Below are 72089 nucleotides of genomic sequence, written 5' to 3'. Positions count from 1 at the left end.
CCGTAATTAGGCCCTATAATGTAGCGATTTTAAGTACAATCGGTGTCGCCGCTGCCTGAGTCACCAACTGGAGGATGATAGGTTGGATGGTGATCAAGAACTATGCCCCGGATGAATGCATTCTCATTATGCTATGTCTAAACTTTCGCACATCTGCATATTTACCATTTCAAAACAGGCTAGTCATATACAGTAGTAGTGTTGCAAAAATTACTAAAAGAATTATAATAAATGCACTATTTTCAATAATTGATAACAATCACACAATGCACACACACACACACGTATTATACACATCACGCGGCAAGCATAAAACCCAAAATATAGAACACACCATTTTAAAATTCATACTAAAAGATGCACAAAGAGGAAGTAATTGTCTAAACATTTCTCTCGGTTTCTCCCGCGCTTATATTTACCTGTACAATCTATTATGATCGGTAATACATTTGTAATTTGCCTCAATGACGCCAACATTCAAGTCCAGCAGGATGCCAAGCTCTCCTTGTGATGACGGCCTCTACATCTGTTATAATGAACCAGTGATTGCTTCTGTGCAGTGATATACAAGAGTATACCAGCCACACAGAAATATCTGCGAAATGGAGGGAGAGGTACCTGCACGGTTTTTATAAATCAGAACAGAACTAAGACAGTCGCGATACAACATCCTGCGATACAAGTACATCCTGCCAGATTCTTTTAACATAGCTCGTTGTAGAAATGATGTAAGGCTAACTTGAAAACTTACAGAATCATGAGAAAACCAGCGATATTAATTAAGATGACAATGGTGACATCTTAATTAGTACACATTCCTTGGTGCTGCTGAAAATGGTTTGATTTGTAGCTGAGGAATATGCGTCATCCTGCATAATATCATCAGTGTTTCATTTTTGCTGAATTATTCTTTTAATGGGATAGGCGACTGTCGACGTTGCACTTTATTGAAAGAATATCCTTTTATACAATTTATATGAATGTAACGAACTACGCATATTATGCCATAGGTAGAACTGCAGATCATAATATGGGGTAAGCTAATGAGAACCGGAATAAAGAGTGAGAGTATAGATCATCTTCATATAGGTTTAGACGATTGTGAATATTTCTGGATGCATATTGAGGAAAATATGGGGGGGGGGGAGAATTCTACAAATAGAAATACACTGCTATTACAGAAGGAAAGGTTTTTGATCAGGGGCCGCCGAATGTCTTAACGGGCGTGTTTAATAAGTATAATGTGTGCGTGGGATGGGAGGAGCTAAATAATGTTGTTGTTTTTGAAAACGTACGGACATAATGAATCGTTGTATGTTACTCCGTATAGTCTCGTCATTTGATTAGCCTATAATCTAGCAACTTCAAGTTGATGTTATTGCTCAGGCTGTGGCTTGGACCAGTTGTCAGTTGTTGCTCGGCATGTCAAAGATGGTAAAACGAATAGTGAATTATCTTCATTATTTTAATTGTAGAATGTAATAGCATTAATTCCATGAATTCCATGCATTTGTTCAGCTCGACTTCACTAAAGGGAGCATCACCTTTCACCTTGTGCATAATATTTAGTCTCTCACACTCGGAACTGGCGAATTCATAACTGCATTGGGCTGTAAAGTTTGTCGTATAGATCTAATTTATTGAAACATCACTGAGAAAAACATATTTACTGTTTCTCCTTTCAAAGTGCCATTAGTGACTGATTTTTGTCTTTCACTTTAACCATAGGTTTCTTGCTGTTCTGCCCAATAGGGTCAGTCCATCAGGCTGGGTCAACAGTTCTGCATGATATCCATGTAACGGAGATATCAAATTTTTCATTTCAAAATGAAGATCATTTCAAATGTTGTTAAGTTTTGCTGTGTCAATATGGACTGTCCTCCCTGCAGCTATAGTGATGCATGTTTAGATCATAAATATTTAGTTTATTTGCCTCACGGCATAGCAACTTTCATGCAGGTTCGTTACATGAACATCGCACATACAAAACATTGGCAATAAATCCTCCATTTTGAAATTGCAATACCCACGCATGATGCTTGAGCAGCTGTACAACTTGTTGGGATACCGTTTTCTTTCTGAGGTCATTACTGGCAGATATTTGCTTGGTTTTGATGAGGCCTGGATTTTGAGTTTTGTCATGTCACAAAAGCGAACCCAACCCCATGGACGACCTAAGAATACGAAATTTGAAAACTTCGGAAAATAGCAACTTATAGACGAAACGAAAATCATATGATTTCATAGTTTCACCATAGTTGGTACAATAATGACTAAATGTATTGTTCTAAAACAATTCATTATACAGTTATTGGCTTTGTGCTTTCCAAATACATTACTGCACAAACACAAGACAAGTTTTATTGACCACTGCACTTAGACTTCTCCGTAGAGATATCTACATTAATTTTATCGTCACACAAAGATACATTACACAGGCATTGTCCCTTTCTATAGACATATCATTCATGACTTCCATGTACATAAGCGAAACAGCTTATGACCGGGCTTATGATGTATACAGGTTACCATGGTAACATGCGCGTGAACGCCGACGTGTACATGGGAATATACACATATCAAGTCACTTCCAACAAATACATTTTGTCTATATCACTACATTCTATACATGACATTAGTTTTTACTTCATTTGCAAAACAACAACAAAAATATTCCTAACTCCTTTCTCATTTATCTTCCTAGTCAAGCTACGCTTAAGTCTCTCGAAATTAGATTCTTACGAATATGATAGGAAACTACGATATTCTGCAGATTATGGAAGATATAATGTCTATGCGTTTCAGATAGATGTTAATCACAGGTTTTCAGAAGACACAAAATGGGATATGAGCGGAAATCGATCTCTTTCTCTACACTACATTTTTTTATCACCTACATTTATTTTTGTTTTACTCTACCCTTGAATGATTATGCCCATTTCTAGATGGATAAAAAGGAATAAAAATGCCATGTAGATGCGACTAAAGGCCAGTAGTCAAAAGTAAAAGCCCATGATACCTACTTAAAGAAGTACAAGAAGTTATGCCGCGCTATAAGACAAATACTGAATACAAAATGAACTTTCACTGGTTGACTGGAGAGTATGTACAAGGTCTTCAATGGTGTCGTATTTCTTGGTGATATTGGTCGAGTAGGAGTACACATACACGGAGACAATGGCTATAGGCCAGATATCTTTACCTCTGACATTTTGCCGTTGACATTTTCCCCTTGACAATTTTTACCACTGACAATTTTTTTTGTTGGAATTGACAACAATGTTTTTGCCCTGATATTGTGTATCCCTGGCAGATTTAACATTGACATTTCCCCCTTGTATTTGACCCCTGGCATCTTTTTTAAAATCACTAGCATTTTCACAAGTTGATAATGACATCTTACCCCTACATCTTTATCCTAGACAACTTTCCATTAGCCGTTACATTTTTACTCCTGACATTTTTACCCTTGATATGCTTCCTCTGCCATTTTTACCCGTGACATATCTGCACTCTAACTGACATCTTTGTCTTTGACAGCTTATACGCTTCAGATTTTCCCCTGACATCTTTATATCGGACATTTTTACCCTTTACATCTTAACCCTTATATTTTTTACTCCTTGCATATTTCTCCTCCACAGTGTTCTCTTTACATTAAATTTTTTCCCTGACATTTCCACCACTGACATTTTTTTATATATTTTTTTTTTACAATTGACATTTTATCCATTGAATTTTGACACTTCCCCCTGACATTTTTAGTCTTGACTTTTGTTATTACGCGTACTGATGCTTTTACCCGGAACTGAATTTTCGCCATGAATAAATATGCAGGCCGTTGCCATCACTAAATGTCCAAACAAGTATAATGACAGCGTGTTTCTTCACATGACAAAAAAAAAAGAAGAGAAAGAAAAGCGCTACAAACAATATCACACCATTAGGCCTATTTTACGTGGGAACATATATACATACATACATACACACACATACATACATACACTGTACATACATGCATTATGTATAATATGCTGCAGAATTTTTCATATGAAATGAATCATAATCATGATGTCATGCGGCAACACAATGGAGGCAGCCGGGGATTCGTGTGCCGAAATTCTCACGGATCGACACACACGGGGAGTGCAAGATTTGAAGACGATGGCTCGTTTCCTCTGAAATACAGCTTATCGTTTAGCAGCTGAACCGACAATTGCCCAAAGCTTGCGCTGTCAAAACTCCAGTCTTCAAGAAAGTGATACAGAATGACAGACGTAATCATATTAATCGGGGTTAGAAAATAACGTATTTGAAATGTGAAGACACGACAGGTAGACATAAAAAAGAACTGTAGCACATAATTTTCTAAAGAAACCGAAAAAAGTGTATGACTTTTTATAAATAATTTTGTTCAATGACACACATTTATGATGATTATAATTGTGACCACGTTTACATGGTTTCGACAATCAGCTCCTTTACGTGCAATGCGCACGGATACTCAAAACCAGAGTAATGTTAGAATGCCATGTAGATTCTGTCACCTATCAATCGGTGTCAATAGATCTTATCTTCTATAGTTTCTTTGACTCTTTCCCTTGGAGAATCGATAATATTAATTTGAGCATTGAAAATTAGTCCAACTATAACTATGGATCATGTATGGCCGGTTGATGAACGATAAGCTTTAGAAGAGCAGCAATGGTTATTGTTCTTAAAAGTGTCGAGAGAAAACAGAGAAGACATTGACTTAACCAATAATTGACAGTGGACAAACAATCAGAAGGTAATTCATTAAAAAAAAAAGTCGGATTTGAAATGGGAAGGGATGGATACTATATTTTACATCTTTTAACTAAATGGTCCATACTATCTCGTCGCAACCACATCTGTAAATACGCCTAGATGTCGATGATACCAGTTAACTCTTCAAGATCATATTTTGATTGTTAATTTAGGAACTAAAACAACCGCAAATCCTTCAAAAAATATTGCGAAGTTATCATAACTCATAAAATTGTCGCGATGATTTTTTTTCTTAATTCCGGTAAAGAGAGGGAATAATAATTTGAAAGTTACGTGTGGGTAAATTGCACTTGTGAGATTGTGACTTAATTACCGCCTTAAATTGCATATGGATCGGTTTCAAATATCAATGTTTCAATCAATCACTTGGATCTTAAAACAAACAAGCAACCAAAGCATTAACATAACTGCATTTCTTAGGTCCAAGTCTCATGGCGCAAGGTTATTCTCTATAAAATATTTTTTTGGTTTAATCTTTCTCTGTTTATTGAAGCCAAATTGGTTTCGTGTGTGTCTATGTGTGTGTGTGAGTGTGTGTGTGTGTGTGTGTGTGTGTGTGTGTGGGTGTGTGTGTGTGTGGGTGTGTGTGTGTGTGTGTGTGTGTGGGTGTGTGTGTGTGTGTGTGTGTGTGTGTGTGTGTGTGTGTGTGTGGGTGTGTGTGTGTGGGTGTGTGTGTGTGTGAGGGTTTGTGTGTGTGGGTGTGTTGATGCTGCAGCTGCTCACCTATTTCACCTGAGGGATACAGTGAATGTAGCTCCACACTGCCGTCATCACATCGCCAGGTGCCTACGGGTGAGTTGTGCAACTGCCGCTGCGGTTCCGAATCCCAGCAACAGGAGCAATCGAACCAGACGTGATTATCCCCTGGACACTGTTTGTCCTCCACTGCGAGCATTATCTTCATAACGTACTCAACACCATTAGGTATTGGAAGTTTTGATGAGTCCACCAAATTGCAAGTCACTTTGGCAATCGCCAAGGTCATATATTTGCAGGTGATAAGATTAATTCCTGCGAAAAAAAATGGGATCAATTTTATTTTTTTCCCAATTTTGCATTGCCCTAAGGAGTGTTTCTGTTTGATTTAGATTACCATACCTTCATGGGCCTATTTGTTTATCACAATGAGGGATTATTCTTGATCACCATATTACATTCAACAGTACAATGTCTTGAAACTGATTATAGCACTTGTAATAGACATAATATTCCGAAGTTTCATATGGTTCGCTGATGACACCATTACTTGTAGGACGCACCTTCCTTTGATTTTCGGATTAACAAACAATCGGTACCTACGAACGAACCCAACTATTGGCTGTTTCACCTCAAACATCTTGTAAATCGTCGTCTACCTGGAATTTCAGGAGTGCTCTAGTCGAATTTATATTATACTTTGTTGAAAGACGATAAAGCTCTTACTTCGATATTACAATAGCGAAAACAAGAACAGCGTAGTAAAACAATTGCGAAATATTTGTGCATTGACACAATCGCAGTATGAGTGACATAATTTTTAAAATGCATGCGTAAATACGTCGATATAGTCCATGGGCCAAGACCCGAAAAATGGGTTGTTGGTACCATCTGAGGTGGCACAACCTTTTTGGTGTCAGTTTGTTTGTCGGGCATAGATATGCTTATCAAGCTATGATAGCATTTCCAAATGAGTAGCTTAGTCATAATAAATGAATTTTTAACCAATTTGGTCTCGTATTTATATCCCTATACTTCTGAATCGAAACTAAACCGCTATACAAAGAAGAGCACTGCCTTCTGTATGTCTACAGGTGTTCTGTTGTAAACGCGGTGCGCTTAGTCTTTATTCAAGGCAGCGAAGGGAATATCCAAAGGGTTATGATGTCCACAGCTGTCACGCGGTGCGCTTAGTTCTTTATCTAGACCAATGTACCGTTATCATATCTAAAGTTCCTCATAAAAGGGATTATCCATACTGTTTTTATACTACCCTATCAACAAATACATCAGTTTTAAACAAAAATCACTCTGTTCATTTACAATATCATTCATTATAATGCATCGTAGTGTACCGTTACATTGTTTTTGCATTATCTTATATTGTTGGAGGGAATAAAGCGACATTGGCGTGGTATCAGCGTTTTCACCGTAGCGTTTTCACCGGAAAATGATAAATGATTGAAAAATACGGTAAAATTCACTAGGAATTGCTTTTGTTGTTGTTGTTGTTTTTAGATAAAAGGATATACACTGTATCATACGCTTTGGATATTCCCTTCGCCGTCTAGAATAAAGACTAAGCGCTGTGGACATCATAACCTTTGGATATTCCCTTCGCTGCCTTGAATAAAGACTAAGCGCACCGTGTTTACAACAGAACACCTGTGAACATACCATAGAGCTGCATTTTACAGCTCTATGGAACATATAGAAGACAGTGCTCTTCTTTGTATGGCGGTTAGTTTCGATTCAGAAGTATAGGGATATAACAACGAGACCAAATTGGTTAAAAATTCATTTACTATGACTAAGCTACTCATTTGGAAATGCTATCATAGCTTGATAAGCATATCTATGCCCGACAAACAAAATGACACCAAAAAGGTTTTGCCACCTCAGATGGTACCAATATCTGGCCTGGCCCATGGACTAATATAGATGGATCTATGAAAGCATACCAAAAAAAAAAAAAACAACAACAACAACAACAACTTATAGCTCACGAAGAAAGGAGCGAGATCGAAAATGTCTCCCTTTTGTTCAACCCCTGCCTCTAAGAAAAAAACTAACAAATAAACAAACAAAGAAACAAATAAAGAAACAAAAACCCGTTGTGATATTAATTTTTACGGGTAAGGACAAAAATTGAATGCAAAGAGGACACCAAAAAAGGAAACAATCAGAAAAGCTGTGACTGGTGTGTAATTTGAATGTAACTTTACCGTCAGTGACAGCTTGCTGCAATGGTGTCGTTATAAGGTCAGTCGAAGGATTTAATTCCTGTGTTGGCGTAGTAAGCTCTGGTATCATATGTATACAAAAGGTGACGAAATCAAAGAATAGTTCAGTTACTTTATAAACGTGTTATGTGTTGAAAGTTGAGTCCATAAGCTATCCATACATATAAACCTTTTCCCCCAGAATCATATATTTCTTATTGGCAGCCATTTCAAAAGTGTATAGTTGTTGTTGTTGTTTTTTTGAGACACACGGTATATATTATTACATATATATATATATATATATATATATATATCACATATATATGTATATATCTATCTATTTATTTATTCATCATGATAAGATGTATTTTGATTATGATAAGATTAAGATAACACGTTGAACAACTTTAAACAAAATCCTCATATGTATATATATATATATATATATTATTATCATTATTATTATTATTATTAACATTATTATCATTATTATTATTATTGTTATTATTATTATTATTATCATTATTATAAGAAATACGAGACAAAATTGGTGATATATGTGTCACGTTTACTTGTACTAGCAGCTTCCTGCAACGGCGTTGTTGTAACGTCAGTCGAATGATAGATTTCTTGTGTTGGTGTAGTCAGTTCGGGAATGTCTGCAAAAGGAGACAATGTATAACAGACAAATCTCAGTTACTCTTTATAAAGTCTAATCATGTTCCGGTCAATATATTCAAATTTGTGCGGTAGACCTTAAATCAACGAATAATTTGGTATGAAATCATTACAACGAAAAGTCAGAAACTCACGGTGATATACAGTACGTATATACAAGGTTCGACAATAACGGTGTCCCGATAGACCAGAGCCACCAGAAATAGACTTTAGGCCACTACTTTTAAAGAAGAGATACATTTTTGTGGTGGCCACCAAAGTGCGTTTTGTTTCTTATTCGTTTTTGTCATCCACAAAAAAAAGGAAAAATTAATATTTCGTGTCTCATCAGTGCTTCATTAATTCGCCCTTTTCAGCAACCTATATCAGTAGGGTTGCAAGATGTACTTCACCATTGCAGCGAACTCAGGTTTATTCTATAAAGGTCCAAATTAGGCCGAACTACTTTTCTATCTTTCCTCTAAATCTTATCTATCTAATGATAGGAGAACGGTAAATGATATACGACTTTATCAAATACAATTATTTCGTGAATATAAGTGGCGTCTTAGAAGACATAGTTACAGTGCGTGGCATTTGAAACATTTAATTCGACCTTTACAAATTTTCACATAATTTAAAGTTTTGTAATCAATTTAATGCGTTATCGAATGACGAATTTCTTTTTTACTCGGATTTTCTACCACCTTTTGAAATTCTTACTTCGCAGATTGCGAAGTAACAAATACATTGGTGTGAGAATAATTCACCGAAACAAAAGAAACTCACGGAGAAAAAAAAAAGGAAGATGAAATAAAACTTGTGATAGATTTCTTTTACTTGTACTGGTAGCTTCCTGCAACGGCGTTGTTGTAATGTCAGTCGAATGATACATTTCTTGTGTCGGCGTAGTCGGCTCGGGAATGTCTACAAAAGGAGACAATGTATGACAGACAAATCTCATTCACTTTACATAAAGTCTAATCATGTTTCGGTCAATATGTTTGTAAATGTGCAGTAGACCTTAAATCTAGGAATAATGTGGTATGAAATCATTACAACGAAACGTCAGAAACTCATAGAAATATACGTATATACAAGGCTCGTAATTAACGGTGTCCAGATGGTCCAGGGCCACCAGAAATAGATGTCAGGCCACTCCTTTTACAGAAGAGATTCATTTGTGGTGATCAGCAAAATATTTCAGCGTGATTTTCATTTCATTCTTTTTTGGCATCCAGAAAAAGGAAAAATATTTCGTGTCTCATCAGTGCTTCATTAATTCGCCCATTTCAGCAACCTGCACGTAACTAGGCATGCTAAGGTTGGAAGATGTACTTCACCGCCGAACTCAGGTTTATTTTAGGACCAAATTAGGCCGAACTAGTATTCCATCTTTCCGCTACATCTAAGTACGGTGAAAATAAACGACTTTATCAAATATGGGTATTTCGTGAATATAAGTGGCGTCATAGAAAACATTGTTCCAGTGCGTGTTATTTGAAACATTTACAAATTTTCACGTAATTGTAATGGTTTGTATTCATTTTGATGCGTTAATGAATTACTTCTTATTCAGATGTTCGACTTTTTACATTCTTAAGCAAAGTACGTGGTATTTGACGTAGGCCTACTTCGTCATACATGCCAAATGTCAGATAATTATCAAGTTTATTGTATTATTGATTCAATGTTTTATAAATGAAAAAACGAGCAAAGGCAATTGGTTTTCTTTTTTCATATATTTGGAATTCTATCTGTTTTGCAAATTTTTCTTTTATTCTATTTCTCTTTCTTGTCTGTTTCCCTTTGTTTGCATTTTGATATTTGATTAAATTGTTTTATTTTAGTTTTTCATTATTGTGCGGACTACCCAAATGCAATTCGATGATATGGACACAAAAAGAAAGCATTACTAATGTCAAACAATTAGTTGTCTGGTGGCTACTAAGATCCTTAAATCTGAAACTTTGTTGGCTCAAAAAACATCAAACAAGAAAACTAGCGTCCCGAAAAAAAAATGGTGTCCCGACATCAATTTTTAGGGGCCCCAGGCCATCGGGCCACTGCTTTTGTTGAGACCTGATAAAATAATGTTTCAATAATGTTTAATGGACATAACATGAGATAAAAGCGGTGATTTACTTGTACTGACAGCTGTTTGCAACGATGTTGTTGTAACGTCAGTCGAATGATAGAGTTCTTGTGTCGGCGTAGTCAATTCGGGAATGTCTATACAAAAGGTGACAACGTAAAACAGAAAAAAGGCCAAGTTATTTTACAGATACTCTAGTCACATTTCGGTCTTTGTGCAGGTGGGAGACAGGCTACAATTCAACAAGTAAGTTTGTATCGGAACATAACAACAATACACAAATTTAAAAGAAAACTCATGGAGAAAAAAGGACAGAAAATATAAAGGAATAGGACACAAAACCTGTGATAGATATCTCTTTACCTGTACTGGTAGCTTCCTGCAACGGCGTTGTTGTAACGTCAGTTGAATGATAGATTTGTTGCGTCGGCGTAGTTAGCTCGGGAATGTCTACGGAATGTGAAAATTTATAACAGAAAAATCTCAACAACTTTATAAATACTCCGATCATCCTCAGGTCTTTACATATAAGTATGCAAATTCGTGGTAAACTACAAATTAACAATATACAACGAAACGTAAGAAACAGAAAAGAAAGGAAGAGAATATAAAACATGTGATAGATTTCTCTTTTACTTGTACTGGTAGCTTCCTGCAACGGCGTTGTTGTGATGTCAGTCGAATGATCGATGTCTTGCGTCGGCGTAGTCGGCTCGGGGATGTCTACGGAAGATGACAATGTATAACAGAAAAAATCTCAATTTTATAACTTTATATATACTCCGATCATGCTTCGGTCTTTATATATGCAAATGTGAGGCAAACTGCGAAGTAAAAAATACATTGGTATGAGAATAATTCAACGAAACGTAAGAAACTCACGGAGAAAAAAAAAAGGAAGATGAATAAAACTTGTGATAGATTTCTTTTACTTGTACTGGTAGCTTCCTGCAACGGCGTTGTTGTAATGTCAGTCGAATGATACATTTGTTGTGTCGGCGTAGACAGCTCGGGAATGTCTATACAAAAGTGACAATCAGAAAAATCTTCGTTATTTCATAAATTCTCTAATAATATTTCGGCCTATTATGTTTGTAAATACATAAACAAGAAATAATCAAATAAACTTGAAAGGAGGCATTACAACAAACGCAAGGTTCTCATAGTGAAAAATACACAAAAATAAATGAAGACGAGCTAAAAAGGGTATTAATAGATATTTGTCTCTTTTACATGTATTGACAGTTCGGAACAAGGGTGATGTTGGAGCGTCAGTCGAATGATACACTTCTTGTGTTGGTGTAGTCAGCTCAGGAATGTCTTCAACAGGTGACAATAATAATGAAATCCATATTTTGATATAAACTGAGTCATTTCATGAACACTGAAATTCATTTGTTTGTTTCTTTGTTTCGTTTTTCCGCCTAAGAAGATGGCTGGATAGCCCACATTCAGCTGCACTAGCAGGTCTTCCATGGGGTTCAGCGTTATAGATGTGAGGCGGGACCACTTCACCGGGTAATGCACCCTGCATTTATTGTTTTGGTCTATTAGTTTTGTACAGTACAATATGTGGAAACTTGAGCCAAAATACAAATCAACAAACATATTGCTTTGAATGCATGACAATTGATCGACAGAAACCCGGCATATTGTACAACACAAAGAAAAGAGTAAGAAAAGGGGATAAAAATGACAACATTTCACTGTATGATATCTACCTGTACTGACAACTTCCTGCAGCGGCGTATTTGTGACGTCAGTTGAAGAATATACTTCTTTCGTTGGCGTTGTCAGCGGAGTAAGCACTTGACTGAATAGAAAACGGAACACTGTATAGTGAAGGAAGAAAATATTGCCGCATATATATATGAGTTTGATTATGTAATACGTATTCATTTTGTTTATACAACTTTAAGTCGCATATGAATACTCTTTTATCTTAGTTGCATATTTGCAAATGAGAGGCACAATACAGAATTAACAATCCATTCTGAAAAATGCAATGAAACAATAGAAAATTAAAAGTTTCAGGAAGGCGAAAAATGAAAGAAGAAGCGATCAAACTGGTAATAATTTAGTGGAATTCTTCCTGTACTGACTGCTTTCTGCGATATACTGGGGTAGTAAGCCAGTAAGTTTTATTAAAAATAATAGAGTGATGTGTTGACATACAAATGAATAGCTAACGATGTATTTTAAAAAAAGAAGAAGATCAAATGAATTAATAGGTATATAAGAGGCGATCGAAAAACCGAGCTGTGTACGGTGACATCTAAATTTTTATTTTACCTGTGCTAACAGTTTGGTGTAATGGCGTTGTTGTAGCGTCAGTCGAAGGATATACTACCTGTGCCAGGGTAGTCACCTCTGTCACGTCTACAAAAGACGAGTATACATAAACATATACATTTATGTATTATGTATATCTATATTATCATTATTATACAACTAAAGTAAGTATCATCTGATACTAGCATTCCTAAATACGTTTACAGATTACATATCATTTTTGAAAACGTCTATAAAACATAGATATAAATATGGAGTCAGTATCAAAGTCTCATAGCATCAGTGTGTGAAAAGTCATGAATTATATCGTACAAAAGACCTCACAATTACATTATTTTTCGACAATTACGACCTTTTTTGGCGAAACCATGATGGATGATGAATTCATGATAATTGACGATGGCATTCCTTGATGTCCAGCTGGTCCAATGTAACCTTGGCTCGAGAATTACACGAATGTCTTGAATTATAGACTTACTTTTGGTAACAGAAGGCGAACACAGAATGTTGCGAACTCCTTTTCCGAGTCCCATGCTAAGAAAAGAAAGTTCATTTGGGAACATTGGTATCAGATTCCCGTCAGTGCCTTGGATCGGATCGCAGGGATTGTAAGTATTTACACTGTCTGCAGCACAGGCAATTGCTCCTGGGAGATTTGTAACGTAAGCTGATGTTTCTTTCGTCATTCCTGGAAAAGAAAAGAAAAAAACTTAACTGAGCAAGTTTAGCAAATTGAGGTAAAATGAATTTAAAGTTCTTTAAGACGTTTTAGTAGTTATTAAGGAAGAAGGAGAATAATCTACTTACTACTTCCTTACTGCTAGAGCGTATCATGATCTAATTTCCCCTGATTAGCAGTGATATTGAGCACTAGAGATGGGAGAAAAAAAAAGATCGCCTCTTCGAAAAATACCCAGTATTTCTATACATGATGAATACAGATTAGGAATATCTGGACGTTTTTGCCTCCTAATACGACACATTGTTATATTTGAACAATCTGCAGCATTATGTTATTGCATAGTGTTTTTACCTTATATTTACCATATCTGATGAACGATACACCATGTATTTCTTTTTTTTTTTTTGTTTCATCAGGGAGGTGATGCAGCTTTTGCTACGTCTACGTTTGGTTATACGCAATTGGTGTTTCAAAATTAAGGTGTAGTTAGTGGCTTTGTTGTTGTTGTTGTTTTGTTGTTGTTGTTGTTGTTGTTTTGGTTTTGGTTTTTTTTTTTTTTTTTGGTCTGGTGGCCCGTTCGTGCCACTATGTTACATTTTGATGGCTGCCCCCCCCCCCAAAAAAAAAAAAAAAAATATCCATTTTGAATCCTATTTGCCCGATCTGGCCACCGAAATTCAACTTTGGTGGTACGACACCGATTTTTAGCCCTGTATATATCTGCTTTGATTGACATGAGCTTTTCCGTTCACTTCTGTATGGGTTTCTTGTTTTTCCTGTAAATCAATATTTTTACTGTTTTACCTGTTATGATCATAACGCAGGCTAGATTAATCAGAAAGCAGCTGGTTGGACGAACACATGGCACCTAGGGGTAAGAGGATAGAAGAACAAGAAGTGACTTTAAACTTTCAAATCGCTTTGCTGGTCATCATCTGTAAAATTATAACTCACGTTCCACCAAAAACACTCGTAAAAACGTGTATATTTTGTTATTACAAAAATTCGTCGTTTCAAGATTCATTATTCCAAAGGTGCGTTTGTCCCCCAATGATTTTTTTTTTCTTTTTCAAAAGGTTGGTTCATCCGAAATATGATATGAGCGAAGAAGCAAAACATATCAAGAATTCTGTTCCTTAAATTGTGATCAAACCAAATCATTTTCGCAAACAACGAATCATTCACAAAACTTTTTTTTTCTGCTCATTTTAAATACAATGAGTTATAGTTTAAGGAGCAGCATTCTTGATGATAATGTAAACGTTGTGCCTCTCCGCTCATATTATGTTTTTCCTTTTGTAGAAAGATAAAGAAAGGATAACGAAGTAGTAAAATGGGAGTTTATGAATGAAAATCAGGCAGTTTTAGGACTTCCATAGATATAAGTCTGTGCTCTTTGTTGTAATATTTTTCTAAAGAAAATATTTTGAGGTATGTTTCTTCTGAGAAGTTGGAGACCTAATGAGTACATGGCATCATTTCCTTTCCATCACAATAACATATTATGCCATTGGAATCAATACTACTATAATTACCTGGAAAACATATTAGAATCCATTGATATTTGAACTTTGTTTATTATGTCCGAATTGAACGAAACTTTCCAAACATATGGATTACTAGATATTCTTAATCATTCAAATTAAGCTTAATCACAGGTTGGTATGTTACTTAAAAAGACACAAATACGTGTATTAGGATCACGAGTTAAATTTCACAGCTTTTTTCCCCCTGCAATCCATATTATCCAATGCTCATTCTTCGGCCCTTTTATTCCCTTTCTTCCCTTTAAGTTTATTTCTACATTCAGCGACAAGTATACAATAATTGTATTGATTAATGGGCACTTCATTGATTTTTTTTTTCTGCATGTCTCGTGTTTGACGTATGTCAAATGATTTGATTGCAAGGTCAACAATTACTTGAAACATGTCAACTACTGTAAAAGTGGAAATTTTCGCGCATTTCGCGCATCCACAAACTAGCGCGAAAATAAAAGCACGCGAATATTTTTGCTTGCCATATGTTCCTGTGCGTGATGTCTTGATTCCGTAGAATTAAAAACACTCGAAACTCCTCTTACCCGGCCAAGCGCGAAAAATTAGTCGCGCGAAAATATCCACTTATACAGCTACTTTTTTTTCTGTTTGATAACTATCACCAATCTTGTAGCTTTTTTAGTATTGGGTAGAGATTGTCACAATAAATGACTAGAAAATAAAGCATATCAACAATTTGCCTGAATATGAGATATAAGCAACAAAAGCAGATATACTGCATTTATCTACATTCATGAAGCATCCTAATGAACTTATTTTGCAATTTATTTGTCTATATAACTCTGGTGGACTTTGAAATCGCTTTAAAAATACCAAACACACCAGCATACTTAAAACAAAACAAAACAAAACAAAACAAAAACAAAATATGGAAGAACTTCACAAAACTTACTTTCTTCCTGTCATCGCTTTTCTTCCCCACTGTCGCCATTTCTCTCGAAGTGATGTTTACAGCGACTTTGTATTGGCAGTGATAACGGGCAACGCTAATGGCGCCTTATTAATATGAATCAGTCCCAAGAGATACCGCAGAATGAGTTTTTTCCTTCAGAAATGCTGGTTTTCGCAAAGACAAAGAAAGCCTACTTAAAATCCAGATGAGGGTCTTTGGAGTCGATCATGCTCAGTCAAATACGCAGCTGAACAAGAATTTGACACGAATTTAACGGAAGGAAACGTATGAGCAAAGAATGGACATACATTACGATTGCCACCAGATGAAATTACTCTTTGACTGAAACACCCCTCGTTCTTCTAGAATGCATATACTTTGGTTTTACCCTGCTGACAATCTTACTTTGTCTCCATAGTGATAAAAAATCGAGGGAACAAAACATCGCCGTGGCCTTGAACCGAGGCTATATTCTGGGACATGGTCACCGTCCAAGCTGTTTTCATTGGTGGTAATGGGTTTTACTTACGCTCACGCACACACATACTGACACACACACTTACACAGGCATATTATATCATTCATAAACACCTATATCTTGATTATACCAACAACAAAAAAAGAAAGAAAGAACTCACAGCCTTTTTTAATACGTTAAAGTACGGTTAACCAATTTACATCGACAGATTCCGCATAAACATGTCTGAAATTTGTTAGTATGAAAGCCTAATAATTAGATAGACGTGACAAAATATTTAGCTGGATTTCTTTTGTCTTTTTCTTTACTGCTTGGAAAAAATATAATGCACAATAGACAAAACTGATTAGAGCAGTCATCCACATACAGACATACAAATTATACACGAGATCTAATAAAAGCAAGCATAGACCCACAAAGATTTCCAAATATAGTCACTTTAATTACGTGGCACTTTATCAGAAAACAAAGAACTCCTGAGGCCGCTCTTTCCAAAAAAAAACCCCCAAAAAACATATCAGTGTAAATTTTGAAGACAATTGAAAATACTTGCTTAACTTCTATAGCTGTATAACAGTATTGGGGTGATTTGATATGCATTCATGGATACCTTAACATGAGATGCGCTGATCTCGTGCCCATGAAATTCACGTGACTATGAAATTATTTCATGGTCATTTCATGGTCATTTTATTACTCATGTTGACCATACTATCAGCATTCTTTTTTTGTTCTATCCCTCAACGTTAACATTTTGTCCCCCGACAAAGCTCAATAAACACCACCACTCTGTTCTCTGCTTAAGCATCCATAGGCAGTGAAATTGCTCCTTTAAGCAATTCAAGACAATTAATTACACTTTGGTCCTTTTATTTTATGTTTACTGACAGAAGAGCGTTATGTGAGCTTCACCAGGACCGGATGACCAAGCCAAATTCTGTGTAATATATCCCTTATCAGCCATCATATTTTTGTTATGTTTTACATTTTCGTTCAGGTTTGATATACATAGCTCGACTTTACCGCTGGCCTGGTGGTCCAGAGTTCGAGCAACCACTTGTTAAGAAATAACATCATTTTTATGGGCCCTCAAAACGTTTGTGTTTGTGCGTTCATTATTTTAATGTGTTTCTCTCTTTCAGTGCACGGGAAAATGACTCACCACTCAGTGTTTGATAATATGCACGTATTTCAACTCGTTGCAGCCGCCGTGATTGCCACATCATCGCTGGTTTTATATTGTTCATGGCCAAATTCAGTCTCTTTTACCATCAAATTCCCCAAAAGTATTTTTCCCTCCTCGCCGAATCAATGGCCCATTTCTACCGATCGTCGGAATAATAGAACTGTAGGTATACCCCATGTTTAATACAATCATTTTATGAATATGTGGGCTGTAATGGGAAATCATGTTCATACCTAAGTTCAATACTGAATATGTTGCACTTAGATGTCGTATGAAATCATTTAATCTCACTTTTTTCTTTCTTCTTATACTTCTTAGTCACAGTACTTCGTGATATTTGAAGTACCTTATTTATGCCCGCCAAGTTTCAAACGGTTATTACCTATTTGATTCATCATCTACTGTTCTATCAAAAGATTTTACTTGTTCTGATTCTTTAATCATTTTTTTTTCGAGCCATGAAAATCAAGAAAAACTGTTGGCCCGAATGGGTCACCAAATAGATATGTAAGAGTTGAGTCTTCATATGATATATGTATGGATATATACATTGTTATATCAAAGTTGATGTCAGTCCACGAAATAAAAAAAAAGAAAGAAAGAAGAAAGATAAAGACACTATTTGGCGGCTCGCAGGTGTGTGAATGTGTGTGAATGGTCTTTTGATGCTGAAGCAAGTACTGACATTGTGCCACATCAGTAGTGTTTATTGTGTGGTTATCCTTCTATATATATAGCACCCTTACCTTTAATTGGCATTATCTCAGTGAATCGCTCCCTTTAATAATTAAATCATTACTCTTTGCTAAAGTGCATCTGAATACCGAAACGCAGACTTTAAAACCTTGAATTAGACTCGTTCAAGGATAATGACAAGTTACTTCCCGAATTTCTTATGGTAATGGTATTGGCTTTGTGGCAAGAGCTAGATAATATTCGAGAAAAATGATGCATACCAACGTATGTCCCCTCCCCCACAAAAAAAAATACATATATATACATATATATATATATATATATATATATATAATTATATATATATATATATACATATATATATATATATATATATATATATATATATAAGAACGAAGTTGTTTATTATGTTCTCGCAACAAAACTATCTCTTTAAAAAAAAGTCATATTTTCCTCTTTTCATTTTCAACACACGAATGAATGATGACTTACATAACAAAATGGAAGCAGATTTCTGTGTTCTGCAAATGTTTGGTAAGGTGTAAAAGTGTATGATCTGAGAAAGATATCAAATTACTAACTCATAGAAAAGTTTGCTTTCTGTTTTCTTCTCTCTCTCTCTCTCTCTCTCTCTCTCTCTCTCTCTGTATTTTCATGATTGTGAACAATAATCTTCATGTATCTACATATTTATATTACAATTGTATTTTCATATTCACGTAATGACGTGCAGAGAATACGAATACATTTCTTAGTTGTCCTGCCAGTTGTGCGCAAATTAGTTCCATTCATAATATATGCCAAGATCATCCAAGTGCTCCTAAACTTGGAAGAAACAGACCCAAGACATGCTTTACAAAGATCCACATTTACCCGTGACCACTGAACCTAACTGAATAATTTTTTTGCAATAGTTGGTAATAAGTTATAGTTTCATATCCTAAAATATAGCATTCAGAAAATGTGAAGGTATCAGTGCAATGCGGAAAGTCCATTTTTTTTTGGGGGGGGGGGGGAGGGGGGTGGGCATACTGTATATCAAATTGACTTGGAGAACGTGTAATTTGAGAAATACGATTAGCATGAAAGCAAAATATTATTCAGAGGGGTGAAGGTTCAGGTGTGAGTTCTTCAATTTGTATCCCTCTACAAATGAAATTTGTTAAGAAATTTGTTCGTTCATGATAATCATGTATGACATTAATTGACAGTCAAACCAACGTAGCTCTACATGAGCTGTAATACGGCAGATCTCCCATTCAATACAAGAACATCCCACGCGGTTGTTAATTCACACAATGAACGAGTACTTCACAATATCGCAAGTTGTATTAAAAAGTAAAGAGATACAGTATAATGAAACTATTAAACCAACATGAGTTACGACTCTCGTTAAATTTGTTTTTTTTTCCTTCTGTTTAAACAATTGAAAACAGAAAACGGCCAACAAAGGTAGGAAGTGATCCCCACTAGGTGACTTACTTAAATTTGATATGGTCATACACATTCATAATTATGACACTAATTATTGCTAATTGTAAAGTCTCTACAGTCAAACCTGTCTTAGGGACCAACTGTCTATAGTGGCCATCTGCCATATACGACCACTGAAGCCAATTCCCTCAGAGAGACAAAGCATGTTAAAGAACATGTATATATCAGCTATTTTTTCGTCTCCCTTGGGTGGCCGCTCTAGACAGGTTTGACTGCATATCCGCAGACAGGAAGGCGAATGACTTTGCATAAGCCCACTACAATCATGCAATGATGAAACGAATTGTGTGATATCTTATCTACGGTGGAGCAAGAGGGGGCGCGAGAGAATGAGAAAGCATGAATGTTGTCAATTCCCTTATCTATAGAATCATTGATATCCAATAGGGATTGTAGAGTTTCTTTGTCGAAAAGTAAATTTCCGGACTAGTTTTGTTTGTTTTGTTTTGTTTCCATTATGTCTCTGAACAAACCAGTAAACAAATATTCAGTTACCATGAGCGGCATGAGCCTAAGAACTGTTTTTATTCTTAGATCCTGTCATTGATATTCTATTCTAAATATGTACGTTATATCATTTTGTTCTTTTTTTCTTTACGATAACGATGTTACAACAGGATCACAAATATAGGCTTACCAGGAGATCCTCTCTATCATTATGATACATGCACACTTAAATCTCTTGGCATTGCAAACTTTCGTTCTACCATGTATATGACAATCGACTAATTTCAAACCACTATCAAATTTTGATTGATGACCATAAATGACGATTGTCTGGACTTACTGCATACATTGTTGGCAACATAAAAGTTTCACATCTTTTGCCGAGCTTCCATCTGTTTCTCTTTTTATCATAATTTTCATTGTAAGTTGTTGTTTTTTTTCTCAAATTATGTTTACAAGTATATTCTTCTTTTTTTTTCTGGGACCGCAATATCCTCCAGTCGAACTCAGAGTGACGGAATTTAAGAACCGCCAATGACTGACATAACTTTTCAACATCAAGACAACGGATAGAAAGAACTCAAAAGAACAGGAAAAACTTCAAAATAATCGAGAGGTTGTAAAGATCATCGTCATAAATACACGTCATTACAGTTCGATGAGTATTATTTTGCATCTTTATTTGTAATATTACCTCTTTACATTCGTCTAATACATATTTACAGGAACAGAATAAACCTCGGTAAGCATTAGTCATGTGAACCAATATCTCCACGAACACAATTTAACATAATAAGTACTCTACATCTACACATTTCAACTGTTCAGTAACCTCTCTAAACCTCACGGAGCCACTAGGACAAGGAGGCCGAATGTAAAAATAATCATTCTGTCAATGGCCATGAGAGAGTTTAAATTAGATAAAAAAAGATAAAGAGAACAAAGTTGTTGTGTTAAGCTTGGTGTTACACTTTCTCGAATCTCCTTGTGTCGTACAGGTTCTTCTACAGCACGGGGCGCATTGTTGGTTACAGGACCATTCTTCAAAATGCGCATGCTCTGAAGCAGAAGGCGATGATTGGTGGTAGGTTGAGCGACCTCTATCAGAGCGACTCCTCCGCTTCGACCTTTCTCCCGGCGTCCGACGAGTGATCCCACCACTGTAGGAGACTAATCAGATTTATTGCTATAAATCATTCATCGATATTAATCATTTACTTCTCAAATGGATTCAGGAGTGAATGATTCGCAAGGCCAGTTGAAGGTCTCACGTTTGAGAGTGATAGATTATATGAAAGTCAATCTGCAATACAATATAATTTTTATGTTTATTGATTTATTCATACAACTCGGGAAAGATCGCTTGGATAGACGGTAGCTGAGAATGTCATGATCAAACTGAAAACAACAAGGTAACGGTTTCCCCCTCATTTTTAAGCCAACAATACGGGATACAAAACATGGCAAACCGACCCGTATAATCTACGTCATAATGTTTCGTTTGAGAGCACTAATTCACTGCGGGTTTTTTTTTTCTTCACTGTTAATTCAACATAAAAATCACTGCTGTTGATACTTTGTCACACTCTGGGAAGCACTCCGCCAAAAAGCAAAATAAACAGACAACACCCCCCCCCCCTAAAACCCCCCCCCCAAAAAAAAAAACAACAACAACAACAATAACAACAACAACAAACAACCAACCAAACAAACAAACAAACAAATAAACAATTAAACAAATCAAAAACACAAAGGAACCAAGAAAACAAGCAAAAACAAACAAACAAACAAACAAACAAACAAACAAACAATATAGCCCTTGGGGTTTTTGTTTCGTTTTGTTTTTATTTATAGGAACTTACTGTTCAGTATCTCTGCCCTCGTAGCTCTCCAGCATTATTTGACTCCTGATGAGAGACAAAAGACAATAACAAATATAAGTCATCATTTGGGGAGGAGAAGTTAACGGATTCACCTGTGTACAGGCCTATATGCATGATATGACTCACGTATGCGATGAAGAACAAAACGTATAGGCCCTATATGTGTTTGCGCGTGTGTTTTATATCCATTATCTCACAATCAAATCTTTAGTGCCACACAACCCCGACTTTGCATCACAGTTATCGTTTTCTATCCACATATCAAATGAAAGGAATATCAAGATTTCTAGCACATACTCCTCAATTTTCCCCGCCTCTTCAACATCCCTGTTTTCATTCGTCAGTTCCTTAGTAATCATGTACGCGGTATTACGTTTTGTGATTAGAAAACATATAACGCGACGATAAGAATACATTCATTCAAGTACATCAAGTAACAAACAAGCCCGTCAAAATAGACGAAGAACCCCCCCCCCCAAAAAAAAAATAAAAAAATAAAAAAAATCGAATAGTAGCATTCCATTACTACCCTTTGGGAGATACAAATTCATGTACGTCTGCGTCTTGCTTTATGTAATTACACGCTCTGTATCAATAAACTCTGAAGCTTGTTACGTAAACGGATTAATCGTTGATCACAATGATATAGATTGTTGTCAGTTGATGTTGCATTCATGCGCAGGTATACAGTCACGCGGTTGCCATGGCAGGGGCGGATCAAGGAATTCCGTAAAGAGGAGGCGCCTTTACAAAATTAAAGGGGGCGCCCAATTTTTTTCTTTCATTTCTTTTGTTTTAACAAAAAATAAAGGGGCGCCTGGATCCGCCACTGCATGGTGTTAAGTGTGATGGGAAGTTCGATGAGAGATGTCACGATGAGTGAAGAAAACTGGTCATGAATTACGTCAGTAAACTGGGTATGTATATGAGAGGATAGCCGTGATTCAGAGAAATTATGATAATCATACAAAAACAAAATATGATAAGAAACATGATAAAGTGTGTGATAATCCCAAATCTACTCCCTACAGTCCATTTGCATCGGAATCTTTTGAAAGAAAACTTGACGGTAAGCGCATTAATGACCCAGAATTCATTCAGATTCTCTGTTGAGAACATAAAAGAGGGGGACAAATAAGGCACACTCCAAAAGCAAAGCGAAAAAAAAAAACAGGAGGAGGAGAAAGAGACTGAGAATTGAGGAGAATGTGATGGGGAGGCGGAGGGGATGGGGATGAAGAGAAACAGGGGAAGGGGAAAGAGAGAAGGAGGAAGGAGAAGAAGAGGAAGAAGAGGAGGAGTCGACTTGGAGGAGGACATACAGGCGAAGGACAGAGAGGACAAAGATAGGAAGCAGAGAGAGTGAAAAAGAACTGCAAGTGTTGTGAAAGGGAATCGAGAGGGACAAACCACTTATTTCGAATTAATACGTTCGCGATTCACCTCCAAACGATAAATCTATTTATCATCTGGCAACCTTACATAATTGAAGGACTACAGATGCCGTAATTCATATCATTACCTCTCCGTTAGCACCAGCATTGTATACTGTCTTCGTACACCCACATTATAGCCATCTTGATCTATAATTACCATTCAACATTCATAACCAATCGAGATTTTTGTACGTAAAACAATATTGTATCTTGAACATAAGAGAAGGAATTTTCTTTTTTTATAACAAGTCAAATGTTCCATTGATTTGATTTTATTTGTCTTACGTAGGCAAAAGATTCATAGGTGCTCCCCCTTCCCTCAACAGCAACAACCCCCCCAAAAAAAACAAAAACAAAAAAAAAACAAAAAAAAAAACAAAAACACACACCTAAAAAAACAACAAAACAAAACAAAACAAAACAAAAAACCACCCCGTAATCATTGTTGTAGAAGTCTTTCAATATTAAAGCAAGAGGGTAAAGAACAGGTAAAAATGGAAAATCTGAAACAAACCACCAAAAGAAAATGAAGTTAAAATGACACGGGCAGGCATGACTGAGCTCTAAGTCTTTTTTGGCTTACAACCCGCGGAACAATCAAAACATCAACTGTGATTGGTTGGTGCGGTCGTGACCTCATGTGACATGTTCGGTTGTTATGACGACGATCCTTACGCTCGCGTCCAGTGAACCTTGTCGGGGTGTTCTTCCCTCTGTAAAATCATTCGTTTGAAGTTGGGCGACATTAGGGTGATTTTAAGGCTGTGAAAATGTGATCCGTACGTATATATCGTAACCCGATAAATACAAATGAGAGCTTAAAGGTCGTCTCGACATAACAATTTAGAAACCTCCGGTTTTGTTTCCCCTCTTCTTGCTCGCAAATGAAAAGCTCGCAAATACAATGCTAGCGTATACCCAACATTGTAACAGCATTTTAAAGGCATTATTTACCATTACCAAAATAGTTCTAAAATGTGACTTAGGGATATAAACAACCAATGTAAAAATTTGAACAAGTATAATCAACTTTAAGTGTTGTTAGATATACAAAATGTGAACAATGGTTATAATAAGAATGTTTCCAGACTAAACCGTCTACAGTTATGGTTTAATGAGAAAAATAGTGATATCTCCTTATATTTTAGGCTTTCTTGCAAAACTTTTATATGGTAGGATGTTTTGTGATACAACTGACCTACACATATGCATCAAATGTCATATCTTGAAAAAATTTTAATAATCAGTGCTCCCAAAGGTAAAAAGGGCCTTTAATCGTGGAATCGACCATTTTATCGTTAAATGTGATGTAACATGGAAATATTCGGAAGTAAAATAATATTTTTTCCTTTCTTCTTTTTATCTTCATGCAAAAAAAAAAGAAGCATGTTTGATGGGCAGATATAGTCATAATATCAACTGTTTCGTACTTTTTCCTTTTATTTAGCTATTTGTCATATCTGTCATTACGCCGGCTTATATAGTGAGTGCTTAATAATTATATTAATGCATGAACTCTTATCCCCCTCCCCCCCCCCCTCTCTCTCGCTCTCTCTCCCTTCGTATCCCTCACACTCTATTTAATATATTTCTCCTCTTGGTCAACACTTCTCGGGTGCCTTTAACTGATTTGCTCTTGTTCTGCTCAAAGCGGAGGATCGTCATTACGGGTGCTGTTCGATATTCCGAAGGTTCGCTATTCCGAAGGTTCGTTATTCCGAAGAGTCTTTAATCCGAAACACACAAATTCCCTATACCTAGACGTTCGTTAATCCGAAAATGAAAAAGGGTTCGTTAATCCGAACAATTGTGGCGTTATCCCGAAGGTTCGTTTTTCCGGAGATTTGTTAATCCGAAAATGAAATTCGGAAAAACGAACCTTCGGAATAACTAATATTCGGACTAAAGAGCCTTCGGAATAACGGACCTTCGGAATAACGAGCTGTAACCGTAATTACACTCTGGAATAAACACGGAGTCATGATTAAGCTAACACAGCACGCACACACACGACAGCAAAGAAAGTGCATGCATGCGGAACAAATCAAACTCAAAAGCAAAATTGGATACATTTAAAAGAAAAAAACTGATCCATATGGGGGGAAGGAAGCCAAAAAAAAAAAAAAAAAAGTAAGCCTACAATGAATGAAGATCAATAACTTTGATGGGATTCTGGAGTAAGCATTCTTTCTTGCATTGAAATGTGAGTGGTTTTAAACATGTATTTCCAAATGTTTATCTAAAGGTTAGATCAAAAGATCGAGACAATAATTTTTATGTGTCGTATGATTATGTATACCTGATATCAATCTGTACGCTCTCAGAAAGTGTTGTATAGTATTCATAACAATCAAGAAATGGTTTGGTAAGCTCTACAAACTTGAGTATCCTCATGAAGTCAATGATTAGTTTGGTTTCATAATTTATGATTGGTGATTTTTGTGTGCTTGTTTATTTGTTTCTATATTATGTGAAATGGTGACTCGTAGTGAAAGAAGACAGTATTCTTTCACCTACCATCCTCATTCTATCACACTGTACGTCCTATATTATACGTCGAGAAGATTTACAGCTACATAAAGCTCCGACATCGATTTCTATCCAAAGAAACAATAAGGCCCCGCGTTAGGTCGGCATCAATGACAGGTTTTCGTTTTTTGTTGTGTTTGTTCGTTTTTGTTATCACCAAACTGGTGCAATGCATCTGAATAGATTAATAATGAAACTCGTCAGTCACTGGATGTGCGGAGGTCGCTGGGCGTACTATCGATACAATGAATACATGCATGACAGCTCACTCGCGTGCATGTACACTCTGTACTTGTTTCTGGAAGACACGAGAGGTGTATCATTATAATCCAACAGAGTTAATCGCAAGCTTCCTATGACTGAATCGCACTCACGTGATCACAATTATTCATGTATACCGTAGGCCTATGTCTACCCATGTCTATACCTTTAATAAGCGGACAAACGGACAGACAGAAAAGTCGAAAACACCATTCGGGAGTGGGGGAATAGACAAAAATGTTATAGGTTGTTATCCGGTGAAGCCCATTTCTATGTGACGGTGGATGATGGAATATCGTATGAGGGGATTAAAAAAAAAAAGGAGAGACCCAGTCCAAATATAAGTTAGTCTGATAAAAAAGAGGAAGTCATGAAATTTTGAAGTTTTGCTAATTTCTCCAAAACGGTTCTTGTACAGTGGATATGAATAATTATGTAACTGAGTGAGCTAAACCATGTCATAACCTCACATTTTCCATTGATCGTGTACAAAAAATGACGAATATTCAATGTTTCTGTCATTGAAGTCTCAAACATGATGTTATTCTTGGTTGAATAACTTCAGAATAGTGATTAGGTAGATATACGAGGATTGAGCCTCGGGCATAATTTTTTGCGTTTGAATAAAAAACTGGAAAAACTCAAAATTTTATGTACAAACTATATATATATAGCCAGTTGTGAGGGTATGACACGCTCACTTTGCCTTTTGCATATTCATATTGACTGTTCAAGAACTGCTTCCCCCAAAATTAGTGAAATTTCAAAATGTTGTAACTTCCTTATTTTTCATCCGATTTCAGTCTAATTTCTACCGTTGAACTCGTAAGATTTTACTCTTTTTTATGAGACTAACTTAAATTTGGACTAGATCATTTTCTCCCTTTAATGCTTTATCTAGTTTTAAAAAAAAACTACAGAAGTTACTTCTTTATGAAATGAGTGGCATATCTCTTTGAACCTTACAAAACTGAGAGGACATGAATCGCAATCAGTTCTTTTCTACTCCATCTCTCCACAAGACAAGAGTTTCTTACCTTAATACATCACATGTATAACTATCATTGTAGTCAAAAGCAGCCCAAACTTCTAAAAGGGAAAACTCGGCGAGCATGCAAAGAAACAAGGTTTATTAGTTTCCACTCCATACCGTGCCGCGAAACGCACCAAACAGCACACAATCTTCATGCATGTTGCCTTTAACCTACCTGGCGAGGATCTCCGCGACAAATTCAGTAGTAAACCATCCTGATATGTGATCTAAGAACGGACAAAAAGCTGTCAACATGCATTATTTATGACAAAATTGTAAGCACATTCTTGTGGGAAGGAATATACGGTGATGTTCTCTGTTCGTGATCGCAGCATAGTCGAATACTGAAGGCCAAGGGAAAATGAATGTGTGTGTGTGTACGTGAAGTGCAGGTGGAGACAACGCATCAACAAAAGTTCGAGAGCAAGCTGAGAGATGTTGTTAAGTCTACAAGAAATACTTCTTTGAATGTCAGATTGTGATTGAACAATTCGATAATACCGTTCGCAGAGACATTTTTGAGCACTGATTGAGCTTACATGATTGTCCCCGAGATCAGTTGAATTGAACCTAGGATTGATCTCAGAGCGTTGGTGAAACAGACCCCTGAATTTTACATGCTGTGGAAGAAGAGCATGCTGCTTCTTACTGAACAAAGAAACGAAATGTCTTCAAATTTTTAATTTTCACAATAGCGCTATAAACACCCATGATAAATCTTGCGCAGAATCAAAACAAACGCACAATTTCTGAAAAGTGGCACCATTGGCAGTGTCATGTCAATGAGGATTGTTTGGAATTGCAATGGAACAAAATTTCACTTAGCCTTAAAAACGAATCTCAAGAGACATACGGTTCGAAACAGTCATCTCTATTTCCCTAATAGAGTTGTATTCTACTTTAGCAGGTATTTCTCATTTGTTGAAACTCCTTAGACAAAGTTGCCAATACCTCTTCTTTTCCATCCCAATTCTGAACCCACTTATAGAAACTGTGGGTAAAAAAAAATGTTCCGTCAATCAATTCGTGCCTGGTGAAATTAGAAAATCCAAACAGAACTACTGAATTAAAACAAGAGAGGCTGTGTAAAAAGATTTTGAGTATCCATTATAGGTAAACATTGTACTTTATGGGGTCGTCTTTTACTACTTTCCCGTCAAGCTAATTCATTCCTGTTTATGAATAATTGGGTTTCCTGAAGAAAGCCGAAACTACTGTGGGGTCTATCATTTTTAAACATGTAGTAAGGCCTACATCATTCCGATTCAAACATGCACGTTGAGACTAACTTTAATACCCACTGGGCAATACAGCCGATGACAAGTACATGTACACTGAATCCTGCCAGATATACATTGTCATGTACTTACACTGTACACATATTTCCCTGGACAAGGTGTTGTGCCTCTTTCCTACAACAATTGCATGCATGGATGTGAGCGGGGCCGCCATGATTCACACTAAATCAGGGCAGCTGTCATGGAAAGTCTTATGAGAACACGAGTCTCTCACAGTCAATGATAACTTCGGAATCAGGGTCTAATCTTTTTAGGGATTGCATTGCAGCAGAATTGTGGAAACATAATAAAAGGTGTAAGTGTAAACCTTTACCTAAACAGATATCAAGCAATGCTGGGGTCAGGCTTCATAATGGCAGTCCTATGTAGACTAGAGTGGTGTTACCATTGAAGGGACCTGGGTCAATACAATCACCGTATTGTGATCACTTTTTTATCAGATGTTTCGCAGAATTGTGCAGTAATAGAACTGTGATCATGATCTTGGGACCTGCTTAATGAAATTTAGCTACTACACAAAAAATCAACAATCACCTGCAATAAGTTAATGTTCATTATATTATGTATTACAGACACTGCATATACAATGTTATACGTGTACATGAACATTTACACACACTTAATAACCAATACTTTTGATTACTGAGTCAACTCAATAATGACCCGGGAAAAACACACAAAAACACGCCTCAATGGTTGCATATCATTATCGTACTATAATTTGCGGCCTTTTTTAAAGGACGCCCTCTTCGACGATATTTTGCATTGGTTAGACACATGTACTGCATAAAACATAACATAATGATGGATCACAATATGCAATCTAATACTCTGCAAAGGTAACTACATGAAATACACTCATTTCATGACTAATTTTCCATCTTGTATGGAAGCAAGTCAAAAACATGAGCCAATCTGCCAGATAAGTAAAATCCTTCCCATAGGCCTACTGCTCAGGTACATTAGTGGCAATATTGGTGACAAAACAGATGTAGGCCTTCTGTACTTTCCTTTGTTATCAATTTGTGAAACAGCTTGACATATCATGCCTTGTTCAAACTTAAAGCACCCTTTTGTTGCAATGGAGAGCAGAATTGATTTCTTTAAAAAAAACACAACAACACATCTATGAGTGGTTTTTGTATTGAAATGAATGACACTATTCTACAGTATCTACATGCACACCTCATTGTGAAGTACAGCGTAACAAGTCTACAGGAATGTTCATTTAAGAAAAAAAGAAATAAAAAGACTGCCTGAAAGAGAAAACAAGCCTCATGATTTCTACTATTGTCCTCACATAGATGCTTGCTTAACATGCACGAAAACTAGTGCAGCTGTTCAAACACTGTGTCATGTATAATCACTGTGTCATGTATAATCAATGTTTTTACCTTAAATATTTTACTACATTTATACAGCTTTAATGATGGTGTACACCACAAGCAATGTTACTATTGTTCCACTTACCATACACCAGACATGAGTGTGTATGTATGCGCGTGTGTGTGTGTGTACATGTGTCTGTATTTCACCAACAGGAGCAAGCTACATATGTGTATGTACTGTACTTTGTGTGCATGTATTACGTTGGAACATGAGCACTGATAAATTACGTCTTACAGATGCTGAAGAAGTGAACTCTTTACTGTAGGCAATTTGGGATAACAAAAGAGAAAATTGAGCAACTAAGAACTGATTATAATGTGCTCAGCATTGCAGGGCCTACATGTGGTAGCTATGCATTGTTAGTTGAATGCTGAGTCGATAAATGGAAACGGTAACCATGGTATCAAGGCTAATACTATAGACACTAGCTGGGATGTCTCATTGTGTTACAACTAGGGTTCCTCTGCTCCCATACTTTAGTCAACTATTAAAAACACTGGTACTGGTTGGTAGCAATTATAAGTCATACAAATATATTGTTAAAAATCCTTGAATATCTCTATCAAGTGATAATGAGTGTTAGGTCCAGCTTCTGCTCTTGGTAAAATTTTTTGCTTATTACATCGTCATAGCCCTTTCCTTTGCTAATACACCCTATACTACTCCAGACATCTATTATTTTCAAAAGGTATCAACCTAAACATCTTGGCCAGCAAGATGTTCACAGCTATTTTCTACTCACTATAATCGTTTATTGCACATTTCTAATATCTACATCTCCTGTGATGACCTCTTCACACAACATTGGTCTCTACAGACCACAGTTGGATTACAAGGGAGTAACACCCCTCAGCTAGTATGTCAACTTCTCCCTAAATTCCTCTGGACGTGGCACAGGATTATATATGTGATACTACCATAATGCCACTGAATACGATATCATCTTTTTTTTTTCTTTCATTATGTCTACACTTGCAGAGGGATAAGAAAAAAAAAATCATGCCAGTCACATTATTGGTCAATATATCTAAAGAGGAAGAAGAAGTAATACCAGACATTATAACACGGCAGTAGTCACACACTGTACTGCACAGGTAATCACTGTCATTGGCAATATGGAGGCAAGATTAATCTTTTACAATTTCATCATCCTACGCTCTCGAAGCAGAATGTAAAGACATTATGTACAAAACCCTCATACCCACATGCTGAGGTCATAAAAACATAATTCGTGTAATCGTGAAGTCCATGCTAGTGGGCAAGGCTTACATTCAATACATTCCAAGCAGGCAAAAGAAGAAATAATGTGTGATTACCAACACACATGTGCACGGATAAAGATCAATTCACAGCACCAATTAACTTGTACACAAGTGACAAAGTTATTTGAAGATACATATCGATAAACTTTAAACACACTCCATGTGCAACAGGCTATCACTGATATAATCATCATATTAAAGGAAAATCATCCACTGGAAAAGTAGAGTGTGAAACTTCCACGTATATCAAATCTTTCCAACACTTCCATATATCACAATTCTATGCATGATGTTTCCTTTGACAATCGTATCATGTACGCAATATTTACGTTTAGAATTTTAAACTCTGCATTTCATCTTTAAAAGACTTCAGTAGACCCATGTCAAGCACAGCCTCCTCTGTTGACCTTCTACAAAAAAAAAAAAAATGTAGAGCAACCATCCCGACGTCAGGCACTGAAATTTCACAGAAATTTTGAAAAACAAAAGCACAAAAATGAGCAATGTGCTGTCGGCACCCGACAGATTTCAAGAAATGATTTGTTTATACAAACATTGACCATGTTTTATATTGTTTCTAAAGATTTGCCCCCCCCCCCTTTTTTCTCTCTTTATATACTTATAAACACATGATCAAATAACTGGGAAACAACTCTATAGGAACATGTAAGGATTGCATAATTTGACACGACTACAAACAACCTCATAAAGTAATTTCTCTCCATACTTTTTTTGTTTTTAAAACACAGTCAACTACGGGCCTTTCAGTACCATCCATATATTGTTAGAAATACTATCAAATAAAACATACTTATGATTTTTTGAGTTTGCTTTCTTATCATTATTTACATAAATCAGGAAAAAGAATCCTGCTTTCATTAACTGGGGTCTAGTTTTTACATAATGTGATGCACAAGTACTGTCATGGTGGCAGACTCACATTTAGAATTCTAGCTGTCATCATTGAATTGGCAAACATTAACCAATTCGCAACCCCTTCCAAGTTGATGTGGCTCTCAAAAGTCCATTGGTAGGACAATAAAATCAGTATCATAGTACTTAGGCATGCAAGGGTTAATTCAAAGACATGCACATGCTGAGTATTTCATTCAAGAGTCCAGGCATTCCATTTCCATATTTTTGTCTCTATTCACATACTGCTAGGCTCCTTGATTAAAAGTCTTCCAGTGGTTTACTAGCACATACTATATCTCTGAATACACCTCTGAAATTCTTCCCTTCATAAATTATGTTTCTTAAATGCATCCTTATCAGGACCTCATAAAGAAAGCTGATGTACAATCTGTATGGCATCAAGTCACTAAAATAAGCATAAACATTATGATTAAAGTACTACGGTACTCTCTAGGTCCCTTTTCCACAGAAGTCAAACCAAGCTGCCCTGTCTAGTTCATGCCTTCTGTACACATACATAAAAATCTCATAGCTAGTTGTGACCTTACAAGTGCATGTGGGATTAAATGCAGGATGCCATTTTGCAATTCCATTTTGGGGGAAAAGCAAAGGAATTGGAGAGATTTCTCCTGCTACATGTTGGTCCTCCTGCATGTCTACACTCTATCAACACTGGCAGTGTGCATTTCCACATCTCTATCAATATCACAAGAGATTTATTTGGGTAAACTGTCCCTCTGGACCAAGAAAAGACATCACAGCTAGACAGCAGTATCCATGGAGACACACACTGCATCACACTGTGAGGTGGTTTGGGTCACACCTTGCTTCCTATGGTAGCTTGTTAGTACAAAAACACCAATAATAAATAAGTGACATGTTGCAGGGGTTGCATTCGTCATAGCACAGTCTCTTTTTCCATGACTTCTGATGGAGGCTTGTACCTGCGAACTCTTGGCTTGTCCTCCGGTAGGATCCTCTCGTGGTTCTACAAAGGGATGATGAATGAGAAAAAGAAAACTGTGCATGAATACAGCAAAGTGAAAACAAGGTAAAGCTCTCACACAACAGAAAGTACCATGTAGACAGAAAGGCACAAGTGAATATCATTGTTGCATGCATCAACTCATGTACATTTGTGATCAGTACAGGTACAAATATATTGGCGGTGACCATGACATTTGTACCATTCAATAACAAATTGCATAGTTTTCTCTGGTTCACTGGGGACATGAAAGGGATATTTTTGGTGCACAGAAATAATCATATGCACTTAATGTGGCCATAGAAACAGCGACTGTACTTGCAGTGGATTTCACGGTACATTAATGTAATCGCAGCTTTCATTTACTGCCTATAGATTTTGCACACTTAACAATGTATGTGAGCTTTGAATAACATCCTTGCCTACCACATTTAATTCTACATTTCTATAAAGGCAGAAGTAGATTGGCAGAGCCAAATGAATGGGATGATAAAGAGTTAGCAAAACTTGGGCTACCAAACACTAGAGTTTCCTTTATTTAGAAAACCTTCACACTGTGTGATCTGTTTTAGTATTTGTCCCAAAGTAAAAATATCTCAAAAATATGACATTAATTAATTCTGAATAGTGAGAGCAATCAAATGATGCCAGGTGACAGAGCTTCAAGAGTATCAGTTTCTCAGTAAGGATTATTGGGATTGGGCAACCGACATTCACAAATCAGAATCATCAGGGATGTACCAAAGATCGGTCAGGGATTGGTCTCTTGTGTGCTACATGCATCTCAATGTCAAAAACAGTTCAACAGTCAGGGAAGCTCTCATCTTCTCTCAACAGGACATGAAGAGATAAGTTTTTACAGAGAAATTAGGGAGACATGACATTCCTGCACTGAGATCTGAGCCTGATAACATCACTGCCTTAGAAATTACAAGTGAGAGGAAGGAGAATCATGCTTACCGCTGGACTCAGCCACGTATCGATTGTATCTATCTCCTTTGACCTCTTCTTGTCCTGCATGATTCACAAAGGGAGATTCATAAATTCATAAGAGAAATGAAAACACTACATCGTCGCGTGAGAATGATAAGGGCATTAAGTTGTCACTAAACCCATAGGCCCAAATTCATGAAGGTGATACAAATGAAACCATGTTTTAAACCATGGACAAAAACCATGGAGCGCCAAGTGTCGCACGGAATATTTCATTACAAAATCAGTCATTTCGTCGATGAAATGATATTTTGTAACGAAATGACAACATTTTATAACTAAATGAACATTTCTTCCACGCAATGATAATTTCGTTAACGAAACGGTCACTTTGTTGACGAAATGACCGATTTCGTAACGAAATATTCCATGCCACATTTGGTGCTCCATAGTTTTTGTCCATGGTTTAAACCATGGTTTCATTTGTACCACCTTCATGAATTCGGGCCATAGTGTTCAAAACAACTTAACGCCCTTCTCATTCTCAGCTGATGACATGAACTTCATTCATCTACATTTGTATATTATTGTTTTCAATCGTACTGTAGGTGTAGGAATAGAATTGAAGAACATAAAATGTTCTAGAATATGACTTGGTCCACTTCCATTCAAAAGCTAATGTACTACTTCACTACTGGGAATTCCCTCCTTTACCTTGCAAAGGGAACCAGGAAATGGGACCATTACAAAGGTTTCATGCATGCGAACACAATAACTTTGGTGCACGTCTTCTCTGGTGATGTGCAACGGTCACAAGTTTAGGTGAAAAGCACCTGCACTGTGGCAGGCCAGATAGAAATCATACAGCTGAAGACATAATAAGCTCTTTCTTAGTAACTGCATTATCTTTTAGTATTTAACAAATTAAAAATTGAACATTGCTACATGCTCTCACAAAAGGAATAACAGTAGGTCTTTTTAACTGGATGGTTATGATTTGGCAACATCTTAGTACATCAGAAATTCCAGCAGAAAAGTCAAATACCATTTATGCAATTTTTGTTGCTAAAACACTTGCTTATTCATGCTTTTCTCCACATTTGTAAGTTTATATCACTATAAATCTTGAATGACGTGAACGTTTTTCATGAAACTTTAACAATCAAGAAGGCTCTACAGGTACACAAGCATTTGCACACATGATGTGCAGTGGCTACCCATAGACTTTACACCAGACTGCACACTAGTCTGCTCCGCACAAATCTGTTCTATGAGTCTGAAAAAGAGATCTACATTGAGTTCAGCCTCTAATTATGTGTTCTTTAAGTCAACCTCAATACAACTTGTATGTCAAGTTCATCATACCAGATGATGTTATTTTAACTTTTGGCACTGTGTAATTTAAGTACGTAACCATGCATTACAAAACCTACATGAAGCTGCGATGAGAGATTATTTAGTTCAGGTTGGCTGATTGACACTGATGTCTGGACTCTAATTGCCAATGAATAGAGATTACCTAATCCCCTAATCCCTACTGTGTGACCATGGCCTTCTTGTTGGACTGAGGCACATTGCCACACCTGAGTGGGTCTAGCTAATCTACAACTACATGTAGGTTAAGTTTAATAGGATGGAATACTGAATGCCATGAAACAGCTTATCAAGTTAAAGCCAAGTGCATGAATGCATTATATTGAGAAGTGATTCCAATTTCCGTCACTACTGCTATGAATGGATGATCATAATTTCCTAAAACTTAGCGCACTTGTGACGCACATATTCTTTCCAAGACAGTTTCAGGGTATCAATGTCATTACTGCATTTGAAAGTCCTCATAAGGTTCTCATGAATGCTTTCAGGTGCATCAATTGTGCTAAATGGACATAAGCAATGTCAGACAGAAGACAGATGTGCACACGACACTTATTTCACACAATTCTATGTCTCCACACTTCAGAGTCAATAGACAGTAGACAAATACGTCCTTTAGAAAATATTAAATGCTGATCTACATGTATACAGAACAGACTCAAAACATGCTCAAGCTTATTAAGTATCCACACATTCATTTTTCCTTTTTTGTTGCTGTAGATTTATTTATGGTTTGTTTGTTTATTCTATGTACTGTGATGCCAGGTCATAGAACAGTTTGGGTCTATGTCTAGGCCTAAGGTTCTATGTCAAGGTGGACTGGGACTCACCACATAGTGTACCAGACAGCTGCATGGGATCCAGATGAGGAGGGAAATGATGAGGGTGGCCCCCACAACGTTGTCCTTGATGATGCGCCCTGGAGGGGTGGGGAGAAATACAGACAGGGTTAGGTACTACAGCAGTCAAGGAGAAGCAGGGCTGATCAGCCAGTGCAATTTAATACCCATAAAGACACTACGGTGTATGTACGGGTATGACACTATCATGGCCTGCTTACCAAGTGCAACATCTGGCACAAAGGCAAGTATATTAATACAAGCCAATGTGTTGTATCGTCATATGCACAGACACACACACGCATACCATCACATACTTACATTGTACATGCATGCACACACATTATACAGATGCACAATAGCATATGTAATCATAACTACACACAACAGCACTAATGAATAAATCTGAATCTTGTCTGTCACTCTGTCTGTCAATACATGTATAATAACCAAGAGGATTATGAAGGGTCAACATTGAAGGTCAGGGCTAGACTTACGCATAATCCTACTATAATCCCTGAGCTATTGATTTATACGCACAAATCTAGCACATCAGTTTTCTGGTGAGTAAAATGCACTCCCAACACAGTTGTAACACATTTTCATTACAATAAAGTAAAAATTCATGTCCCCAAATCACCCCCTAATATCTTTATACACGTAACTGTTCCACTATAATGAAATTTCAATATAACGAAAGAAAACTGCTGGTCCTGAGGACTTTGTTATATCACGAGACACCTGTATATGTTTAAGGTCACTTTGATTTGTTAACGCACCCTATGACAAGCTGTGAAATTCTTTTCAGACCGTTTATTTTATAATGACAAAGATAGTTGCCCACCAAACCTCCCTGAATTTTCTAAGGTTATGTGTAAATTTCTGCAAATGACTTTTCTTTTCTGTCATTGATTAGGCTCTTCACACGTTTTCAAAGCGACGTAATGCATAAGCTTGACTGACGCAACAGTTTTACAGAATTCATGTTCAAACAAAGAATGAACTTGCATACATGTAGACAAAATGACCAACATGGCCTGTTTTGTTTTGCATTGAATGCATCATTTCATTGTTTTCCATTGAATGCATTTATGGGCATTTCTACAGTAAAAGGGTACTTTTCAGGGATGTCTCTATATTTTCTGTTTCCTATGTGCATTACCCCAAAAACAATCTAATCTTCTAGAACACTTCAATGAGAGATAACTTTGCCCCAAAATTGCTTCAAACAAGCAATCTATTAAAATTTATGCCAAAATGAAAACTTTTGGGTGAACGCATGTAAGGCAGGACAGAAATCTATGTACTAACATATGAAGGTCAAATTGTGAATGCTCATTGAAACTTTGTTGTTTTTCAATTGAATGGCTTAATTTTGATGAGAGAAGATAATAACAGCTGTAAAATTCTATTGAAAATTGTGTTTTGTATCATTTCTAGACTTAGTGGTGAACGCGCGTGACATGGACAGACCAAAATCCTACAAGATTGTAAATTGTAAATTTACAATTGTTTTCTATCAATGTTGCAAAATACTATAATTTAATGAACACCTTTTTTTTGGTCACATGGATATCTTGCCAACCATCACTTACAAGGAATATACGAAAAATCATTATATCACAAGTGCTTTAATTCAGTGGACATAAAAACCAACATACATTGTACCTGTACAATTTTACAACTATCCTTTTTCTGCTCATGTGCAGAATGGAACAACAAAAAGGCTTATTAATAGGATTCTCTAAATTAGAGTAACAAGTATGCATACAGGACTACGTGCACAGATTTTGAACATTATCTTACCAAAAGTGGTGATGGTGAATCCCTCGAAGACATCAAAGAATCTCGCTATGGGATCCTGAGACTGTGGTACACACACTCCCTGGATGATTACAACAGAAGAGAAATACAGTATAATATGTGTGTGTGTATGCTTGTATGTATAATCCTTTGTACGTAGTAAGTACTCAAGAATGTATGTACAGCTGTACGTACATGTACAGTGTATGAATGTATCATAATATTCAGAGAAATATGTATGCATGTGTGTGTATGTATGCTCATATGCATACAATGTGTGTAAATGTATGAATGTATATTTGTGCATAATCTCAACTTTCACAAAGTACTTAATGCATTTCATACAACACTGTAACATTTGACATTTTGTCAACTTCTTCCATGTAAATGCCTTTATACTTTAAAAACCACAGTGACATGATCATAAGTCTGAAACGACAATGAACACTAATATTACAGGATCATGGGAACTGATCATGATTTTAATAGAATTGTAGTCGGCAGGAGATATTTCAGAACAGCGCCACATTACAAGCGAATTGTTTGGACATGCAAGAGCAGGATCTCACATTGTGCCCTAGGGAAAATTATGAATTAAAATAATTATTAATAAAACATAACACACAATTAATTGATTAGGAAAGCTGCTGTGACTGAAAAACAATGACTCAAGTATACAGCTACTAATGATGAGCAGCTGCACAGTGCAATCCTTACTGATAACAGAACTTAATTACCTCCTGACACACGCCCGACTCGCATGGCTTGCCGTTTGGGACCGGAATGGTCGGGGGAAACGGGAGGCACTCGTCATTTTGTAAGCAGCAGAAATAGCAGGAGAGCTCCACTGAATGATAGAAACCAGAAGGGAGAGAAAGGGAAGTCAGACTGATAGATTCTCTCGCTTTTTGTTTGAGTGGAGTTTGGAATATAATATTTCACGGGTGTTGCTGTTGTCTCTTTGCTGTTCATACAATCATACCAGCAGAATAAGCAGGATAATCCAAGCATAGAAGCACAATCATTTATCAGTAGTGTCTAGGTAAATATTTTCTGTTTCATTTGCTATCTTTCTGTACAACTCAGTCCCACATATTGCAAATTGTGCAATACTCAAAAACAACTTCTCACTACACTGTACATCATTCCAGTGGCATTAACATTGTTTTTGTTTTTGTTTAATCTTTACACCTGAATAATCTCTTTCTTTCATTCTGACATCAACAGCCAATCGGTGTTTTCACATCAGCCGATAAAAACCAAGCTCGAGATATTTTTCGCGATCGCAAATTAGCGCGCTATTTCATTTCCTATTCACATCAGCCCGAAGAGAAATAGCCCAAAATATTTTCGAGCTAATTCGACAGCTGAGCATGCACAAACAGTGTCGGGTATACCAGTATAGCGCACGCTTTCGGGTCACACACGCTAGGCATGATGGGATGCATCGCGCTAATTTCTTGAGGTGATTTCACATTATCAAATAGCGCGCTAGTTCGCTATGTTATCCCGCTATTTCAGATATTTCCCGAGTTGGACTCAAGAAATTTTCTCGATGGGAGCGATACAATTAGCGCGCTAATTTGTGTTCACATTATCAAATAGCGCGCTATTTCGTGATCGGGTTAATTTCCCAAGTCAGAAAATAGTGCGCTATTTCGAAACATCGGGCTGATGTGAAAACGCCTATTGAAATAAACACTTTGGCGATATATTTCATGCAATGTGATAATCAGAAAACTTGTGTGCTTCTTGACAATATTATATCTGATCATCTACAACAATTACGGTAAAAAGCTTACGAATGACACTCCATATTTTACAATGAAGAAGAGTAAATCAACTTTAGACCATTGTAAGGCAACATGAAAGTAGTTTGATTTTCATCGGGAGGGGTAGCGTGTACAAGTGTTATCAGATGCAATGCTAAACTAATCAGATTTTCTTGGAAAAAAAACAAACAACAAGAACTTCTGCTAAAATGTGTGCAACTGCTTTTAAAAAGTCTAAAACACTTAGACTGCTACGGTAAATGGTCAGATGTTCCTCTGAATCAGCAATGACAGTTATCATCTCATCATCTGAATATAAACCAAACACAAATATATGACAAAGTATTTGTGAACTCACAAGAAGAGCAAATACAGGAAGTAAAACCTCTGGCCTCGCAAAACGCCTGGCACTGTCCGTTCACGCATGTACCACTGCAAAGAGTTAAACAAGCACAGGGCGTAAGTACAGGTAACATAATCAAAAAGAAAATACATTACAGAAATCAGAAAGTGTGCTAAGATGGAGAGCCAACATGACCTGTTAATATGAGATTTGATTTCATTGTCCACTTCACAAAGAAATTCCCTTTCTACTTTGCTGAAATGTGACCTTGCATTATTATTATTTTTTTTGTCCTTTTTTTTGGTGACAGTCAAATCTCGATGGTGGAGATTCACAGCTTTCAATAAAAAAATAATGCTTCAGAGTTGAATGTTCCTAAAGGCCACCGCAAACTACACGACTATCGTTCGCACGATCAACTGACTTTGGATCTGAAATAAACAAGCGTGTTTATTCCGAGGCTATACTGATTTATTTCAGATCCAAAGTTAGTCAGTCGTGCGACAAAAAGTTCGTACAGTGTGCGGTAGCCTTGACTAATCAAAATTTAAAGGACTGACCATCCAGCTTGCAGGAATGTCAATTTCAAATTTGGCAAAGGAATGAAGATCTATTTCTGAGACCACTCCCCTGGAATTCAAGCATATTGGAAATGACATATTCCACATGCATACAATAAGAAATAGGCAAAGTTCATTGGAGCCATAGTTACATACAGATTCTGAGAAGAACCGATTTCACTTGACTTCACATTACCTGGCAGTCTACATCATTTTACATAAACGCAAGCATGATGAAATTATTTGCTATCTTAATCCTTTGTGCCCTTTGAGAGCCGACTGGCACAGAAAACACCCATTGATGTAAACACAGACAAAAGACAAGGGCACAAAATGGGTTTGAGCATCTTACAGTGGATAGAACCTAGAAACACAGACAGACAACTCTTGTCATACACAAGGAAATGAGGTCTCTGAGATTACAGATCACTCAGCTTCTCTAAAACACCCGTCCTCTCTAAAGTGGTAAAAGATTGCTCTTACTTGTCAATACACTCGGTCCCATCCTGCACCGGGCGGGGAGGGGGACAATTGAAGTTGTTACCAGGACAACTGGCCTGGGCGTCACAGTAGGCATTCTGCTCCGTACTCTGCCTGCAGATCTTGGTCGGGGGAGCGAACTGGCAATTCTCGCAGCACTCTGAATTTTGATCGCTGTCGATGGGTGGGGAAACATAAGGTTACCCTATTGTGTAATTTGCAATACCATTTTCAACAACCAAACTGAATTAAGTGAGCTACAGCATATTTCACTTTCATTTTATTGTGAAATTCCATTCAATGTTGAACAAAAATTGATGAAAAAGGATAGGTATCTATATAAAGGAAAAAGATAATACTTCAACTTTGACTCTTTGAGGCCCAAACTAATGTGCACATAATCCTTACTTATCATCTCTATTACATGCAGGCATCACACACAAAAAAAAAGAAGGAATATAGCTGAAATACACAAAGAATAGAGGATCACAAAGCGGAAACTCATGGACACAGCCAGAGGAGTCACCCTCACCTGCAGATCTTGCCTGGCTTTAGCTGACAGGTGGAGGTACAGCAGGGGTCTGGGTGGTTGGAGTCAATCACCCCTACATCACACTGTTCACCATTCTCCAGACGGTAGTTACCACAGAGGGAACTCTGTGATGGCTCTGTACATGGACAGAATGAAGGCATGTTTGATTGCTTGTTAGTTTGTTTTTAGACTGATCTACTTGCTTCTTTACAAACTATCTACTCATTTATATGATGATTGTTCATATGCATCGTTATCACTAAATTGATAAAAGTGCTTCCTTCATCTTTACTTAAATTCATTTACAGAGCATTTCCTTATAATTAACCTTTGCAATTTTTCACTCATTAGGTGATACGCTATCAGCGTATCACCTATTGTGATTGTCAAAATCTCTCTTTATTTTTTTTAATTTTTCTTTCTTTCTGGACAATTTTGTGTCGTCAATATCTCAACAATGACATTACGGAATGACATGAAATTTTCAGTCAACATGTCTCATAACAATATCTAGCCACAATAAGGTTTTCAGGACAGTAACATATCTATGACGTCATCTAGGCGCCATTTTGTGATTTTCGGACCTTGTCACATGATCGATCATAACTTCATAACTAGATGTCATTTCTGCATCATTTTCGGTGGACATGAAGTTCAGGTCACGCTCTATCTTACTTTTTAACGCTAGTTACCCAGGTCTTCATTACGCCCGCATATGCGCACGTCAAAATTTTAAAAGCCTCAAAACGACTTCCCAATGGGAAATCTCGAAGTTTCAGACAATTTTAAGCGTTTCAAACATTTTCTCGCGTGCGCGTCCGTCCGCGCAATTTCGCGCGCAGAGGGCGTAACCAACATGAAAATGCAATTTTTTTGACTGATTTGGATTCCCGATACTTTGAGTAACAATATCCATTGATTTCCGATCAATTTTGACCTATAACAAAGGAATACACTGGCGTCAAAGTTGAAATTCTGCGCGCGCGTCTTTCTGCAAATATAGTGAAAAAACATGTCTTTGTTTATTTCGCCACAGCTCTTTAAATCGTCCGTTGACCCTATATTTCTATTGCATATTACAAAAGCATATGAATTGTAAATATCATTCCAAGTATCAATATTGCCAGGAAAACTCGATGACGTCATCATATCGTCATTTTAAATAAAAAAAGTGGAATTGATTTTTTTGAGGTACTGTTTCTGACATTCATTTGCTCGTATCTCTGTTGTTTAAGCTCAATATTATCCCAAATTCGTATATTTTGTACTTTGAACATTTGCCTTTCAAGTCCATGTCATGGTTTTGAAATTTGATGACGTCATCATACTGGAAATTGTGATTAAAAGTAAAGATGCAAAATCGGACAAGTTTACGTGTTATGTCTATGGGAGGTGATTTTTTTAAAAACCATCCATTGACTTGACAACGTTTAAGCACCTTTATCTCAGCTGATTTTGCTTCATTTCCTCTGAAATTTAAGTATGTTGTAGCTGAGACAATAAGCTGCAGTAATCATGCATTTTGTTCTTTGAAATCTCCTCATGAGGTTGACAATTTCGCAGTTTAAAAATGAAAATGAGAATGGAATGTGGACGAATCGATTCCTGATTCATCTTTCACATACATAAGTTTACGTTCCTCATATTTTCTCGTCGAGACGTATGGCCGAGTGGTTAAAGGCGCCGTCTCAGAGACGTGAGGTTGCACTCGTGCGGGTTCGAACCCCACAAGATCACGAAACAAAATACCTAGCTATGTTACTTTTTTTTTCTCCAACGGTGTATTACACATTCGTCCACGTAGAAATTATGTTCGTATATAAACGCACCTATACACACACACACACACACACACACACACACACAATATCCCTCTGTTTTGTGTTGGAGACCACATTGCTTCGACTGCTGCAAAATGTTGCATCCTGACTCTGTCAAACCGATCATAGTATGTAATGGCGACAACGGAGGTATTGTACTTTGAGCAATTGTCTTTCAAGTCCATGTCATTGTTTTGTACTTTGATGACGTCATCACACTGAAAATTGTGATTAAAGGCAAGGTATCAAAATCAGCCGATTATAGGTTTTATGTCTGCGGGACATATTTTTCCGAAATTGCCAGAAATGGCACAGCGACATCAGTCGTTACAAGGCCGCATTTCCGTCTAGCAATGCAATACATGTTCACGCGGCCACGATTGTTGAGTGGGCATTGACTTTTTCCCCCTGTAATATCTATACATTTTTTTTTTTTTTTGCCTTACCGTTTCCGTGGATGTCCCGTGGCCGAGTGGTTAGAGAAACCGTTTTGCATGCACGCTCAATATAACTTCAAGGTGCCTATATCACATTCTTTTCTTTGTCAATCACAGATGACCGACATCTGATGACCCCAGGCGTATCACCTAACTCGTCAGTGTGACCGAGTTTCATGTCTCGTTCATTCTTTCATCTACTTATTCCAAATATCACAATCGATTTTGAGGTGATACTACCTCATCTGAAGGCCACAAAACTGTCTCTGTCTTATGACAAATACTAGGACAGGGCAGGAGTGGCACTAATTTGAAGTGGAAGCACAATCACGTATCCTTATTACATCAATCTGTTACAATACCTGACATTTGCAAGATATTTGCCCTTTGTCGGAAAACACAAAACAAAACAAAGCCAAAATTTTACACCAACCTCGGCTTGTGAGGGCAGTTTGGTATGTAAGGGGCCCTATGATTTAATGAACCTGTCACTGTGCACTCACAAGCAGGCAAAAAGAATGGGGATTATTTCCATCTTTATGTTACGATCATGGAAAATATTTGACACACTAATTGACGAAACAAGCAACTTTACTCTATCACTTAATCACTTACCTGTGAAGCATCGGGCTGACTTTGCCCTTAAGACCGGCAGGATAAGACGTTTACTGCACAAGGAAAATTTCTGTGGAGGGAAAAAGATAATCATTATGTAATGGCCATGCACCAGCTCACTCGAACAAGCACAAGAGACCTGGGCGTCTCACACTCAACTGAACATTGCAAGTTCACCTTCCATGCATCCTTGCAGAACATATAGAACAAACATGTGGCAAACAGGAAAGTACGGCTTTAACCTTCTGCGCCACATCAAGTAACTGTCCATAGATCTGTGTGTGTGATTTGTGCACATGACTCACTGGCACAGAAAGGGTTAACAGCCTCCAGGGGGGAAAGGTTTCCATTTGTGTATTCCATCACACTGGCAAAAATACACGTAAATGCCAAGCATGAGGATAATTTAGCCACTTGCAAAGAGAAGATCACAACGTAAAAACCAGTCCCCAATTTCAGCCCCGGCCCCAGCGGGGCCACCTCTAGATCAGCCATAAATAACCTTTAAAGTACATTCACTAATGTGATTTACTCAGAGTCTTTCCAATTTCGTAGAAGTCTGTTTGCTTCTTTGTTTTTAGAGATTCTCTAAGCTACGGATTCTGAGATCCCCTGGGCAGTCTCAAGGGAAGTTCTTGTGTGAAGATTCTGTCTGCTAAATTTGGTGATAACTTTGACCATGTGTTTCCAAGAAGAAGATGTTAATGTGAACAAACTTGAAACCACAGTATAAAACCAATGTACTTTCTCATACCACTAACTGGGCTTGACCACTTTTGGTGCTAGAGAAGAAGATTCCTAATGATTCCTTTTTTTGGGGGGGGGGGGGGGGGGGGGGGGGGGGGGCAGGGGGGCATGGTACCCCTTTGAACAAATCGAGATCCCATCCCCCTAGGGATGCTACACTATACCTAGCCAAATGTGGTGAAATCCGTCATGGGGTTTTCAAGGAGAAGATGTAAAATTTAATATTTTCCTCAGTCTGGATTTTGATAGTTGGATTGTCGTACACCATTGCTCTACATCTGTATGTTTGAGCACATGAATGAGGGACATTCTCGAAAAACAGTGCTCGACTACAAATGAGGCTACCCTGGGTGAAAATATTGAAGACATGATGAGTTAGACTTTACTTGGAATATTTTGTACAGTGTATGAGCACATCACTCTTCAGACTGTTCTCCTTGTATGTGGGGAGAAAAATTTTTAATTCATTAGCAGAATTCATTCTGTAGAGATGAAGGTACAGTGATTGTCCTTACTTTATTGTTGGGCTGGGCTCCCGTCACAGATGCGGGGTACATGAGGTAGTTTCCTCCTTGATCGTTGCCAGGGGAACACTCGTCACCCTCGTTTCCGGGGTCATGCTCACTCCCAAAGTTGTGTCCGAGCTCTATATATACGATGAAATAAGAGCATGTAAGATTGTAACTACAAGTATTGTAATGCACCATCATCCACTGAAAGTGATTCCAGGGCCTTAAAGGTGCATGGTCCCGGTAGTGTAGAGGGCACTGTTGATGATACTGTCGATCACCATTAGCATTGATACGAAGATTACCGAAGTTGAGCTGTCATCAAGAGTAAAGTGCGTAGGTGTTGCTATGTAACGTTGCCTTCGTTGTCTTCTCTGCGCATCACGCAGTCTGTAGTAATGCCAGGGTGCGTGCATAAGTGCTTGTTATTATGACATCACAAAAGAAGTTTGCTAAAGCTGTCATCTCCCTCAGCCGAATCATGAGCCGAACTGTGATCGGACCACTGACTACAGTGAATCGGACTTCTTCGGACTCGGGGAAGTGGGCCTAAGCGTAAGCGCCAAAGAGGAGTCGATAGCATAGGTCTCTATAGGAAACTTGCGCCGTGCACCTGCGTACGCATTTGACTAAAACACCGGGACCATGCACCACATTTATTTCCTGTCCATTAAAGGGTGTGAACTCTGTGCATTTCTGACTCACTGGAACAGAAACAGTTAATACCAGTCTATCCCACTGGGAATGATGATGGTGCATTAATGCCATAGACTTGACACAGAGACACAACCCTTGTCACTCTCCTTGGGTGCACCCAACCCACCCAGTGTTCGAAACTGGTACAACTGCTTAGTTACCCACAATAACAGCAAATGTGTAGCTGACAAGAAGCCCACATGTAAGCACTGAAAAGTACCACTCTTCATCAACCCACAATAGCCTGATGTATTGATAGCATGTACATACTCATGTCAATCTCAGAAATACATACATTGCACTATCTGACTATTATCCCCCCCCCCCCCCCATTTTTCTTCTTTTTTTTGGGGGGGGGGGGGGAGGCAAAGGATTTGTTTTTTTAAACCACTATATATGTGAAACCGCATCACAAAACCAACAAAAAGTTGGCAGACATGAATTTTTAGTTAAGAGCAGGTTCTGAAAGAGCAGACTTTAAGCTCTAAAATGATGTATAACTCAATTCAAATGGCCTCACAACCTATCTATAAAATATTGAAAAGAAAGCACACACTCTGGAAAAGTGTGAACTGAAAAAAGAGGCTCTGAAGTACAGGGACTATTCAAGCGCTTAATCTTTACCAAGCTTGCTAGCTGTGCAATGAATGGGACAAAAAACAGGATGTAACCACTGGAGCAACAATGAAGGGATTATCAGATTAAGCTGAAATTGAGCATGCTTTCCTCACACATTCTGTCCATGATTAATGCCAACTTTCAAAGTAGCAGCATCATCCTTTCTACAGTTACTAGCATTGAAAGTGAAGGGTGTATACTGGGTTTTAAGAAATAGAAAGGGAAATCTATAAAATACACCCAATCACACTATTCTATCAACAACAACAAAAGTGCTTGAGAAAAACTGCTACTAACACAATTTCCTGTTCTTTGTACAATCCAAAACTTTGGCATAATGTAGAAGAAGACCTGCTCTTTCAGAAAATATGAGAAACTCAGAATTGGTTATGTTGACCCATTTCACCCATTTTGAGTCCTCACACAAAATCAGTGTGTGTGACTTTTTGTTGGTTTTGTGAAGCACGGTCACATAAGGTCAACATGAATCCACCTGAACATGATATTTATATATTAGGTGCTTTTTGTATGAGCACAAATTAGTACTTTCTACATCATCACACTGACACAATTGCAACCGTAACATAATATACTGAACTGCCAGAGACTGCTTAAATTTGTCTGGAATTTTATTAATTAAGAAAACATGTTGGATGTAAACATGAAAGCAAGACTAATAATATGAAAGGGGATCTCAAGTATCTGACAGCAACTGCCTTCTATACAAACTAGCAAATTTATGAATTCCAAACATTGAGTTGACTGCTTATGTGACGTGACAGAAGATCCAGAATGGTAGCCATTGACCTTTAACCTTGATGGTTTGCTATTATGTAGATATATCAAGTGACCTCACCATGTGCAGTGACAAGATCTGCCTCCTCTGTGAGAACACGGCGCCCCCAGTTGATGGTGGTCGTCAGGCCAGTATTGAGGTACTGCTTGCCGTTGCTTGAATAGTACACTGATGCAAAGGAAGGCAAGAAACAAATGGTATCAGGTGGAAAGTGATTTCAGGACAGTGGTTCAAGTGCATAAAAAGCCAAAGAGGGTTTGCATAGCCACCTTTAGGCAATAAATGCTCTGTTATCTTTGTCTTTTGAGGATAGACAGAGAGAGGCAGGGAGAGAGAAACATTCTTGGAAATTGGAAGAAATCATTCAATGAACAACCAACAGAGAGTGCATTAACATAAACGTGCAGAGAAGCTTCAAAACCACCTAGGCTAATAAACACACTGACAGCATGGTACTACAAGAGATCCTGTTTTAGATGAACTACAAGTACTAACGACATACCTGGTATACAGTTTGAAATACAGACACATTAAAAGCATTTAGCCTCTTACACTTGGAGGGTAACGATTGTTAATATGTATTCAATCCATGGCAATAATCATATCTTGGAAGCTGCAGAAGTTTTATAGCAATCACCATTACTGTGTTTCTGAAAGCGAACCCACTTAAACCTGTTGAGGACGGACTGATTTTGCTATAACAATAACAAGCATTTCCCATAGAAACCTGCCCACGTATTCTTGGGACTCGTTTTCAATGGGTTAAGCATGCATTTGTGCCATAATCTTGTAATGGTTTGCATTATATCATGTGCCATTGTGCTCCCCATCTTTTTTTAAAATAAATAATATTATAAATAGAATCAAACATATTCTGAGGAGGTCCAGTGTACAACATATAAATTAGATACCTGATGTGCAAATGCCGCCAACAGCATTATTCCTTGGGGTACCAATGTAGGCCAGGCCCAGGACTCCATTTGAGAAGTCTTGGTAGGTGAATAGATGGGCCAGGCAGTACTTGCTGTGGTCCTCTTTACTGTACACCTGCCCAGTGGCAATTGAGAAAACATTAAGGTTTGGATGGTATAAAAGGGAGAGAGAGATAGATAGATAGGTAGATAGATAGAGTGTAGATAGATAGACAGATAGACAGATAGATAGATAGATAGATAGATAGATAGATAGATAGACAGATCGATAGGTAGATAGATAGATAGATAGATAGATAGATTGACAGATAGATAGATAGATAGATAGATAGATAGATAGATAGATGTAGATAGACAGATGGATGGATGGATGGATAGATAGACAATCAGACTCATTCAAATCACATGAGAATAGCTGATACCTGCTGCTGACTACTGCCAGTCAACTGGCATGAATTACAAGGAGATTGTATCACTCTCCAGTTCTTAAGGGCGTGTGTTTTATGTGGGATAGACACATTGAGAGAGTTTGCATCCTCCTCTTCATCACAAAATGAAGAGAAATCTCTCACAAGCATGAGCTGTTGTTCTCTAATATGTGGGACTTCCATTTAATGTATTATCAAACGGATAGTGTTTCACCCCACACTATCAACAGGGATCAGCATGACCACACATACCATGCAACAGAGGGATAAAGAAAAGGGAAAGAGTGAAATACTTATTTCACTCTTTTCCTATTCTTTATCCCTCTGTTGTTCCTATCTTGTTTGATGTTGCCTCCCTATTCATCCTTATCCTTCACAGGTTGCCCCCATGATCCTTGGGATCATCACTGACCCTCCTCTGCCTTTTGTCTGTCCACTCTCCTGCTTTAATCCCCCTCCCTTTACCTGTTGGGCTCCTTGCCCATGACTTCCAACCCTTCCCTTTTGTTTTCTTTGTTCTATGTCCTTAGCTCTCCCCTGACTGTGCTTGTTGTGTGTAGTCCTATATCTAAATGTGATTGCTTTCCCTGCATGTTTGTCATTTTGCCTCTGACGAAGATTCTGCTAGGATTGAAAGTTTAGACCCCTTTTGACTCAAAGTATAATTCTGGTGACACAAACTAATCTTACCAAAAAAAATTTAGGAATTTAATGCTACATTGTGCAAATTCCCAATCATTTCACAAACGGGAAGTACAAGTCTTCGGACTTTTCACCTGTCTGTGTGTTTTTGATGGCAATACACCTGATCAATTTCAATTTCAATTTCAATCGTTTCATACAAAGTTAGAATGAAATTACATCAAACAAAAGTTACAAAAATATGAACAATGACATAAAACACAAGTGTGTGGGAGTGGTACAATTATTTTTTAGCCACAAGAAAGGTAGTTGGTGGTTTGATAAGCATGATTAGGGTCTCAAGTCAATTCTCGCTTTCGCCAATGTGCAGAAAACTTCTGTGCACGCTGAAGAGCCCTGTCACAGATGCACTGTGGGATTCCTCGGTGCCATTGTCACTTCCGGTTGTCTCGCGCGCGTCGCAGTTCCCATACGATTCAATGGAGTTATTTGTCTGCTTTTACCTTGTTACTCCTTTTTTCTTGACTATAATTCAGCTTTGAAAGAGTTGAAAGTTTCTAAATTTTACTGATTTGTGGTCACTAGAGTCACGGTTCACTACTGCAAGGCTTCAATGTGCTGGTCACATGATGTAAAGCGAAGAAATCTTCCAACAAAAAATACCCCTGGATAAAGACAGAACGTGACCTGAGTGCATATATGCAGACAAAACCGGGGCAAGTTTGTCCAATCTGCTTGGAGGGGGAAAGACGTTACCTCCAGGAGTTCTTGTACCCCCCACGGATCTTCCTCCGTCCTCAGAACGTTGTAGTTCTTGTCCGAGGATGGAGACGCATGCTCATGGACGGTGATCTGGAGGAGCAAAATGAAGACAACATCACTGTCAAGATGCCGTTCTCATCACCTCGAAATAACAAATCTCCCTTCATTCACCAAATTGGCAATTCAACAGATTGCTTTTATTTTATATTGCCAACCAGCATGGGAGTTCGATAAAACACAAATATCAATGCCTGTAAACATCACTGCTTTAATACATAGCCCTCTAATACCACGTGCCTGTTGCACAAAATAATATCAAGCTTTTTGGTGATTAACCTATTGAGTGTTAACTAATCTATCAAGTTACAAAGACTACAAAGTACAGGGCACTCAAAGGGTTAAAAGGAGGTAGAGAGATTTGCAATGTCCCAACAACACATAGTCCATGGGCCAAGACCCGAAAAATGGGTTGTTGGTACCATCTGAGGTGGCACAACCTTTTTGGTGTCAGTTTGTTTGTCGGGCATAGATATGCTTATCAAGCTATGATAGCATTTCCAAATGAGTAGCTTAGTCATAATAAATGAATTTTTAACCAATTTGGTCTCGTTTTTATATCCCTATACTTCTGAATCGAAACTAAACCGCTATACAAAGAAGAGCACTGCCTTCTGTATGTCCACAGGTGTTCTGTTGTAAACGCGGTGTGCTTAGTCTTTAGTCAAGGCAGCGAAGGGAATATCCAAAGGGTTATGATGTCCACAGCTGTCACGCGGTGCGCTTAGTCTTTATCTAGACCAATGTACCGTTATCATATCCAAAGTTCCTCATAAAAGGGATTATCTATACTGTTTTTATACTACCCTATCAACAAATACATCAGTTTTAAACAAAAATCACTCTGTTCATTGACAATATCATTCATTATAATGTGTCGTAGTGTATCGGTACATTGTTTTTGCATTATCTTATATTGTTGGAGGGAAATAAAGCGACATTGGCGTGGTATCAGCGTTTTCACCGTAGCGTTTTCGTCGGAAAATGATAAATAATTGAAAGATACGGTAAAATTAACGAGGAATTGCTTTTGTTGTTGTTGTTTTTAGATAAAAGGATATACACTGTATCATACGCTTTGGATATTCCCTTCGCCGTCTAGAATAAAGACTGAGCGCTGTGGACATCATAACCTTTGGATATTCCTTTCGCTGCCTTGAATAAAGACTAAGCGCACCGCGTTTACAACAGAACACCTGTGAACATACCACAGAGCTGCATTTTACAGCTCTATGGAACATACAGAAGACAGTGCTCTTCTTTGTATAGCGGTTAGTTTCGATTCAGAAGTATAGGGATATAACAACGAGACCAAATTGGTTAAAAATTCATTTACTATGACTAAGCTACTCATTTGGAAATGCTATCATAGCTTGATAAGCATATCTATGCCCGACAAACAAAATGACACCAAAAAGGTTTTGCCACCTCAGATGGTACCAATATCTGGCCTGGCCCATGGACTAACAGTCGGCACCTGCTCATAGCTGATTTGTTATTGACATGGTACCATTTTGTGCTCTCCCCAGCACATTTTGTGGATATTATTTTTACATCCTGCTGGGAATGTGTTTGCTTGGACTCGAGTGGCTATCATGAACATTTGTGACCCTGCATCACAAAACCATCAAAAAGTTGCCAGACATGATTTTCAGGTCAGGGCAGATTCTGAAAGAGCATGCTCTGATCTTTAAAATGGTGTATAACTCAATACAAATGCACTTTCCTATCAACTTATCTACATAATGGAATAAAGGACACACTCTAGAAAAGTGTGTACTGAGGAAATAGGCTTTGAAGTTTAGGGTCTATTCAAGTGATTTGAATACATTGTAATCTCACCAAGCTGTGTACTAAATGGGACAAAAAGCAGGATGTCAAATTCAATAGAAGCCACATTGAAGGGATTATCAGATTGAGCTGAAATTTTGTGCACTCCATTAGGACATTCTATTAATGACAGAGCTGCCAACTTTTGTAAAAGCCTTTCAGTACTTTGATGGCTGAAAATCAGTAATTTGCACCTTTTCGGAGTGAAAATCAGTAATCCTCAACAGTGTAATAGAATATATCACAGACAATGATTTCTAAAATCAGTAATTTGCTTGTAACCTTCAGTATTCTTTTCCAATTTCAGTAGAAATTACTGAAAATCAGTACTAGTTGGCAGCTCTGTAATGACTTATACTAACTTTGATGTTTTGTAGGGTCTATTAAAGTGCTTAATCTTGCCAAGCTATGCTTTATGTAGTGAATGAGACAAAAAGCAGGACACAAAACTCAATAGCAACCACAGTGAATGGATTACCAGATGAGCTGAAATCTTGTGCACTCCATTAGGACATTCTATTCATGACTAATACTACCTATGATGTTTCTCGGGTAGTAAAGTGCTTAATCTCACTAAGCTGAGCTGTGTAATGAAAGGGACTAAAACAGGATGTAAAACTCAATAGCATCTGTAGTGAATGAGTTATTAGATTGAGCTGAAATTTTGTGCACTCCATTAGAACATTCTATTCATGACTAATGCTAACTTTGATGTTTTGTAGGGTCTATTAAAGTGCATAATCTCACCCAGCTACATGTATGCTCTGTGTAATGAATGGGACAATAAGCAGGATGAAAACCCAATAGCAACAGCAGTGAATGCATTATTTGATTGAGCTGAAACTTTGTGCATTCCATTAGAACATTCTATTCATGACTAACACAAACTTTCAAAGCAGAACCATCATCTTTTTCAAAAAGAAACATTTTAAAAGTGAAGAGTGTGTAAAGTTTGTTTTCTTTTTTTTTTAATAGAAAAGAGGCCTGTATTAAAGACATAGCTAATAACAGTATTCTACTAAATCTACTAAATAAAAAAGTGCAAACAATGCACATTTTGCTATTGTTTCCATGATCCCACACTTTGGAATTATGTAAGATTGCTCAATAAGAAAACTTAAAAATTGAAGATTGACCAGGTTGACCCGTTCTACTGTATACTGTAAAATCTGGTCTACATAAAGTCAGGGCATGCAACTTTTTGTTGGTTTTGTGATGCATGGTCACATCTGTAATATTTATAATCATGATAATGAGGTGCAACATACATTTCTCGCGTATCATGTTGAAATGGGTACCGCTTGGCTTGGAGTAAATTTAGCCCTAAGAATTTCATTTGATGATGGCTGGGGTAGGTACAAAAAATGAGACTGGATGTCCTTTTTAAAAATGAGGAAGATTAAATATCAGCATACAACTACACAGCTCTTGTGTAAAGCATACCTCTTTGATTTCAAACTGGAACCCAGAGTATCCAGGCTCCCATTCGGTATGCTTGTAAAGCTCATCTACTCGGTCAATCAAGCTGATCTGAAACACAGAATGGACAATAAGAGATAGATACACTGTAAGATACAGAATGGACATTAAGAGATAGCTAAGACACACAGATCTTGCTGCTGGTCATTTCTATGTTTGGTATCCATAAAAAATGTGCCTAGCAGTACTCAAAGTGAATGCAAAGTGTCATAGGATGGGGGGGGGGGGGGTTCGTTGATATGTTTGTTTCTTCATTGGGTCATTTAGTTACACCTCGTGAGTCCAGGCTTGGTATCAATTGTACAGTTAATGCTTTGCAATTTCTCTTCACCTGATACTGTTGTTTCTTTAAAGCCATAAAAATCACTGGATTGGTCAAGATATGACAAGAACATGGGACAGGAATGAATGCATATTTGTTTCCCTCTAATTTGTCTGGATTTAAATACATTTCTACCTATCATCTTGTAGAGTAACAAAGCATATATGGCTATCATCTACTGTATCTACAGTAGTCTGTGGACTAAAGAGGAACATTTTTGGTGTAAAATCTTTCCTGAAAATGACATGTTTAATAGTCCAATCTGGGGAAAAAAACAGTATTTTTCATGAAATCTGCAACACATTTGGCAAAAAACAAACAAACAAAACACAGTACATACCTTGCAATACTACCAAAAAAAAAAGAAAAAAGAAAAAAAGAAGAAGAAACAACTGGAATCTCTGACAAAGCAATAAGTGGTATCCCCCTCACCAGGTAGTTGATGGTCTTCTGCATGTTACTTTGCCCCATGGCCTGGTAGAACCTGAAGTCTGCAGTGAGCAAGAGTGGGCAGCGATGGTAGCGAGGTGGCGCCCTCTTTTGGCGGGAGTGAGATGTATCTGGAAGCAGTCACAGGATAGTATGCAAAGAGACACCACATAGTCAGTACAGCTGAATATGAGCTATCTTGTGTTGTTGGGGTTTTCTACTTTCTCTCTCTCTGTATCTTTTTACCTTCCTGGTTTGTTTTTTTCTCTCTTTCTCCCTCTCGCTCTTCTGACTTGTTGTATCATCGTACATGTACTGCACATCATCCTAATATTTCACTGATCATCCAAACTGTTGAATTTTTGCTTTTTACTTCAAGAGGTTGTCCAGGGTTATCCTGTATCACCCTGAGCTTTTTTTTTTTTTTGACAATAAGCATGTGCCACAACACAAGAAATGTGAGAAAACACAACCAAAGATGCAGTACAGAGCACTCCCACTATAATGAACACAGTTAAAATGAAATTCCAGTTACAACGAAGTACAAATTCAGGCCGAAACATTATCCACTCTATGTATTTCTATTGTTTATTTGTTTGGTTATAACGAAATTTTGATATAACGAAAGGAAATTGCCGGTCCTGAGGACTTCGTTATAAGAGGAGTCCACTGTAGCAAACAACTTGGGAGGACTTACTGCTTTTGTGCACATATCTTTGACCGCTGAGCTGTTCTGGTGTCTTCTCGTACTTGAGACCTTTTGGCAAGTGATGGTCATGTGGGCAATACACAGAGCTATGGTGGGCAAAGGAGACAAACAATAGCAAAGAGCATCAAATGAACATTACCTTCAATGTCCAGCTTAAAGTGAATGCCAGCTTCAATGGGCAAGTTCATGTTTGTGAGTATGTGTGGTTGTGTGTGTTAGTGTGTGTGTGTTGGTGTGTGCGTTAGTGTGTGTGTGTGTGTGTGGGGGGGGGGGGGGGGGGGTGGTGGGGGAAGGCCTGAGGGGGATATTGGCCCTGTAACTCTTAATGTGCCAGGCCCAAAATCCCTAACGTGCCAGAGGTTTTCACTTAACGCCAGAACGTTTCGAAACTGGACTGACAGTGAAATTTAAAACCGCCATATCTCTGAAACTATTGACTGTTTTGAATTGAGTTCTACACAGCATATATCAAGAAATGTTTGTTCTTTCGTGTCATGCAGTCAGTTTGCCACAATATCTATCTGAACCTGAAATATTGCAGAAATAATTGATACATCAAAAAAATAATCAGAAATTTTTATGTAGTATGGAAAAAAAAAGAGTCAGTCGTGTTTTTTCTTCAATAGAACGCTCCCTTGACTCTGTGAGGAAGTTTTAGAGCAAGATCTCCTCTTTCAAATGATAAGAAAATTGCCTTCTAGAATTGTATGATTCCAAAGATACTAGCACTTCATTTTGTCTTAGCAATTTCTCTTTCTGCCTCAGTAATTCATTCCCAAATCTGAGTCCTTTAGTCCCAGATCCTGTATTTGAAACTAAAGTAATTGTCCAGGGCCCTTCAAGAGTGTCTTTTGTCAACTTGAGATGGAAGAACCTACTAATCCTCTTTTTGTCTAAGCGGACCACGGGCGGGTGGGGGGGGGGGGGGGGGGGAGGGGTACTCTATTGAAATCGGCAGGCCTTTGTCTGCATGCAATTCCTGTGCTATAGCGTGGGGACAATAAGTGACGTTCACCAAAACAAAAGGATGAAAAACTTGACCGACGAACGAAAGCTGACCCTCTTTGAGGAACAAAATCAAAGCAGCTTCCCGCAGGACAGCGTCCAAGCGGAACAATGCGAGTGGAATCGCATAGACAATACACGCAGATTCAATAGCATACACACGCGTGGTTTACCAATGAGACTTTTGATCCATACACATCGCGCAGACGGTGCGCTCGCTGCGGATTTTCCCGACGCGAAAAAAATACATCTAGCTGGTTTACCAATGAGACTTTTGATCCATACACATCGCGCAGACGGTGCGCTCGCTGCGGATTTTCCCAACGCGAAAAAAATACATCTACCATGGCACGTTAAGAGTTAATGTGCATTTGAACTGCCTTCCATCCATGTATGGTGTTCTGGTGTGTTTCTTTGGGTTCATTCCTGTATCACTCTACAAGGTATAGTGCAATAACCAATGATATGTTGTATATAGTGTAAAATTCAAGTTGCTTCAAATGACTAACCCTTCTAGTGCCAGGGACTTTGGCCAGTGTATACAAAGCCATTATCATGGGGTTTTATGTGGCACTCAAGGCACACAAAGGATTAAACATATGCTAGCAAGTGTGAAATCTACAGCTACCTTCAGCAGGTAGAGATGGCTGTCAAAAGAAACTTCTAGGTGCAAAAGAGTTTGATTCATTCTGACGATTGGAAACATTGAGCTCTCATATCTATTGTTGTTGTTTTTTCTGTGTCAAAAGACACAGTGGGTGCTGTTATCTTTCTTGCCGAGTAATTTTTCTTGATGTGCATTTACTTCATCATATAAAACAACAGGAACAACAATGGTACATTTGATTGAAATGAAGCATTAAAGTATCTGGCATTGTGTGTGTGTACAATTCTTATTTGACAACCAAACATTTTAGATTGGCTTTTCATTTCAACACTGGACAGCATGTAATAATGCCAACACTAGCAACAAGAACAATCTTTCAAGTTGAAACAAATCACAAAAGGTAATTATAATAATAATTGCATTTATATGGCGCTTCATACTGGTGTTTCAAAGCGCACTGGTGCTATTCATACAAAAAGACTAGAAAACACAATAACATTTCAATAGCAAAACCAGCATAACAGTCAGGTAACAAAAGGTAAACATTGATTTCCTTAATGACAGCATGACCATGCTACAAACCTTTTCTAATTAAACAAAGAGCATAATCAGACCTTTATTGATATTTAATGTGTAAGTAATGAGACTAATAACATTACCAAAACATCCATCATAACATAATACCAAATATTATCCTTAACATTTTCATCATCCTAATGTGAGATAATACAGTCATGTTTTCAGCTCACCTTGAATTTTTCTTGACATCTGAGCTGCGGTAGGCAATCATGCTGAAGTTGTGAGGTTCACTGATATGCCTCCACGATGGCTGCCATAAATGAACACATTCACACACTGTAAATTAGCAACAACTTGCAATACAACATACATTGTAGGTTTGCCATACAACATACATTGTAGGTTTGCCATACACCCAGTCAGCTATAGGATTTTATAAAGACAAGGTATGTGATGCAGTAGTAGACCGTCTGTAATGTGTTCTGACAGGGGGACATTCTGGGCTTTTCTCCAACATAAGAACATTTTTTAAGTTTGGCAAAATGGACCATCAATACCAAATGATATTTAAGGGCATTAGAATACATTTCTCAAACCTGCACAATGATCAGAACTGAGCAACTTACTGTGGCAGTTAATAATGAAATGTGATTTTAATAGGGAAGCAGGACCTCAAAGTAGGGTATGTGTGATGCAGAATGAACATTTTTCAAGACATTACTAATGATTATCATGCAGGGGAACACCATTCCTCATTCATCATCAAATAGTGTTCAATGCAGTGAATTGATTAATGACTGGATTTATTGAAATTCACGCAACAGCGAAAGCTCCCGACAAAAACCATGATTTAGATTTATGCTATCAAATTCAAATGAAGGTTGAACAAATTACATGAATTTATAAAAGTTTTTTAAAAACCAAACCCCCTTTGAAAAAAAACAGTCTTGAGCAGAGGCCCTCAAAAGAAAGTAAACTCACACCAGTTGGGAAAATAAGTTCAAATCTAGTCAGAATGTGCTATGTGTACCAAAGTCCATCAGGCTTTCACCTGCAAAGTGTTCTGCAACTAGAAGTGAGTGTTCCATTTATAAGACATCACTTTATTTGTGGATTTACATAAAGTTCTTAGAAACCTCAACATCATTCAATAACTTTGTATCCCTCATTATATCACAATCATCCTAAACCACAATGCAGCATACACATAGAACATTTAATGAGTATTTGAAAGCAATGTTTTTAAGTTGAAACAAAAAAGGGAGAAAAAGAATGATAACACTTGTCCAATGTCATACCTCTATATTATACTGCTCTCCCTGTGTGTATATTTTGGCTGTGATCTCATCCTCTGCCATATGAACTTTGACAATACTATCAGGATCATCTGCCAGAGAAACAGGGGAGAAGAAAGAGTACCAGTAAGCAAATTGACATATTAACCAATCAATGTAACTCATTGAAATTTCTTTGAGAATGAATGAAAGTATCATCTATTCTTTCATTAAAGGCAATCGGTCGTCGCAGGCGATTCGCAGCTCAGTAGAAAAGCACGACAAGCTGCTCCTCCCGTTATTGTACCCCCGTACGTACCGAATGCCGAACACGACGCTACGCAGCGCACCAGCGAAAACCAGATGGGGCACGAGAGCCGTGCGAGCCGTCCACTGTAATTTCAACATGGACGCCCGAATACCTACCGAATGGGGCCGAATGGGTGCACGCACAAAACCGCACAACAGCCATGTGCATGAAAATCTCTCCTGCGGGTCCCCGTCGCGACACAACAGTAGAGCTGTGTGGTGTACGTACGTACGTATCTGGCTGCAGTCTCTGTTTATTTGCACTATGGTGCCAATTTCAGCAATCTAAGCAATAATATTTTAAAATGTCTGAAAATATTATATAACAATATTTTAAATCATTCATATATTACGTTGTTTAATATTTGGTATTTATAAATATGCTTTGATGAAGAAATATTAAAACTCTAAACTTCATGTATAGCAAGTTGCAATGGTCATGGCCATATGGCGGGTTGTTTTGATCTCATTGGCAATTGTCTGCTGCGTCAGCTGTGTTACAGTATGTTGGGCCGGATCGGAACATAACAAAGTTGGTATAAAGTCGTCGGTACCGGTATGTCAATATCAATAATGTGTGTGGTATGCGTGTACTGTTTCGGATTAGCCTTGGCTTTGGTTTAGTAATGAAACCTCACAATGGAGATCAAAACAGCCGTCCAACTCGAGTAAAACGTATCTACTTGTTTGACGCTATCGACGAGTGGAGAACGCAGAGAGACGTGTTCTTAGCATGCTTAGGACAGGGAGGTTTCTTCTCACCTCCCTGCTTAGGACAAGTAAGAGACCAGTGGCAGAGCAGAGGGGGAAGCTTCAGCGTCAGCGTGCCGATGAAAAATTTGCTTTCCACTTGCTGGAGTTGCATGAACAGTTTTGCAGGAATTTAGAATGTGCAAATTCGTGTTACGGCATGCACGGTGGAATTGTAATGCCACGGCTTACGCCAATCAAGCAACCCCAGCTGACCAAGTCAACAACTTCAAGGAATCCAGATCCAGATGATGTGTAAGTAACGTTAGAAGTCTATTACATGAATCAATGATTGAAGTGGAATGACTTTTTCTAATCTATCTTTAACTGCTAGGGCCTTTGCGTTTCATCGACAAGTAGGCCTATTTTTCTATGTATAATTCCGCGAAAAACTTCTCTAAGTTCTCATTTATGTCAAATTATGATAACGCCGTAATCGAAATGACATTTGCTGGGTCAGTTTATCGCTTCTTAAAAACTGACCCAGCAGTAGGCAGCAAATGTCATTAGTCAGGGAATCGCAAGTAGTGGTAAGTTTTTTGTCATCACAGTATTGAGAATTTAAAGTATTTCATGTGCAAATGTAGAATCTAGATAGATACAGAGAGGTCACTTTCCTGAGCAGCTAGCGTCAACAATCCAGGTTAAATTTGCATAGCCAGATTTCATGGCTGCGATTCAAATACTGTTTGTCCCCATTGATTTAACTGTATAGCAAAGTCTCCTCTTTCATCATATTTAGGGGCCCTACATTTTAAGTTTGGTTAAGGAATTTTGATAAAGATTGTAATTTTCATAAGCTTGGCAAAAGTTTCAGGCATCTATGTTGCATTCATAGTCAAACTTCCAATGCATTTGGTCCAATAATTTGAAACCAAATTCAAGTGATCCAGTGAAGTGTACATCTTTTCATGTGAATTTCTACAAGTATGTTGAAATGTAAATTCTGAAGAAAAAAAATGATCCTTTACAGTTGAAATTCGTTAAAGTTTGGTTACACCGACAGTGTCAGGTCAGTGGTTTTTAGTAACTACAGAGTTACAGTAGTGTACGTACAATACCCTTGTACGTGAAAGTTACAGTTTTATTTACCTTCACATCTTCATATAGGAGTGTCTAATAGGGATGTTGATTGGTGTGGAAGTTGTTGATGAACAACAGTTCATAAGAATCCATTGTTTTAATTCTAATACAGATATTGGTCATAGGTCAAGGGGCAATATGAACCTATCAGTTTGTAACATGCTAATATGTACAGGTATGAGCTTCATCAAGTACGATTAATTGGTATCCGTGGCACATCCCTTTATTTGTTGATCAAAGGTACGCCTCTGATTGGTATTTTAATCAGTGTTTGGTAGAAAGCTAACCGATTACAATGGCTTTGCGATGTTACACTGAGTTGACTATGGACAAAGGTCTACTGTCCGCGATTTTCATTAATTTGTAGGGCATTTTTCACACATAACCTCAAATACTGATACCTGTGATAGGTTTATTTATAATGGTTATCCTTCACACTGTATTGTTGAGACAATAGTGTTCTGTTTGTTTGTGTAAGAGGGAGATAGACAATAATTTCTTTATGCTCCTGTCTGAAGAAGGCATTACATCTTATTTGTCATGTACTTATCTATGAGTTTTAATGTTCACTTTGTGTGTGTGTGTGTGTCTTTTTTTTTAAAGATTATTCACACCAGGCTAAGCTGACAGAACTATAACTGTGAGTTTACCTAGTCAAATGAAAGGGTTTCGGCATTGCTTCTTACATATAGTATATTCCAGGCAGGTGATACAACGCTCACCTTCTTCATATTAGTTAGTAAAACAATGAAGAGTGCAAAAATACTGCATAAATGTGCAGTGCAACTGTGGCCGTTGGCCGTTGGCCCTGCACGGGCACAGTCGCTTCCCCGTCCTGAATTTATGTACACACGCCAGGGCAAGTACATGATACAGGCAGGGTCTCCGACCCAATCGTCCGCGTTCAGAATAGACAACTCGGCGGTAATATCCGCTACCCATGACGATGTGTCATCGTCCATGATGGCCACCCTATCTATTATAATGTGGTCTGCACTCACTAATCTGATCTGATCTGATGATTACAGTATAGTTGACGAGTGACGACGATCGACGATGCGATGAAGAGAATGCGTAGTCGTACGAAGTATACGCAGCTAGCTACTAGCTCATGCGAACATCACTCACATTACACAAAACGTACTGTCCCGCGCTCAGCAAGCGATCGCGAGCAATCGAGATACTATAGCGCGATACATTGCTTTAGGGGTGTCTTGCGCACACACACATTTCGCTTCGTAGCAACTTCGGAAGCGAGTTTACGTGCTGCCGCCCGCGGCTGAAATATGTCCATGTATCCTCGCGACTGGGTGTCTTTAAATGTCCTTTTCACTGCAATACACACTTTGCAAAGGTAACAAGCTCAAGAAGAACAGCATAAGATAATCATAATGGTAAAGACAATTATCAAAGTATCTCAGCCAAAGGGTTTTGAAAAATTTCATAATTTTGTGTCTGTAATTGATCACAGCTTTATGTGCATGCTTTGCATTCTTCATTTGGCATGCCTTTAAATGCAATCTTATAAAACTGCCACTATACTAAAATAAATTTAAAAGCAGAATACAGTGGCATTATTATTCTGCAACATCGTACAAAAAATCTCGAATTCATAATACATTTGAAACACCCCGTCACACTACACATTGTACTTCACCAAAATGAAAGACAAATCATGCTAAAATTGCATTGTAAACTTGACATACGTTGTAAGTACATTGTACAACATTTTGTACAAATGCATCGCATAGCCTGTGGCAGATGCTTACATTGACCTAATCATAAAATAGAGGTACAGTATTCATCGCATAATCGGGACAGGTTGGGAGTAGCAAACATGGCCCCTTTAAGCGGGGTGCCCGATTTCGCGATGAGCACTCACCATACACTAATGGCATACGACATGTACATGTAGTGCACACACACACACACACACACACACACATGCATACTGACGTACTGTACATGTACATGAATACACAACCACGCTACCCCTCGGCACGACCCTCTAGCTCTCCCTGCACATGGCTGTGCTTATGTAGGGGAGAAGAATGTTCGCAATTTAAGCATGTGTTTTGCAATGGCATGGATACTTATACACGGGGCTTTCATGGCTATGCATGTACGTGTTCTGGATGGACGGAGGTCAAAACACACCAGTCCGAAGTTTGCTTTGTAAGTTCGATGTAAACGACAACTGATAGGGAATCTTTGAAATATTGTTGTGGTATTTTGGTAGATTTTTTGTGTAAAATATCAACACAATCAAAGATCGCTTGAAGAAAAATTGTCCCATTTATCAGAGGTCCCCGCCCGATTATCCAGTGAAAATAACATGCATTGGAAATGTTTCTGGGAAGCGTATGTCATTTAAGCGAGGTTCCCGATTATCAGATGCCCGATTATGCGATGAATACTGTACAATGTTCACGACTAAATACGAACAAGATTCTCCTCATTCTGAATCCTGGGATTTACACAGTGTAAAACATTGTGCAGTGTACCTTCAAGGTAGCCCATGTAGAAGGAGTCCAAATCCACAGTGTGTCCTCTCTTCTTGCCATCTCTGCCCACAGCATAGGCCTTGAAGTCTGATGAAAACAGTCCATCTCGTCTCGTCAGCGCCATGTTGAACTCACTGCCAAAACATATCACCACACAAAATAATCGTGTACAGTAACATGTCAAGCGGATGATTTACAATCACTGAAAGTGTGAACTGTGCAACCCAAGATGAACATGCTTGCAATGGTGCATATTACAAGTATACATACCGATACAAGATATAGCTGAGGCCATCCGGATTGTTTTATTGCAATATCAGTAGGCTGTATAAAACCTTGAAAACAAAACTTGAAATCCACACTCCAAATGTTTACAATATGTATGTTGCTTACCAACATACATCTTGTAAACTCTTGTGCAAAAGAGCACTGCTTGCTACTGTACATGTACAAAAAGTGACGAGCAGTATGAGATCTTTTCTCTCCTTTTGAGTTACAGGTCAAATAAATGTGAAGTGCAACTCTATGCACTTTGATCAATGTGACTCCCTACATGAACACAATACAGTACCATACCGAGTGCTATCTTTCATATTTCTCTGGAGTGAAAATAGACGGACAGACTTGCATAATTTATTTTCATCAAATCTGAACAGGAAACTATAGTTTCAAAGTTTCAATTTGCTTTGAATATCAAGTACATGTAAGTGACATTGGCTTCAATATCTGTAGTACTTCTTGTCATCAACTCATCAGCTCAACATTCTCCTTATTGGTTTGCCAACAAAATGTCACAAGTGATCAAGTTTTTTATAAGAATGAATAGCAACTACAATGTACGTACACGTAGGCCTACAGTATACACATGTACATTGTACTTTGTACAAGCCAACCCCCTCTCTTCACTTGTAAATTAGAAGTCATTATTGCCACACATGCAGTACACATGTACTGTACAATACAGTTTTACATTGTATGTCATTGTACTACTACTAAAATTTTGCAAAAAAGGACCAATGTTTTCCTGTTTGATTTCACTGAAAATGACATCGGGGCAGATGGTGGATAGGAAACTAATGAAGCTACGTAAATTGTGAAAATATGTATCAGCCTTTGAAAATGACATTATTTTTCATATTTTACGTCACACTAATATCATGACAAACAAAATATACCATAAACTAGAAGAGCACTCTGAGAACGCAGATCTTGCTCTGCCATAGAGATCAGTAATTTTCACCGATACGTACTGTACGCGTGCTGAAAAATTGCCCGATTTCCCAATTTAGAACCCTTTGTTGAATCATAAACCCTCAGCTGCGTAGTACGCAAAAACTAGAGAACGCACTTTAGTGCGTGCATGAAAACCTCAAAAATGGGCAGTGTGAACTTTCAAGTTCAATCACCCTACAAGCCATGTACATGCCAAAATAGCAAAAATTCTTCATAAAATTCATAAAAATTTTCAGATCACTACCAAAATTTAATAATCTATTTTTGGGGTCATTTTCAACCTTTCCTGCAAGTTTCATACAAATCCGTTCACAAGTTTTTGAGTTATTTTGCACACGGACAAACAAACCAACGGTTACATAATGAAAACATAACCTCCTCCCTTGGCAGAGGTACAGTAATACTTGATTCCACTACTCTGCGTAAATGGATTTTGTGCAACTAAATTCTTATACTCCTAAGAGCCAGCATGAACTAGAACGGAATTCATTTTTCAAAAACCAGCCAGACAACAATTTCCAGGTTTTGCTGCCAGTTAAAACTTTTAAATCAGAATGTTTAAACCTCCAATCTGTGCCCTCATCATGATGTTTTCAAGTATCAAATGGCTCCCAAATACAATGTATGACTCATAAATTTATGCAATATAATATCAATATTAATGACAAGGCACTTCCTTACAAGATGTAATCTTTTAATCTTGCTCAACCCATCAGTTTCAGAGTTGGCGAGATGGGTGAAATGATCTCCTAAAGTTGTGAGAAATTCTGCTTTATCAGTCTGTAGTTTGCCAACTACTGTATGTATTAAAATGTACACAAACTGTATAGGCCTAAAGTACTGCAAATTCATGGATTTGTCAAGTACAGTTGAACCTCTCGTATCCGGACAAGTCGGGACCGGGGCTCATCCGGATAAGGGATTTGGCCGGATACGGGAGACTCAATGCTTTATACATTGAACATTCATACATACACATGTACTGATGTAGCCCACTGTAGTACCACTATAGTAATGTGTATACTGCAACCTTTTCATTGTTACATTTAGGGATGTTTGGGGATGTTAAAATGTCTGAAGGTAAGCAATGTTTGGAAGGAAATTTGATGTAATGTTACATGTTAATCATGTTATGGAAGTAATATGTAATTCATAGTGTGTTTGTGTAGGAGTTCTCAAGGAGTTGGGAATCCCCCTTTCCTCGAGTAATTATTTAAAAAAAAAAATCACGGCGAGATTGCGTCCGTATAATAGAGAGATCCAGATAAAGGGAGGCCGGATAAGAGAGTTTCAACTGTATGTGCATATTCCATGTCCTGAAGTACACATGTTCAGAAGTCACCCAGTTAAATGTTTATGTGTGCAGGTTGTACATTACACACTACAAATGGTGTAAAACACAATGTTCAATGGAACTTTAGAGCTGAAATCATCTTTTCCATGGTATTAACATTCAGCCATTCAGTTGAAAAACAATTTTGTTTCAATGAGCATTCATTATTTGACCTTCAATATGTTAGTAAGGAAGTCTGTCCAGCATTGTACCGATGTTACATTGTAAATCCAATTTTTTTTTTTTTTTTTCATTTTGGCAAAAATTTGAATGCACTGCAGATTGTTACTTTGAAGCAATTTAGGGGCAAAGTTATCTCTCATGATAGTGTTCTGAAAGGGGGGGGGGGTAATTTGCAGAAACAGAAAATAAAGCAAATATCCCAGAAATGTACCCTTTCACTATAAAAAATGTCCATGAACAATGAAGTACTAAAATTAATGTGTTGTTTGAAATTTGAGAATTTAAGTGTGTACATGAATGTCCATTGTATCGTATGTGTGTGACTTTTCCTTTTTTTCTTTTACTCTACCTTTGTATGAACCACTGGAACAATACACTATAAATACTGAATTATACAATTTACAACAGTTTCTGAGATTTGACAGGTTTTTGTCCAAATACTCTGCTGTGCTCTGGAAAAAAACCCAACCACATTAACAGTGCCCTGACAAGCTAATTGACCCTCTCTCAACCACCCCCTGTAATTTACACTGACATTGATACACAAAACAGCTACTGATGCTAATTACTGACTACAAATGTATAATGTGCTGTACATGTAACTTTGAAATCCCCCAGACTACTGATGGTAATGACTGACTATACAGTGGCGGATCCAGAGGGGGGCGCAACCGGCGCATGCCCCCCCCCCCCCCACTTTATTTTTCGTTAAAAACAAAAGAAATAAAAAGAAAAAATGGAAATGAAACCCGGAAGTGGCACCAGAAATGTAAGTCACGCCCCCTTTACAGAATTCCTGGATCTGCCCCTGCTACAGTATAAACAAAATGTACTGTAACTTTGAAATCCCCAAGACTACTGATGGTAATGACATGTACTGTAACTTTGAAATCCCCCAGACTTTGTACACAGTAGATAGCCTCTCTTGTTTTTCAATTATTACTGTATACATATACCATATTTCAATTTTGCGAATAGCACCAGACTCGCGAAATTTCTGAAAATAAAATCCTCACGAAATATTCAGCATAAGACGCTTGATACTCAAGCACCAAATACTGTACCATACAGTAGTTTGAACACATGAAAAGACAACCATACTCTCTGTGTGTATGGATCTTCTACACAGCATTTGGCAACAAGTCAACTATGAGTCATCTGTATCATACAGAAATCATGTTCAAATGAAATATAATCAGCATCGAACAAAGAAAACATGGCTTTACGGAAGCCAGAATGTATCTACAGCTTGCAACACAAGATGCCTTAATTTAAAGTGGGACATTACAGTTGAATTACAATTTGTACATTTCCTCTAGAACTGGGCACCTCTCACATAATATGTACAATGTATGCACTCTCTCTGTTGAACCGCTTTTTCATGTGAAAATGCAAGATGGGACTTTTCATTATGAAAACTTTGAGTCATAAAACAATGATTTTATCTCATCCAATGAGGTTCTTCTTATTTGCAAATGATAAGTGCTACCTGAAATCTGTAAAAGACAGAGCAGATATAAAAGCCCCCTTTTAATAGCGAAGCAAAGTACTGTTATTTTCCTTCAGTTTTGCTAAGTTCTGAAGACCGCCCCTCCCTCATCATACATTCATGACGCACACAGTCCAAGCTTGGTGAAAAAAATATAATTACAATTTGTACACCTGTATGTATTATATGCACACCTTGTGGACAACCTCAGAACAAGGTACGGTATTCATCCCAGAAAGCTTTTTTAATATAGTCCAGCCTTGTGATACATGTACAGTACAATGTAGTTGCCTAGCAACAACTTCTGCACACTTAGCGATTCCAAACAGGATGAGACTTGAAAGGTCTGCCAGTATCAAAATATTAAGCTACAAAGCAGGTAAAAGCAAAATACGGCCATACTAAGATTACCTGAAAGTAGCATAAATACATACAATTTCAATCATGACATACAATTGTACAAAATGTACAAACTGTCTACAGACAAACTCCCTTTTATACTCGATTCGTGCTGCATGTATCACATGCGTATATTCTCCAATGTCACGCAATCGACTCTCTCTGTTTAAAATGGCAATAAAATGTACTTCATTACGTAAATACACTACGTGTGTATTAGCAAGTCTGATTTGTTTGTGTGCATTGGGACTTACCGACAATTTGAGAGTGGTTTAGTTACAACTGTACATTGTAAATTCGCGATCATTGAGTATACAATAATGGATGTCCCATTTATGTCAGGATCAGAGTTAATATTTTCCAAAGTTTTAAAATTTGTGAATAGAACCCGACTCCTAAATGTAAAAAAAAAAACCCTGTGATATATCATAAGGCATCCATGTCACATGTGCAATATCCCAACTTACAATTGTACGGTATATGGCTATAATTTGTGTCAATGAGTCATTTTATGTACTTTCTAATAACAAGGAATTTGTAGTGGGGCTACAATGCTAGATGAAAAATATCAAGTATCACTGCATTCACTGATTTTCTATGCTTTAGTTTGACAGATGTCTACCTAAAAGCAAAGTTGATAAAAGCACCTTTAGAGAACTGCAGGAATACACAATATGTATAAAAGCCCATCGTGCATTGTATGCAGTACTATTGTACATTTTGCAGCTGTTGAGTGCAGCATGTCTCTAGACTGGACATTTGCATTCCTTTCACTCTCAACCTGTATATTACAAGGTCCAATGTAGCAAATTTCACATGGTTGCAATATGAAAGGTATCATGGGTAAAATCCTAGGTAAAATGCCACTAACTTTTCAGAAATTTTACCCTTAAACTTTCCCTCGTAAACTCCCACATGACACTGTAGTGTGAAAGGCATTGTGGGTAAATCCCCCCCCCCCCCCCCCCACCCCCAAGAAACAAAGGTCAGTACCGGAATGTACAATGTACCAACAACATCTTGTGGGCCATATCAGGTACATGTATGTGCCATAATGTGTACTACCGTACCACTGCAGAAGACCGGACAAGAGAAATTCAACTTGGAGCTCATCTGCAGGTGTTCCACATTTCATTCCCCGAGGAATTCCCCCCCCCCTCCTTCCCCCCCCCCCCCCCTCCTAGGTGAGCTCCAGAGTGACTAGCATAAATCATACGTGTACAATGTTATGATATAAGATTCTAAACAGGAAGTGTTTCCTTTGTGCCACAATGCTTGGTTCCTACAGTTTTCACAACTTGATAGCTGACATTCAAGGAGCTTTCAGGGACAAGAAGCAGGATGCTAATCAGTTTTCCTCATTTTCCATCCTGTGTTCCTGTTAGCTATCACAGTTATCAGTCTCCCAATCACACCTCGTGCATTCCTTTCAGTCTTGTGATAGGTGTATGAGGTGTACAGGTTACACTACAGTTAAAAGGCATAATTTACCATTTCCAGATGAAACAAAAACGCAGCATTGGTGTTTCAAAATGGTTCTAAAATGTGAGTTAGGGATAGAAACCACCAATGTAAGAATTTGAACCAGTATAATTCATATTACATAATTGCTAAATATACAAAATGCGAACAATAGTTATGATAAAAATGTTTCCAGACTAAACCGTCTACAGTTATGGCTTAATGTGAAAAATAGTGATATCTCCTTATATTTTAGGATTTATTGCAAAAATTTTAAATGGTAGGATGTTTTGTGATACAACTGACCTACGGTGTACACATATGCATCAATTCCAGTGATATCTTGAACATTTTTTTAAATCACTGTTCCCAAAGGTAAACAGGACTTTTAAAGGTTATGAATGATACTCAGTTCAAGGTGTCCGGTACCAAGTACAGCTAAACATGTACATTGTACAGTCGTGAGTTGCAGAGAGGGGGAAAGATGGGGGAAAGATGGGGATGTATTGTGTGATGGGTTGTACATATGATAAAGATAATTTCCAGTTGTTGTTTTTTCCAGGCATTTTCTTGCTTTCAATTTACTTTAATTTTGGTTAGTGCTATCATATAAATTTCTTTCTTTCTTTATATCTTTCTTTCTTCTTTCTTTTTCTTTTTTTTTTTTTTTTGGGGGGGGGGGTGTTGGGGTCAAAGCATGAAAAAGGTTAAAATAAAAATAGGATGAAAGACTTTCTCTCGAAATATCAGTTTACTCAGGTGTAGTCCACGCTAAACTACTGTACAAAGGGAATTCCTCAAAAATTCATTTTTAAATGAAACTTACACATTCCATCAACTTGATACTGACATACAACTTGTATGTTATTAGGGTAGCCATATTAATTCCCCCTGCTTTCTGAAAGCAGTCAGTAAAGTGCTCTTTCAATATGCTAGAAAAGTGAATTTTGTGGAATTTTCTATATGTATTTTTTAACTTTGATTGTTGTCCACACATACGTCATAACCTTTGTACCCCGTAGTCTCCTCATTCAGTGCTTCCAATAAAAAAACTCTAAAAATTCATAACTTTCGCATTGATTGTCTGATTTTCCTCAAACTTTCACTGATGTGTTTTACACTAGTTGCTGAGCACTTTCACTCAATCCACATTGCTCTTTGGGTTTGAGTTCCCTTTTATACATTGTAGATGACTTACTTGCCCAGCATATGCAGCGATAACCTTCTGGTCCCCTGCTCCACCCCATCAGTACTCCTCTTGGCAAAGTGGTGGCGAATGCTGGAGCTGTGGATTCCTTCATAGTGGTGCAGGACATGGTGTAGACTTCCCGTCACTGTGGAAGGACACCACAAGATTATTACAGTACAGCATACTGGTACAGTATACAAATAATGCACAGGACAGAGTGGATCGGTGAGAATTGGATCCGCAAGTTTAACTTTGGAACTGTTTAAACTCACGAGCGCAGCGAGTGGGTTTTAGACTGTTCCAAAGTTAAACGAGAGCATCCAAGTCTTATTGATCCATGAAATACAGCTGTAGGACTGTGCATCATTTGTGTTATAAAATGGGTTCGTAACTTCATGAAATAAAACCATTTTCCCCATCATGCATCCGGCACATCTACAACACTAGATACAAGACTTGAGCCATGCGTTCGGATTTTACTGGACGCATGGCTCATTGTAGATTAGTAAAAAAATCAATGCAAGACAATTGACCAATGAGATTGCAGAGATTCTAAAGCCCATTTTATAACAATTGTTGTTTAATGGATGCGTGTGGGATTTCATTCTCTTTTGTCTTTTTTATTCACACCATGCAAAGATGCTGGACATGGCTAGCATGATTCACATGCTGGACTACATCTTTGGAATGAAATGCAATTACAGTACAGAGCTACCAAGTCTCACGCATTGTGAGTGAGACTCAAGCATTTAGGGTCTGTCTCATGATCTCACACATGACACCCATTTTTCTCACGCATTGGGAGCAAAGCTTAAAGGATAAGTGAGAGTTACAATTGAAGGCATATTTCCCTTTTATCTTTCAAAATAAGCAAAAAATAGTCACTTAAGTATGCACCAGCTTGCACAATTAAGAGCTAAAAATTGAAAAAGCTCCCTACTGTGGGAGGGCTGACAGCCCCCTCCCACACCCTCCGAGCTCCCCTCGCTCACGCACATGCGCACCCGCCAAGATACCGAGTCATGAAAATCTCACTCATAAAAAATTTGTGAACTTGGCATCTATGACAGTACTGTAGGTCGAAGTCA

General features: G+C 37.7%; 1 protein-coding gene across 1 annotated transcript; it reads right to left on the bottom strand.

Annotated features, from left to right (window-relative positions):
- Positions 1–32662: 32662 nt before the first annotated feature.
- On the bottom strand, positions 32663–71787 carry LOC139728011 (ADAM 17-like protease). Its single transcript, XM_071638977.1, has 21 exons — positions 71775–71787; positions 71011–71146; positions 63715–63848; positions 59093–59181; positions 58025–58104; positions 55652–55749; positions 54958–55085; positions 54168–54254; positions 50832–50927; positions 48985–49120; positions 48134–48241; positions 45970–46100; positions 44708–44777; positions 41836–41971; positions 41307–41477; positions 40279–40352; positions 38886–38995; positions 38152–38230; positions 36337–36425; positions 34160–34213; positions 32663–33202 (listed from the first exon to the last, which is right to left on the bottom strand). Exons 1-21 carry the CDS (start codon positions 71785–71787, stop codon positions 33113–33115), a joined length of 2109 nt encoding a protein of 702 aa, XP_071495078.1. The 3' UTR covers positions 32663–33112.
- Between the last annotated feature and the right edge of the window lie 302 nt (positions 71788–72089).

This window comes from Diadema antillarum, unplaced genomic scaffold, assembly GCF_040938485.1.
Source record: "Diadema antillarum isolate AM-2024a unplaced genomic scaffold, OU_Dant_1.0 seq00000161_RagTag, whole genome shotgun sequence".
Classification (NCBI taxonomy): domain Eukaryota; kingdom Metazoa; phylum Echinodermata; class Echinoidea; order Diadematoida; family Diadematidae; genus Diadema; species Diadema antillarum.
The sequence above is the reverse complement of the archived record's forward strand: the minus strand, read 5'-3'. Positions and strand labels throughout refer to the sequence as shown.

Excerpts from the sequence above, each read along its gene's own strand:
- LOC139728011 (XM_071638977.1), bottom strand. Across the intron at positions 49,121-50,831 it reads GGGTACAAGAACTCCTGGAG|GTGTACAGTAAAGAGGACCA; the intron begins GTAACGTCTTTC and ends GCCACTGGGCAG. Across the intron at positions 34,214-36,336 it reads GCTGTCTGGTACACTATGTG|GACAAGAAGAGGTCAAAGGA; the intron begins GTGAGTCCCAGT and ends TGAATCATGCAG.